This window comes from Pinus tabuliformis, chromosome Q (assembly GCF_031772625.1).
Source record: "Pinus tabuliformis cultivar Carrire ecotype Pingquan chromosome Q, CPIR1, whole genome shotgun sequence".
In the NCBI taxonomy this organism is placed as follows: domain Eukaryota; kingdom Viridiplantae; phylum Streptophyta; class Pinopsida; order Pinales; family Pinaceae; genus Pinus; species Pinus tabuliformis.
The window spans coordinates 367,429,349-367,501,437 of record NC_142296.1 but is presented as its reverse complement, the minus strand read 5'-3'; the positions used below and the strand labels follow the sequence as shown (position 1 = coordinate 367,501,437).

General features: G+C 39.0%; 1 protein-coding gene across 1 annotated transcript; it reads right to left on the bottom strand.

Annotated features, from left to right (window-relative positions):
• Positions 1–42,923: 42,923 nt before the first annotated feature.
• LOC149219695 (uncharacterized) lies at positions 42,924–46,372 on the bottom strand. The gene is made up of 2 exons (XM_089386889.1): positions 43,495–46,372; positions 42,924–43,420 (listed from the first exon to the last, which is right to left on the bottom strand). The coding sequence occupies exons 1-2, from the start codon at positions 46,157–46,159 to the stop codon at positions 42,987–42,989; spliced, it is 3,099 nt and encodes a 1,032-aa protein (XP_089243015.1). The 5' UTR covers positions 46,160–46,372; the 3' UTR covers positions 42,924–42,986.
• Between the last annotated feature and the right edge of the window lie 25,717 nt (positions 46,373–72,089).

The window sequence follows — 72,089 nt, the reverse complement described above, 5'->3', positions numbered from 1 at the left end:
AAATACTTCAGTTGATGCTGAAGGTGATGTAATAAGTCTGCAAGATGAAAAACTAGCAGTAGTTTTTGGACCTAGTTCAGACATGATAGATGAGATAGTGCCTCCTTTCTATGTAACTCTTAAAACAAATGACTCCATGTTATACAATTGTATGCTTGATTCAGGAGCATCACACAATCTTATGCCGAAATCTATCATGGATCTTTTGAAACTAGACATCACTAAATCCTACCATGACTTGTACACCTTTGATTCCAAAAGGGTGCCCTGTTTGGGATTGATTAAGGATCTAGTGGTTACCCTAGCCCAAATTCCAGTGAAAAGTGTAGTGCTTGATATTGTTGTAACAGATATCCCTCCCAAGTTTGGAATGCTCCTTTCTAGGTCTTGTTGTGCCAAACTAGGGGGAACTCTACAGATGGACATGTCATACGCTACTATTCCTATTTATGGAGGACAACAGTTAAGATTATATAGAGAGGTAAGATTTGCACATACTGTTTGTAAGACTGACCAGCCAAGGAACCATCCAATTTATGCAATAGATCAAGACTTTGGTTGTTTTCAGCTCACTTCAAACCAACATAAAACTCAAGTCAAAATTGAAGAGGTAGTTGAAAGTTCTGAACCAAACCAAACCGATATTTGGAAACTGTTCTTTGATGGCTCTTGCACAAAAGATGGGGCAGGAGCTGGTGTAGTTTTAATTTCCCCTGAAAGGAAAATATAACACAATCATGTAAATTAGATTTCGAAGTCACTAATAATGTAGTTGAATACAAATCTTTCCTTTTAGGGTTGAATTTAGCCAAAAGCTTAAAAGTTCAGAACTTGAGTGTTTTTACTGATTTTGAGCTTATTGTTAAGCAAGTAAAGAATGTTTGCTAGACCAAGCACCCTAGACTTAGGTCCTATCGAAATGAGGTATGGGATTCAGTTGAAAACCTTTTCGATGCCTTTAATTTGACTCACATTCCCAGAGATCAGAACGTTCACGCAGATGCCTTAGCTGTCTCTGCCAGTGCTTTTAAAATCCCTGATCATACTAATGTACTCTATCAAATTCAAGTCAAATATAGGCCCTCTATCCCTGATAATCTGAAACATTGGAAAATATTCGAAGATGATGAACAATTGAAATCATTTTTGCAGGTAATAGATGATTTTTCATTTCTGCAAATTGATGATGACAGAACTGAAGGAAATAAAAACGCAGAAGGAAATGATACTACAGATTTTAAAGCCCAGATTGCTAATCATGATGTTATCCAATTATCCAATAATTTTATTCCAAAGGGACTTATTCCTTTAGAAAAATTATTCGATCAAAACGATGTTTTCCAAAACCCACAGTCCATTTCTTCAGAAGATGACGTGGAAGAGATTAATGTTGGAATTGTTGAAGATGTCAAAAACATCAAATTGTGCACATCTCTAGACCTAGAAATCAAAGCTCAGTATTTTAAGTTGCTGCAAAAGTATAAGGACGTTTTTGCCTGGACTTACGCTGATTTAAAAACATATGACACATCGTTAATACAACACAAAATTCCTCTGAAGCCAGAAGCAAAACCGTATCAGCAGAAGCTTAGAAGGATAAATCCAGCCCTTTTACCAACTATAGAAAGGGAGATTAAGAAAATGTTAGATGCACAGATCATCCTCCCTCTTAGATATTCTAATTGGGTTGCAAATCTGGTTCCTATTAGAAAGAAAAATGGAGAAATAAGACTCTGCGTGGATTTTAGAAATCTGAATAAGGCATCATTAAAAGATAATTATCCTTTGCCCAAAATGGACCAGTTACTGCAAATGGTTTCAGGTGCACAAAGACTGTCTATGCTTGATGGTTTTTCAGGTTATAACCAGGTGAACGTTGATACAACAGACAAAGAGAAAACAACTTTTACTACACCTTGGGGTACATTCATGTACGCTAGGATGCCATTTGGCTTGACCAATGCTGGAGCAACGTTTCAGAGAGCTATGGACATCGCTTTCATGGGACAGGTAAATAAATTTGTGGTTATTTATCTTGATGACATAACTGTTTTTTCTAAATTAGATCAGAAACATTTAAAGCACTTGATGAAGGTTTTTGACACGTGTAGAAAATTTGGAATATCACTGAACCCAAAGAAGTCCTTGTTTGCTATTAAAGAAGGAAAATTGTTGGGCCATATCATTTCAAAGGAGGGAGTAGTAATTGATCCCAAACGAGTATCTGCCATAGAATCATTGACCTTACCTAGAAATAGCAAGGAGATTCAAGGTTTTCTGGACAAGATTAATTTTCTAAGGCGATTCATTCCCAATTATGCAGAGATAGTGAAAGATATAACAGACATGCTCCGAAAGGACCATGAAGTCAAATGGACTCCCTCTTCTAGGCATGCATTTGAACAAATAAAAAGGGCAATCTTTGAAGCTCCCACCTTAGCCAGCGCCAATTATACCAAGCCATTTAGTATTTTCTCTTTTGCCTCTGAAACAACCCTTGCTATTTTTCTTACAGAAAAAACGAAGATTCCCATGACCAACCCATAGCCTTTTTCAACAAGGTTATGAGAGATGCTGAGCTGAAGTATGACATCATTGAGAAGCAAGCCTATGCCCTTATTCAAGCCCTGAAATCATTCAGGATGTATGTCTTACACTCACCTATTACTACTTATGTCCCAAATAGTGCTGTAAAAATTGTCTTAACCCAACCAGACACCAATGGGAAAAGAGGTAGATGGATCACTCAAATTCTGGAATTTGATCTAACTATCAAGACTACCAAGCTAGTAAAAGGTCAAGGATTAGCTAAGCTTCTAGCTGAATCCAAGTGCAAAGTTCTTGGAATCAATTTTGTTTTAGAAATACAAGGGAAGAATCCACAAGAACCTTTTGTTTTAGAAATACAAGGGGAGAATCCACAAGAACCTTCTCTTCATCCTAGAGGGGAGAATCCATAATAACCTCCACCTTCAGATCAGATCAGTCCTATACACATTGATGAAAATTATTTGTTGTCAAACTGGTATCAAGATATTGTAAATTTCTTGATCCATTTTGAGTGTCCAGCATCATTCTCCAAAACCCAGTGTAAAACTCTCAAGTTAAAATCAATCAAGTACTACATTATTAATGCAAATTTATACTGGAAAGATCCACTTAACATTTTGCTATTATGTTTAACAAAATCAGAAACTGAAGGCATCATTGATCAGTTTCATGTAGGATTTTGTGGAGGACACTATGCTTGGAGAGCTGCAACATACAAGATTCTGAGGGGAGGATTTTATTGGCCCACATTGTTTTTACAAGTAGGGGCAAAGGTGAGAGGTTGTGTTCCTTGCCAAATGTTTGTTGGAAAACATAAATTAGCTGCTCTTCCACTTGTTCCATCCATAGTTTCAACACCTTTTTTTTCATGGGGATTAGATTTTATTGGAGAGATTCATCCCACTTCAAGTAATCATCATAGATGGGATCCTCACTGCAACAGATTACTTTACTAAATGGTTGGAAGCAATTCCAGTCAAAAATGCTACTAATGCAGTGGTAATTAAGTTTGTTGAGGAGAATATCTTAGCTAGATTTGGTTGCCCAACTCAAATTGTCACTGATAATGCAACATCTTTTTCTAGTGTTAAAATGATTGACTTTTGCTAGAAATATCATATTTTGCTACATCATTCAACTCCATATTACCCTCAGGGAAATGGTCTTGCAGAATCATTAAACAATAGTTTGGTAAAGGTAATAAAAAAGATACTAGCTGATCATAAGAAGAGCTTGGGATTCACATTTGATTTATGCAGTATGGGTAAACAGAATTACTCCAAAGAGATCAACTGGAAAATCTCCATTTCAGCTAGTCTATAGGAAAGACATAATTTTCCCTACCAGTGTGGCTTTCCCTATTTTAAAATTTCTGCAAGATGCAACAGATGAACCTGATGATTTTTCTAGAAGAATAAATCAGATTATTGAGCTTAATGAAAACAGAGATGAAATTCAATACAAATTGCATAAATATTAGAATAAGATGAAGTTCTTGTTTGATAGAAGAGCCAGGGAAAGGGATTTTAAGGAAGGTGATCTAGTTCTAAGATGGGATGCCAAGAGAGAAGAGAAAGGAAAGCATGGTAAATTGGACAATCTATGGTTTGGACCTTTAGCAATTGCTGAAGTGAAGGGTAATAACACTTTTGTGCTACAGAACCTTGAGGGGCAATATTCCATTTATCCTGTAAATGGAAGGTTTCTCAAACATTATATTCAGTACTAAGAAGGTGAAATAGTTTTCATTGTAAATACTTCAGTTTTCTTTTCCTTTCCAAGATGTCAGTGTGATATTTTTTACAGCAAGGACTCCATAGCCCGAGAAGAAGGCACATGGATCTGCAGGTTCTCTACATTCTACAGGAGAAAGCAGTCCCCAGATGGAGCCAATGTTGTAGCATTTTTTGGTTTTGATTAGATAGAATATTTCAAAAAATGTTAAGTTAGGATATGGACATAACAATAGTGAATAAAATGTTAGTTTAAAAAATATTTTGATGATGATGTCCATATCAAAGAAAATGTTAGGTTAGATGCTCTAAAAAATCAAGGCAAAAAGAAAATGTTAGGTAGAAAGAAAACAAATAAACTTTGAAAGTGAGCAAGTCTAAATGCCACTACTCTGTTCCTACAAAATAATGGTTGTGTGCAGCTTGTCTAAATGCCATAACCCATGACATTATAATTGTTTAATCTTGAGTGTTTCATGCTTTAAATTTGATGTTATAGTTAGAGAATAAAGATCTGGCCAAACTGTTTAACCTTGGCAGATCAGTAGTTAGGTAGAGAATAATAAGGTGCTCATTAGTTTAATCTGAGCCCTTAGAGGTTATAAGGGTAGATTTAGATAGTTTGTTTTTGTTAAATAAGAAGAAAGGATAAGGGTTTGCTAGCTTAAATGCACCCATTAAATGAAGAAAAAATGATAGGATAAGCAAAGGGTAAGTAGAAAAAGGTTGCAGAAGTTTAATGGTTGATTGGACAAAATGTACATTTATCATGTTTCTATGTCCAGGAGGCAATTATAACAAGGCAAATGAAGGTCTACTCGATCAAGTAATTAACTACCCATTCATATCCATTCATTCATATATTTACTAATTTCCCCTTCCTACCTTCATACATTCATATTCATTCATTTTCCCCTAAAAACCCCTTTTCCTATGGAAAAAAACCCTTTTTACCTAGGAAAAGTAAAAACACCATGAAAAATCCCTTTTTACCATATAAATTCCCTTTTACCATATAAAATCCCTTTTTACTTGAAAAACCCACAAAAGATGTTTTACCCTTAGTATTATGCATATATGAAAGCAAAAATCCATAAAAAAACATAATACTTAGTGTTATTCCTCTTTTCCACTTATATTTCATATATTTTCCCTTTTCCCGCTCATATCCCATTTTAACACTAATTAATGTATTAGACCCTTAATATTTTCCCTTTCCCATATAATATAGCTCCTTTAAATAAAATATCCACAAAAACCTTAGTTTTGTTTAAAAACTATATGTTATACACTAATATCGCATCGGCAGAACCGCGAGCCTTTAAAACATGCATATACAATAGTTTTATAATGAAACTATGTATTATATAAATATCGGATCACAAATGTTGACAGATCGCAACCTTTCATATGAATCCACCTTTCCCCAAGTGTGATATGCGATATGTCATAGCCACGGACCCAACATTATATTGTCATAACTTATTATCATATCGCGTCCGCCCTCCATTACAAAGTCCCACTATACCCTAACCCATTGCCCATTGTGATCTCCGATGCGTGATGAGAACCCGGACCCGAGCATACATATATTACAATCTATCGCCATTTCGCATCCAACCCCCATCACATCCCTTTGCGATGAGCCTACCCCCTACCCACTCCGATAGCGATATGCGATTAACCTCGGACCCGATATCATTATCTGCCAGAGTTAATACATTTTCAAATCCGCCATTATGTGTTTTGCGATGATTTTCTTTGTTAAATTGTTTTTCGATTTAAACGAAGAAATGACCCAAAGCCTTCATTTAAGCCACTAATCACATTTTGACCATGATTAAGCCATTCCCACCATATTTAATCTCTCCGTACTCTCTCTTTCGCAATGTTCATCACCTAATAGTTAAAAGTTTAACTGTTTTTCCATTTAACACATAAAAGGCCATTTTTTGCTCTGTTTGCCTGTTTTACACAGTGTCGCCTTTATAATGCTTCTACGGCCATTAAAGCCATGGTTTACCTCCGATATGCCCCGAACTCCTTCTGAAATCCTTTCAAGCTCACATAAGGCCATTGAAGACCTCCTCTGTCACCATATTTTTCTTAATGAATTCTGTATTTTTCAGGTAAGAAGACTGTTGTTTCAGGCTTATAAACAAAAAGCTTGTGTAACATTTGAAGACAAAATAAAGGATTTATTGTTAAAAAGACACAGTAAAAACCCGAAGTGCACAGTAAAGGTCACTCAGCCAAGTCGAAAGAGATTAACAGAGTTTAGAGAATGTCATATAAAAGATTTAACTAAAAAAATCTGCCAACGTAGAGGATACAAACAACAAAGCAGCATAAAGGGTGAAAATATCCAACAAAAAGCCAGCACAGCCTGAATAAAGGGGACAACAAGAAGCAGTTCAAACAATTTCCCCTATCTTCTTGCCATGAAGATCTTTTCCTTTCCTTGAATAAATATTAAACAGTTTTAAGATATTTGTAGTTTTATTATTGTATAAATAACTCTCTTCTTGAGATGTTATGGGTTTAGAGTTCAAGATTCATAGCTCACTGCTTGTAAAAGTCTTTGACTGTTTATACTACTTTGAACCTGGAAGCCACCTTTGAAGGAAGCTTTTGCAGACACTTGATGTAATCAATCTTTCTGGAACCTTAATACAAAGTAGAGGATTCTGAATCTGGTTTTACACAATTTTGTGTTATCCTGTAAGTTTTTCCAGTTTTCAATCATTATGTATTTTCTTCATATGCTTATGACTTGCAAAGATATCTAGGTAGGAACAATTAGAGTTTCAATTGATTCCTATAAGCTCTTGAAGTGATCATCTATTAAGAGATTGGATTAATGCAACTGTTTGTGTAGCTAATCCCCTCTAATCAATAAATCATCAGCATCTTGTGTAAGCATTAAGTATACTGCCTTGAACCTTTAGAACGTAGTTTAGAAGGTTTTCCAACCTATGATTGTTCTGTTTTACAGTCTGGAAACTGTGATAATCATATTTTTTGTTGTCTTCTACTCACCACTATTTTGATCTATATCACTGTGTAAAGTCTTATAGCAACCCTCTGTTGAGATATTAATATACCCCAAAGGATTAATTACTTTAATTCTACATCTATCTTCATTCATTGGTCTTCCAAAAAACTTAAACCAAAAACCCCCAAAACAATTATTTTAGATGCTCTGGCATTGGTAGCCTGACCTACTACTATCTTAGAGGTACAACACCAGTCATACAATACATCCATGTCCAACCACTAGTTCTGACAGCGGAATGTTACAGCCACAACCGCTTTCTCCTCCAAAGAGATATACGAGCTCTACACAGTGGAGAAGCCAAGGCTCGTTACAATACTGTCCAAGATTTCCCTAAGATACTCCTATCGGAAGCCTGGCTGACCAAAAGCCTATACGATGAGTTATGAGGGACTATTTATAGCAAAAGGTGGGGTGGCCCTTGACATTCCCCTTTGTGAAAGTTCATCTATCCTCATGGCTCTTCATCTACTTTGTGACTATTACATCCATCTATCGACACTTGAACTTACACTTGACAAGATGATACATTACAATGCACATGTACCCATGTGAGACAAAATGGCTTGAGCAAGCCATGCAAGACATCACTATGACTCGGAAAACTGTTGCAAGACCAGCTCTTCGACATCCTCATGGTTGTCAACAATAGCAAACTGGTGCCAAGGTCGGTAGTCCACGATGGTGTCTGTGTACTCTAAGGTGACGTCTTTCTGGAAACGAACTCTTGCCTCCATAGCATTTGGGTACACTGCTCAGGTTCCTCTGTCCAACTCATTCGATAGCATGCGCATCATTGTCTTGAGTGTAGTTGGACCAACAACATACTTGTGCATGGTTTCTGCATTGATTGACAAGTCTGGGCTGGTGGTTATGCACATGACCTCGTCAAAGTACGAGTCAAGCTCTAGTCGAACCTATGCCTTTGTCTTCGCCTAGGTGACTGTACCAATAGATGGGATCGCATGTGCGCACACCACAACATCCTGTTAGCACTGCTACATGTTTGAGCATTTTTTAGGGTCTAGGACAGCTTGGTTGTGGTGTTTTCTGAGAAGGAGGGGCTAGCAGCAGTTCAATCAATCCTTCCCCTTCATTTACATTATTCCCTTATAGCTCCCTTCCCCTTAAATCATCCTCATTCTCTTTAAACCCCTTTATCCTTGTTTTGGTTACAAATCCCCGCCTAAACCTTTTCTTTACCAACCCCGGGAATATGTTGTTTTAACCGCATAAACTTTATTTAAAAGGCTTTTGGGCATCTTGTGTTTTAATGTTATAAACCCCCGTTAACCTTATAAATCCCATATTAACCTATTTTTGTTTGACCCCGGCACTATAGCCCGAGCCCTTTATAACGCGTGGATATAATAGAATACATAACCTATCGGCAGGCCCCTTACCGGTCACATCATCTATCACATCATCCGAAACGCGCGTTGATCCTTTACCGTCCGATCATTTTCCCGCAGATCCAACGAGTGACGCTTCCCCCGCTCCATCAACCCGCTCGTGCGTTAGCCCTCGGGAAAGTGGTTTCCCCCACTGACCTATCTGCCACACATCTTCATTCCATTACATCGCGCTGCCTTGTACGTATACCACCTTTGCCCAAAGAGCAATGTGGGGAAACCGTTTACCGCCATCTAGTACGATCCCCGCCCGCTAACTTTCTCGCATCTCCACCGCCCGTCAATTGTCGGATCGGCCCAATCATGATCCAACATTCCACGTTCTTCCCATACATATGTCTCCCGATAGCCTCCATACGTTAATCTCCACCGCTCGTTTGTTGAATCCAATGGCCATTGTTTCATCTCGGCTCCTCATCATTTTCAATGGATTTTTTCAATGTTTCGGCCCGTTTTGTGCGCGCAAAGAAGGAAGAGATCGATCCAGTGACCTGCACATTTAAACCTTCATCTACCTGCCTTCAAGAACAACATAATCAAGGACGAGAATGTATTGGCTTGAGCAGTTCAATTTGTTTAGCAGTTATGAACATTTATGCAGGAAACATTCCACCTGTTCAAGGAGTACACCAAAGTACCAGAGAATGTCTAATTTGCTAATTAAAACAGTCAGAATGTATCAGAGGCCCATAATAGTTTGTAAATGTGGTTGGTGGTCAGTTATGACCCCTCCACGCATAGGCTAGCTGAGATTTTTTGTAAACAAAATCTATATATACTCAGAAAAAAGATGTAATCAGGTTGATGAGTGTGATTCTGTTGTAAGCTTCAACTTCTGGAGACTGTAACTACTTTGTAACCTACAGCTTCTGGTCTTCATTTCCAACTAATACAAGCTTCTTTTGCTGTCAATTGCTCATTTTTCACTTCTTCTATGTTCCAGGCTGTGCTTGTATGCATTTGTTCATGCTTTGCTGATGTTTAGCATCAGAGGGGCTGTCATCCCACCTCTCTGTTAAAATCTAGTTAGTTTCATTGAAATTGCATGCAGGTTTCTGTTGTTTTAATGCCAGAGAGTTGTCATCCTATTTGTGCATTAGAAGATATATTTACAGACCTTTTAACTGGTTGCAGCCGGCCATCACAGGGTCCTATGCATATGCTGGTGTGGTCAATCTTCTCCATTATCACCTTATCCTCAAACTGTGAGTAATTGGTGGTTAAAAGCCTTGTAGTCTGGGGGTGTTCACCCATGTCTGCGGTCAATCATAGTAGAAGTGGTTATCTGGCTTGAATATGCATCATTTCTTTCATTCATCCACCAATTTTCCAACATTTTTTTTGAGTTTGTAATGTTCCCGAGCATCACTGATATACAACCTAGGTGAGTTTATTGGGGTGATAACACATCCATACTCTTGAATACACATGCAAGGGAAGCCTGCAGAATAGTGATGAGCTATAGGAGCTCTTCATAGTTCCAGATCGGACTCCAGATGCGTGCCTTCAGCTCGACAGCTCTGGGCTTCATCATCTTAGGAAAGTGAAAAGGGGATCCCTTGTATCTTATAGTCCATGTTTTCATGTAATCGATAACAGCATGCACATTCGACAGGATACGTGCTCTTCTAGCACATCATTGCTGCTAATCGTTGAGATGGACGATTGCCTTATGCACGGTACCAAACTTGGAATACAACACCCGCATGACTATGTCAAGGGACAATACGTCATCTAGGATTTACTTCTTCAATTATGCTCGGGCGGATGCTGTAACCAATTCTCCTCCCTGCTTGGTTGCTTGTAGCTTCTTAGCCATTCGCTCATTCTCAGCTATCAGGAAGCGAACACTCGAGCTAGTGGCTTTAACATATGCTCTAGTAGCATCATCCAATGCTACTGGATGTTTCCAAACGTCAGACACGATCACTCATTCCTCAAACTATGCAGGAGATGTGTGATCATCCAGAGTCGACACTCTGCGAGATTGCACAACTCTATGTTGAGACTCGTCAAATGATATGTTGTGCATCTCTCCTTCCAGCTGATCTCCAAGGATCTCAGTGTATCCTTGGTCACTTAGGACTTGCTCCTCTTCTAGATGTGGTGAAGCTAGTGGGTCAACCTCTTGGTGGTGAGGCATGAGGTCGATGTCTTACTCTAACTCCTATTGCTCCATATCTGTATCCATCTTTTAAAGTGCTTGCTCTATCTCCTGAGTGAAGTCCTTCTCCTGTGATGGTTCACCCTGTCTGCCTGATGCCAACTGTTCTGATGAGTCTACTACCTATATGGGTGCAGTTTCATCTATTTGTACAAGTTGCACCCCCTGCTATACCTGTTCCTGCTGCTCTTCCTTCTCCTATATGCGCAACTCCTGTTCCTTATGGAGTTGCTCCTTCAACTCATGCAACTCCTTCTCTATTTCCTCCATTCTTCGTTTCTCTCTCTGCCTTTGCGTGTTTCTCTTGTCATGTTGTTGCCTCTGCCTCTATTACCAAAGATGCTTTCTGCACAAGTGGGTATGCTCAGAACTTGCAGCTTTTCTCTTCCTCCATGCGGTCAACAATCTTCCTCTTGCCCTTGTTGTGCGTTGGTATGTTCACCTCTATTGTTGTTGCTACTTCTTGTGCTCTCCAGGATGCTGCTTCACGTTGCTTCACTACCCATTCCACAGCGAGGCTGACTAGTTCATTGGGTCTGGAGAAAATATAACAATATCTCCATGGGTCTTCCTCCACCCAATGAAATGCCCCGTGGATCCAGTTGAACTGTACTCTCGCACAGTGACCTTTCATAAGCCATGTGGGTCATATGGATTGTAACTTCAGAGGTTGAATGGATATTTCTTCATCTGCTCTGCTTCAACATCTGCATGTTTGAAACTCTGTATCTCGTATAACCCGATCCACAACAAAAGAGCGAGCCAAGGTGCCTTCTTCTTCTGGTGCAACCTAGCTGTCAATCCTACCGAGATGTGATATGATACTTCTTGCATGATGAGTTTGTCCAAGGAAAAGTTTGGTAGAACATGCAGAGGTTTCTCCACGTTGTATATCCCTATGAAGGTGTTGGATGGTGAGGCATACCAATCAGCTATGTCGATTAGTGCCTCCATTGCTAGCTTCGACATGCAGGGTGGATCCTATTCGAATATCATCTTGTAAACCAGGTGACAAAATGATTGGAAAGTTGCGTGATGACTCCTCTAAAGCTGCATTCGGACAACATATTACAATAAGTGTTCACAGATTTCTCCGCCAGTGTCCATGCCCACTTCAAGCCCGGGAACTCCTGACGAGCACATATTGCATCCAAGATGTAGGCAGACATGTAGATTTCCATGCTTTCTTGGCCATACAGACGACATGCGAAGATGAGCAAGTATTGATACGCCTTCCACAGTATCTTTGTCTTGTAGACTTGGTTGGGTGTCATCTTGAATTTGGCCGGCTCCTTCACCCAGTTCTTCGAGATATCTCTGGAGTTCGCATTACTGCTGGGTAAGCTAAAAGGTATCTCCATGGTGATCACAGGCTTTGACATCTAATACATCTCATCATAATCATGTGCCCTGAAGGTAGAAATCTTCGTCCTGCTGACACTGCTCAATGTCATTTTCTCAAGATCAATGTGCGAGACGATCCAATGTATCATGTCCACACATGGGAACGCAGGGTATCTGCATGCAATTCGGTACAAGCCGGACTTGTGGATGTTCACATAGACTTAGCAGTCTTTGAGGTCTTCCCAAAATGTGCCTGCAAATTCATAATTGACCTCTTGCCATTTCAGCTTGATGTCCTATTCTAGAATCAACTTGGTGTCTTCATAGATTGGTAGACTTATAGACACTCACTCAACTGCTGCTCCAGTTTCACTTCCGTCAATGTCCTTTGATCTTGCTCTCTTGGAGGCCATTGATCCTGAATTGCTAAGATGCAAACGAACATTTGATAGATCTGGAGACAAAGCAACATTCATGGAAAGAAATATGTCAGCTAAAACCAAAGCAAACTTGAGGAACGACATGCAACATACCTGGGGATTGACTGGCAAGGATTGCGCAATTTTTTGTGGGAGACTGGCTGCCAAACTTGCGCAAAATGAAGTCTAGGCTGTCTAGGAGGCTAGCTCACTGCTGGAATTGCGCAATGCGCAATCTAGGATGGCTTACTGGCTGCTGGAATTGTGTAATGCATAATTTCAACTAGCAATGGTTGCAGGCTCAGTGACTACATTGTACAATTTTCTGGGCCAGCAGTCACTGTCCCTCAGAATTACCCAATGCAAGACTAGAGGATAGTCACTGGGCATAAATGCACATTTCTTAAGAGGAAGACATAGCCTTCCCTCTCAGGATTGTACAATGCTATCATGGTGAGGCAGAGTCCAGACCAAGCCTGCCCAGACTCGCCGATGGGCAATGGAAAGAAAATGTGAATGTGGATGCATGGCGATACTGAGTGTAAGAAGGAGTGAATGAAAGATTCAGAAAATGGAACAACATGCATGTGGGTGAAGCAAGTTTCCAAATCGGTGACTGTTCATGCAAAATAGTTTCATTCATGTGACAACAATGAGATGCTAATGAAAACTGAAATGGTGCTAGTACAAGCTAGTATGCACAAGCGTTCACAGAAATCAAGCAAACATCACTCACACAAGCGAAAGCACAAAAAGCGACAGAAATGTTGCAAAAGACAAGTTAAGATGACCTACTTGTGAATAGACGAGCTAGATGTGTCAAAGACTCATGGATGTGTTGTGGGATGTCAGAACTCCAAGATTGATGTGAATAAGTGAAGCGTTGGATAAATAAGTTTGAGCCTCATGACGTGTAGTATACCTGTGGGAGATAATATGGGGTACATAGGGAGGTATCAAAGGGAATAATGTAATAATGGGATGGGCCATAGTTAATAAATAACCTGGTTAGCCCGCATCATGTAAGGGACCACAAGTAGTTATCAATAATATGATAAGCCCATTGTATTAGATATATGGTATTGAGAGAACCATGGTAATGACCCATGGTATTGTATGTATGAATCCTATATAGAGGCTAGAGACTCCCCATTGAGAGATGTCAAGGATTATTGTATTGGCAAACATATGGCTTGTGGAGTGTTCTCCTTCCTTAAGGAGTGATTATATGGTGTTACCCTACCTCAAGGGTTTGATCAATAAAGAGAAGCATTTCTATATTCAAATCTTGTTATTTCTTGGGCATATTATTACATTATTCCCTTGGGTACCTCCCTCTGTACCCCATAGTATCCTCCCTAGGTATACTACATGACGCGCATGCCACAAATCTAGGAAAAAACGAAACTTGGAGGAAATATTCTAAAATGATCTTTGCATGTAACCTCCAGCTCCTAAAAATAGCTCCCTAAAATCTAGGGATGCTTTTTGCATGTTTCTTTTTCTATTTCGGGAAAAAGCAACCCATGCATGCAAGTCAAGTTTTCTCGGTCTCAGGTGGAACCGGTCAACTCAATGGCACATGCAACAGCCTACTCAGCTGAGGGGGAAAAATGCGATTTTTTGGGAGGGAGCTAAGCTGGCTGCCAAGAAGGTTTGAACAATTTCCAGGCTGGGCAGTTGACTACTGCCCAGAGTTGCGCAATTTTCTCAGTGGAGCTTGACAGTCAGTTTTATGCAATTTTGGAGCCCAGTAGGCTGCTAGATAGGATTGCGCAATTTTTGGAGGGAAGGTTGGTTCCCCTCCAAAATTGTGCAATTTATTGAGGGAGTTGCTCAACTTGCAGCTCGACCGAGTCTGGAGAAACAACCTGTGAGATGGATGCAACAAGCTCTGGTGCACATGATGGAAATCTGCTAGAAAATCATTGAAGCTTATGTACTTGACAAGGCAAGACATGCTACTGTGAAAGGTTGGTAGGGAGGCTCCAAAACGAAACTAAGGCAAAATTTTGGAGGGTGGTTGTAGCCGCTACAACATAACCAGAGGATCACACTTCCAAAGAAGTGATCTAGTGATTTGAAAACAAAAATACCATCGATCTCCCATCTACCCATCTAGAGATATTGTCTACAATAATCAGCGAGATCTGCAAGACACCAATCATAATGGCTTAAAGCAAACTCTTGAACAATATTTAGACTCCAACCAAAAGGAGTAACCCTAGTTACTCTCTGTGAGCATAGGTATGGACCCATGATTTTTCCTTTGAGAAGACCATGATCATGGTTGCACACTACTGCAACAATTCTACAGATCTTGATGCCAAAGGAAACCACAACGAAGCACATTTTCACTCGACCCTGCATTAGTATATTAAGTTTTAGAGAATTACTAAGAATTTCAAATGTTAGGATGCATGTTATGTGGTAAAAGGATGATGCATGTTTATGCGGCAAGGAAATTGAAAAAATAATGATATAATAATTACAATTTTTTTTATATATAAATAAAAATATTTAAAAACTATAGATTTTTTAATATTTTTTTATGAAGTAAATACATTAAGTTTTTTCTACGATAAATGTAATTTAAAAAAAAAAAATCGAATTAATTTTATAGAAGAAAAATAATAAATTTAATTTCTCTTATAAAAGGGATATCTTATAAACTCTAGATATATATATATATATATATATATATATATATATATATATATATATATATATATATATATATATATATATATATATATATATATATATATATATATATATTCCACTGGAAAAATCTTAATCTTTCATTAACTTTGAAAAATTACATATTGTAGATGCAGGATGCATATGCTGTATCCGTCAGCCTCTGTGGGCTATCTATATATCTATATATATATATATATATATATATATATATATATATAAGCAATGTCTTTATTTGTATTGCAGTTATAAGGTAATGCATCTCTAGAACTCTTTCACAATTAAACGCTTTCAATATTACATTAGAAAAGACAACTCTGAGGAATTTGATTGTAATGATGCAGGGGTTGCCATATAATTTGATGGTAATGATGGAGGAGCTACAGTAATTCCATTAGAGTTGCTGCATGAAAGCCTTTCCACTATGTCCTCCACTTCTGGCATGGTGGGTCGATTCTCTGGAACCTCAATTGTGCACCATAAACCCACCCACACTAAACTTTCTACGATCCACTTATTTCTCGAGTTCTCTCCATCTCTCTTTACAACAATTCCCTGCATTAACATTTCACTGTTGCTATCATTACATGCCATGGACACGCACCTTGACAGCGTGAATTCACCTTCAGACATCTTATCGGTGGGTTTCTTCTCTGTTATCACCTCCAAAATTAGAATTCCATAGCTATACACATCCCCTTTTGTCCCTACTGTGCCTTCTCCTCCATATTCTACAATAACAAACAATATTTTAATGTTAATATGAAAAGAGGAGTGGAGTTGATACCAGGGGCCATATAGTTGATCGATCGTTTCAGCGTCGAAGTGGAGGTAGATAGTACATAGTCCAAACTAGGTAGTACCTTTGAGGTACCGTAAAACATGCTTAACTGCCTTCCAAAACAATTTGGTTGGCCTAACCATGGCTTGGCTCAGCTGGTTGACTTCATAGCACATATCTGGTTGTGTGTTCACAAGATACATCAGTGAACCCACTAGTTGTCGATAAATGGTAGCATCCACTTCTTCACCTGAAGTGGCATCCTCCTTTCTCCAATTGGTCGCTACAGGTGTCTCCATGGGTTTACAACTCTCCATGCAGAATATCTATAGTATCTTATTTTCATACTTTCCTTGAGACATAAACAGTTCTCAATCGCCTTGCCATACTTCCAACCCAAGGAAGTAGTGCATGAGACCCATGTTCTTCATTTCAAATTCCCTTACAAGCTCCTCCTTGCAAGATCTGATCAGCTGCTCATCACCAGTTAAAATCAAATCATTAACATATTAGACAATAATAAGGAATTTAACTTCTACCAATATGTGATAGTGGTTTGCACCCGCTTCACTTTTGGTGAAGCCCAAACCAGTGAGATAATTATTGATCCTGGTGTACCAAGCACAGGATGCTTATTTGAGACCGTACAACACTCGCTTGAGTTTACACACATAAGACTCCCAATTAAATGTCTCAAAACATTTTAGTTGCTTGATGTACCCTCCTCCTCAATAACCCTATTGAGAAATGTTGTCTTTACGTCCATCTGGTGGATCTTCCACCCCATCTGTGCAGCGAGTGCAAGATTTGGTATAATGGATGAGTACCTTGCTATAGGAGCAAAGGTTTCCTCATAGTCAATTCCCTTAACTTGAGAGTACCCCTTGGCCACAAATATGGCCTCATACTTCTCTACTCTTCAATATGCTACATGATTTACCTTAAAGATCCATCTCGAACCCACAACTGATTTATTTTTTGGTCTTGGGACCACTTCCCAAACATTTTTCTTTACAATGGGTTCGTATTCCTCCACCATTGCATCAACCCATACACGTTGCTCTACTACTTCCTCGAAGGAGGATGCCACAAAAGCTATCATTATGAGGGATGGAAAGTACACACAGTAGTTGTGAGGAGTTTTTGAGTAACCCACAAATACCCCCAACTCTATTGTCGGCTCAAGCTTCTTCCTTGATTCTTTGGAGACATGAGAGTAAACAAAGGTTCCAAAAATCTTGAGGTGCAACACATCTGGCTTTCTCCCTACGAAAGCCTCATCTGGTGTAATCATGCCTAGAATCTGATGAGGACTCTGGTAGGCCTTGGTCATGTAACATATCACTCACAACTCCCACAATGCTATGGTTCTTTCTCTCACCCACCCCATTCTTCTGTGGGTTGTGGGGTGCTGACAAATCTCGTTGAATGCCTTCTTTCACACAAAATTTTTGAATTCACTCGTCACATACTCCCCTCCATTATTGATCCTGATAGCCTTCACCTTCTTGTCGATTTGTTTCTCAACTAGTGCCTTGAATTCTACAAACTTGGAGAATGTCTCATCTTTATTCTGCATGAAGAAGATCCAACACTTCCTTGAGAAGTCATCAATAAAAATGACAAAATATTTATGTCTAGCAGTGGAGGTTGTCGAGAAATTTCCACAGACATCATAGTGGATCCTTTCTAGGACTTCATGTGCTTTACTATCCCGATCATGGAATGTGGATTTTGTGTACTTCCCCAAGGTATATCCTTTGCATACATAATGATGCTCAAGTGCTCCTTTAGGGAGGCCAGTGGTTATTTGTTGCATAATATTCAAGGTGTCATGAGTTGTAATAAGAGGATCCTTCTTGAGAATCATTTGAGATGCAGGAAAGAAAAGCTAGAGCTGGAAAAGGTAAAGAGGCACCTAATGAAAATGTGACGAAGTGCTACTAGTTGCCTATGTCAAATTAAAAGGTGCACAAGTATTTGAATACTACAAGGTATGCATGGTATATTTTTTCAATGTTATGTTTTAGCTCTAATGGCAAGGTAAGCCCTAAGGTATGATGAGAATGTCTCCTTCTCAAATGGCTCATGCATGCATATGAAAGTAATTTGGATTCATGGTTCTTATGATGAAATGGTGCACTTGGTATTGAACAAGTATCTTACCTTCTAAACATAATGAACTTCTTGATTCTATGAGGCTACTTAATTTTTATCTTTGATATAGTGGCATGCTTGATCTTTAGCTAAGATCTATCATTTTGGATATCTTGATCCCATAAAGAAGGTTAGAACCTTGATTGTAATGATAACTTGATACTTGGCATGCATATTTCATTATAAGACATGATGGATTTCATATAGAAGGTTAGTTCATTGATTTCTATATACAATACTATTGATAATGCTTGTGATGAGCATGATGAAAGTATGGAAAAGGGTTGACACTCTTATTGTTTTGGTATTGAATGACCTGAATTGATCCTATTGATAATGATAAGCATGGTAACCATGATGATAAAAGTATAACTATGATATTGATATTCTAGATCTTCTACTAATTGTGGTTATGTTTTGATGTAATTAGTAACTATGGCATATGATAAAATTGAATGCCTCAATTTGATGGAAGTAATATTGTGTTCATGATCTTTGAAGTATGATGTTGCATCTCTTACCTTCCCTAACCATTTGACTCTATCCCTTCACAAAATATTGATGACATGATGTGATGATGAAGTAGATGATGCTAGCATGTTATATGTTTGACTTTATGATCTAACAGATCTGCTAATGCATTAAGACAGGTTGATGGCATGAATGAAGATGATTGAAGTGGATTACCATTCGGAGGGAGAAACTCTCCATAATATCTGTTCTCCTATTGTCATTTGCATTATATACTCTTTATTGTTGAAATATGACTTATGGGCATGGATAGTCAAATATCTGACATTGATGATATGCAACAAAGGTTTGATCTTAGGTGAGATAGTTTTATCTCACTCAAAGCCTCAGTCGTATGGAAGAAAGTCTACAAGTGCAACTATAGCCTCCCATCCACACATATGCAAGATCAAGGGTGCAACTAAAGCACTGAGTCAGTTCTGAGATAGAGTTTGGCAGTTGGGAAGCCACAATCACTCACATAACATCTTGAAGAGTGTGACTGTAATCTCCCAACTGCTCAGAGGAAGGCCTATGGGTGCGACTATGCCTGCTAGACATAAAAATGAAGTTTTGTTCATGAAATCAGATGTTCTCCTGAAGGATATCAGTCCTACATACATGAAGTAGACAACATAAAGATCTATGAGAAGGAAAGTTTGAATGATTACTATAATATGAACATGAAGACTGAATTTGTGCTTGCAAGTGATCGAGATATGCATATAAATGTGTCACTATTAAAGTTTGTGCTACAAGAGTTTGACATGATTTGGCTAATTGATATAGATCAATAGTGTTTGGAGTTTTGTCATGATGCTTGATAATGAGTTAGAACTTTGACTTGATGTTAAGATATGTTATGGAATATAAATCTCACTATGATAGCGAATTTGAGGTTTGACTTGATGACTAATGATTTGATTTAAGGATTGATGATTTGCCTTGATGAGAATGATATGAGCATAGTATCTGCCAATGACAAATATTGGTATTAGATAATGGTTTTGTATTGGCCTCCTCATTCTTAGCACACTGTTTGAAGTATTGATAGTTGTGATTCAGTATGAATATGGAACCTGCATGATTTATTCTTGGTGTGTGAATTTGCATCTAGTGATAGAAATGACTTGTATTATGATCATGAGAATGAACTGATGAATTTTGTATTGATACTGCGTGATAGATGACAACCTTTTGGCATGATAATAGATGAATTCAAGACTTGATATGAGCTCTATCTGTCACTTGGTCTAAAGAATTGATACCGTGATATTGATGACTTTAATATTAGTTTTGATCTAACTTCTAAACTTTGACGAGCTGACTTAGTCAATTTGATTTAACAATATTTATTTATGTGAGGTTAATCATATTGGTTTGTAAAAGTGTTATGGTTGTAGAGAGCTTTAAATGAAGCTAACTCCCTAATCCAGATATGACCGCTTTGACTGTTATCTGGTGAAGCCAAGAAGATGTGATGATCCAAACCTCTACTTCAGAAGTGTTCCAAGGTATGATTTTGATTTTGGTTTTGTCTTATATGCTGATGGTCTACTATTGAAAGGAAATGAGCCTCTGATAATCTGAGTAAGAGGGAGATGACTTCTAAAGATCGAAATAATGAATCATGGCATGATGAATTGATTTCTAAAGTTGGGAAAAGATAATCTATATTGCGAAGTTATTGAAGAAGTATTGGAAAGTGGAAATGAAAATACTTGGACACTCTGATTGGATTTCAAGATTTTGTGAAGAAATCTTGTTGAAATCAACTTGGCAACCAACAGTTGATTGAAGCATTGATGTTCTGTTTTGAACATCCATATACATATACATATATATATATATGATGTGCATAGAACCTGAATCGATTGACCTGCTTCATACACATTGAGTTGCCACCGAGCACCCTTCGAGGTACTTACATGAGGCGATCAATTTTTGATCTGAGATATTCTTCCTATGATATGTGATTGCATGGAAGTATTATTGATGTTTGGGATTATTATTGATAATAGCATTTGGGGGTTGCCTTAGTATGAGATCTGCCATGATATCTTGGATGAGAGGTCCATAGCACGACCGAGGTTGAGTACGATGTTGCTAGCATGACTAGTTGTGAGACAAGATGAAGAAGCTCCTTAAAGAGTCGTCTGAATAGTTCTGGATATGATATGGATACACTGCAATGACAAAGAGTGGAATCCATACTTTCATATATTGAGACAGTGCAGTTGTACGAGACAAGCTTAGGCTTGTGGTTGGCACCTCCTTGAGAGGGAGGATGAATATGGTATCTTTTTGTGATTTATATGATTATTTATGTTCTAACATGATATTTGATTTGATGCCCTGTATGAACATGAGACAATTTCTATTGAGAAATTATGATTTCCAAATACAATTACGATGATATGTTGATGATTTATAGAGAGCATCGTTGATCGAGGACATTGAGCCAACTCTTCCTCCCCTGCTTGATCTCCCAGGGTCTGGAACTAAGATGGAGGGCTCTTGAGGTTGAGGGAACTCTGTACAATAGGGTATTACCACTATATGTTACCCATAGGGTTGGAGATGTTGCTACCGTATCTTCATAATGTTGGAGATGTTGCTTCGTATCTGGTCTATGTAGAGTATACCCCAGTTGGCATCATACCCACAAGAAGGGATTGTTGGGAATATCGCTCCTCGTCTGGCCAACGGGTTGAGAGTGTACTTGGGGTGTACAACCCAATTCGATTATGATGCAGGTGTTCTACCACATGACTGCTTAGATTCATTGATGGGAATATCAACAGACAATAATATTGGGTTGAGATTTTATCCCCTATGCGGTTCTAGGTTGAGAATGAGCTCCTCAATGTGATTCCAGGGTTGATATGTGCTCCCCTGTGTGTTTGGATATCCTATTGCTTGATATGGAGTCGTAGTAGTAGCTCGCCCATGAGATTCCAGGTCAAGATATGCTCCTCGATGTGGTTCCATGTTGAGATGTGCTCCTTGATGGTATGCTCTCTTATGATGATACAAATCACATATTTAGCTTCACATCGATATCCCCCGGTAGTAGCCCACTGTCAAAGATTTCGGGTAGTAGCCTGATGAATAGAGGGTGGTAGATTGAGCTCCCTTTGATGTCAAAATTCTTCTTCTTTTAGATTCAAGAACGTTAAGCACATGAGTAGGAAAAATCAAGAGATAAGTAGCAATAAGAAAGAGATGAATCACGATGATCAGTGATTATACGAAATGATGAGATACTTGAGATGGGGCATATGAAGACAGGATGAGATATTGATTGATGGTCAAATATTAACAGGTGGAATTCTCCCTAGTTGAGAGGGAGTGTTAAAAATATGAAACTACAGTCAAATTCTACTTTGGAAAACTCCCCTGATGGAGATAATAATTGCATACATTCCTATTTTCAAGAGCACCAAAATCGACTTAAATATCATTCAAATCAAATAAGGAAAAGTGTATTTATGGATAAAAACCCGCAATTGCATATTTGATAAGGTCGACCCTAAAGCAAAGTGGACCCTCTTGAAAGGCTATAAATACAAGTCACCTCTACCTCATTTGGAGACAATCATGAGACACACTTCTATCTTGGTTTTTGGCTCGCATAGGTCTGAGGATTGTTCATGGAGGAATAGGTTCGCTCTAAGGTGAAATCGTAGGATCTAAAGCTCGCATTTCAAATCTATTGTTTTTTTCCATAGTTGCAGGCACAACACATGATGGATCCAACCATAACTTATAGCACAAAAGCTCATCCATGCATCTGGGAGCTAGGGTTTCATATTTCTGGTTGCAGACCCTAGTCACTCGCAGATTAGTCTTAAGAGAATAGTTAAGAAGTTACAACCGCTCATTCACAATATTTTAGAGTGCGACTGAGAAGCCAAAGTTGCTTGCATAAAAACTTGAAGGGTGCAACAAAATCTCTAAGATAGATCTAGGCAGTTCCGACCATAGTCACTCGCTTACAGTGCTTCAGAGAGTGACCAAGAAACTATAGTCACTCAGATGACTCATCCTCCATGTGGCCGAGACTCAAATGATGGAATCTCAGTTGTCTGAAGATTTTGTTCAACGACCATAGGATTCGGCAGTTGAATGAAAATAGTGACAATTATTTATAGACTTTATAATCAAATTTTGAATAGAAAAATTGTTGGTTCATTTCATGGATGTTGTAGTTGTTTTTGTTGGTTAGTTGCATAGATGAAGATACAGATCATTGTACTCTCTTTTGTTGAATCATTTGATGAAAATATAAGAAGAAGAAGAATTTGAAAGAGTTTCCCCATAGTGGGTTTTTCCCTGGTATCTGACTAATCCTGATGTCTCTATTTGTGAATGTGTTTCTTCTATTGTTCCTTTATGTTCCACTGCATTGATGATGATGATATTGTTCTTTTTACATAGTTGCATGTGTTGTTGAATAATGATGTAAATATAAATAATGTTATGGGGTGAATGTAATGTATTAGTGAAGAAATGCAATTATCAAAGCAAAGAACAATATAGTCGTAAGAAAAATTAACATTTATGCCCCACCTGATGTTGTTCCAGGGATCTCGGTTTATTTGGTGAACTTGCTACTTCTTGGGATCATGATATGTTCATAATTTAACTATGGATGGTATATCTTTGAATGATATGGAGGACACATTCTCTTGGGATGGTAAAACATTCAACGAATAGATCACAGTCAAGGAGGTATATAGTGTTATCATGCCTGCACATCATACATTGAGGTGCTAGGGTGGTTTCAACATATCTGCCAAAGTGAAAATATCCACTCAAACTTAAATGTTTTGGATGGTTGACATGGAGAAATAGGATCCTAACATGGTATAACCTATGTAGGTGGGGGTTCAATGGTCTGGGTAGATGCATCATTTGTGTGTTGGAAAATGAGGATGTGGAGCACCTTTTTTTTAAATACCTTATCGCTATTTCGATCTAACTTAGATTTCTGGTTATATTAAAGTTATTTGCTAGGTAGAATAGCTCCTAATTAGATGATTATCTTTTAGACTGGTTCACGGGATATAAGGTGTGACACATTCTTCCATTCTATATAGTTTGGGTAATCTAGTGTAGTAGGAACACTATAATTTTTCAAGAGGCCCCCATGTACATATACTAAACGTGCATTCATATTGCAACATATTTCAATGAGATCGGTCCTATGGTGGGTAGGAGGGATGATAAACATATTTGGGACAAGTTCCCTGTGGGATTTCTTGACTGGGCGACTTGAAATGAAAGTTGTGTGAGTGGAGCATATATTATCATATATTATCATAAACATATCTGGGACAAGTTACCTATGGGATTTCTTGACAGGGTGACAATTGCACTATGGGGGGTACTCTTTTGTGCTAAGTGGTTCCACATCGAGTCTACGATGGAATTTAGAGACTCAAAAGTGGTTATGGACTGGGTACATATGCAATCTTCTTTTGTGCCACATAAGATCTTAACTTAGATGAAGAGAATCAAAGTGATCATGGGGTGGTTCAATGATTTAACCTTTTCACTTATATATAAGGGGCATAATCCAATTGTTGATGCATTATCAAAATGAGGCCTCAACAAATCACTTGGGGAGATTTTTTTACTACACCTTTTGCAATGATACATTACATATCTCAAAGCATTTCCACTTGCAATAGCCCCTTCAGTACACTTGGGATCAACTACAATATTATTTTGTAATTTTTTTTTATGTTTTTTGTGTTGGTTGATGCATATTATGTATATCTGTATAGGCTTCATATCGGGAAAGATATTTTGTTTTATCTAGATCAGTTTTACGCCCTGACTATATAGCTGGATGTGATATCTATATTAAGAGGATTGAATATTATAAATGATAGAGAGAATATAACTTACTCAATATATACACAATGTCGAAACCATTTTAAATATTAACATTCACGTCAAAGATTTAGAATAAAAAAAAAATGACACTTAAAATTCCTTAAAATCGTATAACTTATTCTACGAATGTCTAAATCCTTAAACATGTAGTGACATCAATATATTAATTTTTTTCCTCAAGGAAAAATCACAACTTTATTCAAAAGAACAAAATTACATTTTGTAGATGCTAATAAACATTCAAGCATACCCACCTTACCTGGTATCCAAAAATGAAACTAAAAAAAAAAAAGAAAAATCTATAATATTCTTTTCTACCCTTCTTTTTCTCCACTTTTCTCCAACCACTAGAGTTGGGAGTGGAAGATACAATGGCCATTTGACTGAATTCTATATTAAATTTTTTTTTTTTTCCAGAGTCTGAACTCTTTGATGCATGCATTCTTTTGGTGATGCTCGCTTCTTTTTCAGGGATAGCCATCTCAATTTGTAACGTGTGAGTTGTAGATGTGGTTACTTTGGATGAATTTGGAACCGATGAAACTACCTACTCCTCCCTCCTCTTCTTTATAATTTCTTGGGACTTATGATAAACAATATTTGTTGTAGTCTCTGGGGATTCTTCTTCCTCTTCTTCTTCATCCGGTGGATTTGAGAACAGTCATCCCTTTGGTTTTTGGGCTTGTTTTTTTCTTTTCTTTTGGGGTCTTTCTTTGCTTGAGGACACGAGTTTTGAAGATGTCTGGTTTGAAGACAAATATGACATCTGAAAGCCATGCTTTCAAAGTCAAGAGAGTCAGACCATTATAAATTATTATGAATCAAAATAGTGAGATCGTGAAAACCTTAACTAAGGTCCACCTCTACACAGATCCTGGAAAAAGTAAAAATTCCTTTTGAGACTCTATGTATATCCACCTTTATGAACTTTCCCAAAGATTTGTCAATTCCTTCTAACACTTTGTGATGCCAAAAATGCAAGGGAATATTATGTAACCTGACCCACACCAACATTTTTAATACCACCATGGTGTTTGCATCGAAGCTTGGAAACCATGGGATCATAAAAAGACCAACCCTACCCCATAACCATGGTCCCTCTTTTAAAACATAATCCATATATTTTGTTGTATCAAATTTGACAATAAAAAATACCCTCGAGCATAGATGAATATCACACTTTACCATCCAATTGGAAAAAATCCATTTATGTAAATCCTCCTTCTTAGGCCATAAACCGTTAAATCTACATATGACTATTTTGGAATGAAATTTAGAGCACAACTCATTTACCTCTTGCAAATTTATTGACAAAGTTGACACTTGATTCATCTGTTCCACAATATAGGGACTAGGCATATTAGGGAGGTGATAAAATTTTCTGTGTTTCAACCTTTCCTTTTACCACATCCTTGAAGGAGACAGGACCTTTAGCGATACTGGATCCAAGGCATCCTCCTCATAACCTCATATTTAATATGATGGACTAGTCACATTGAATGCCATAATCTTGCAGTGTAGATTCATCTTGCATTGATTTCCCTGCGTAAATCAAACTTTCAATATTCGTTGAAATCCCCAAAATATATTGAATCTTTTGCTTTAGGTATTTCACCAGATCCCTAGTCTAAATCTTTTTCTTTAAGTCTTTCGCCAAATTTCCCATCAAGGGATTTAACAAAAAATTGGAAAAAAATTCCCTACCAAATATAGGATTTGGTTGTTGGTATCTCCTCCTATATCCTTAGATCTAGGAAAAATAAAGTTGAAAGGATCCTTTTATCCATCCAAGTGGCTATTGGATTTTCATTGAAGCCAAGACAGGGGTCAGTGTCTATCCCCAAACCACAGATCCCATTGGCCGATGAGTTCAAAATCTGGATTGTGACATAAGAAGCCCCATCCATGACCTTTGACACCATTTATAAACTCGACATCAAAGATATGGGAGAGAATTCAAAAACAAGGATGCTTCATCATGACCCAAAATCCTAGATCCACATGAATAAGAGATAGATCTAACTAAAAAGAGGCCTTTTCACTTGCAATCGCCCTAAAAAAGCTAGATCCAAAGTTTGAAAACGATATTAACCAGAGGCTCACACTTGTAGAGAAGCGATTTAGAGGTTTGATATCAAAAACACCATTGATCTCCCATCTACCTATTTGGAGAGATTGTCTGCAATAATCAACGAGATCTGCAAGACACCAATCAGAATGGTTTAAGGCCAACTCTTGAACAATATTTAGACTCTAAGAAAAAGGAGTAACCCTTATTACTCTCCGCAAGCATAGATCTGGATCCATGAAATTTCCTTCGAGAATACTACGATAATGGTTGCACATCGTTGTAACGATCTTGCGAATCCTGATGCCAAAGAAAACCCTAGCGAAGCACATTTTTACTCGACCTTGCATTAGTATATTAAGTTGTAGAGAATTACTAAGCATTTCAATATTTAGGATGCATGTTATGTGGTAAAGGGATGATGCATGTTTATGCGGTAAGGAAATTGAAAAAATAAATGATATAATTAAGAATATAATAATTGCAAAAAAATTTATTTTTATATAAATAAAATATTCAAAAATTATAGATTTTTAATATTTTTATGAAATAAAATATATTAATTTTTTTTTGGTTTATTAATGATAAATGTAATTTAAAAAAATTAAGATTAATTCTATGAAAGAAATTAATAATAAATTTTAAATCCTACAATCATATATATATAATGACTGATAAAATAATTAATTTTTATATTTTAAAAAAATTAAAATTTATTGTATAAGATAAAAATAAATTTACTTTTATATTGAAAAATTAAATAACATAACATTAAACGTGCTATAAAGTTACCCCATTAGTATTGAAAAAAATATATATATTATTTTTGTTATAATATTTAATAATTATATTAATTTTTTATAATAAGAAGATAATCCGTGAAAGGTGGAAGGAAATTATGGTTTTCTATGGAGAATTGTGTGCTGCTCAGTTTGTTGTTTCTATATATTTCGATATCTTTCTTTCATGTATGGAAATTTATTCAAGGTTTCTGGTTTGGAATTTCTCTGGTCTTGTATGTTGGCCTGCTTGTGGGAGCGACTATGACATTATTTTGGTGTTTTTGGTTCATATGTCTTGGGTATTTCTGAACACGACTCTCCTTTGTTTAAATATCTCAGTTTACGTCGTCCAGGGGAGACTTGGGTGGTAATATTACACTTCCCAATCCATATTCGTAGCTCTTTACTTGTCATCTGGTGGGTTGGTAGAATTATAACTCACAACAACTTGTCTGTATGCCTAGATATTCCTATAGGTCCTTCTGTGTCGAGAGGGTTTTGGACTCTTAAGTTTGTCAACAATCGAGTGACTGATACTGTCACGCCCAGGCTCGGGGTTAGCCATTATAGTGGTATTTTGGGTAATAGTCTGGTTATCAAGCTCATGGCACGCCCTTCATTTTCCACTGACTCTTCGACCAAGGGGGGTCGCAGTTGTGGCAGAAATCAAGGGTCGCATGGTTACAGTGCCAGTCAGTCCCAGCCTTGGACTCCGAGAAGCCGAGGCCAAAAAAGTACCTCCTGCGTTATTCATGATACAACTCATGCTTTTCAAATTGGAACTTCGGATCAGTTCTGCTAACTTATCTCAGGTTGGGAAGTTGAATTGAACCATCAGGCCACAGAATCAGATGTGGATTTGAGTGGTTGTCAGGATTTGGTGCTCGACTTGGGACACTCCAGAGGAAGATCCTCCCAATACAAGAAAACCATTTATATTTATTGGATAATGAAGAACCTTGTAGCCAAAGCTTTGGCTGCCCACTAGGGGAATCCTCTAAGACAAAATATGGACTTGATGAAATTCAAAAAGACGTTGAGTTGATTTAGTTTCAATTGCATCCACAAAATGGTTGCCTTAGCCGCATTGAGCGACACATTCTGTGCATCCCTCAGTCCGAACTTCCAGGCTCTAGTGTGAAGGATCCAACTCTAGTGGATTCTTCTGCATATTAGTAGCATGGTTATCTCAATTTTGGCTTAAATTTTGTCATATGCAACACTTATAGTTTCTAGTTTATGATCTTAACTTTCTAGTATATAGAAGGCTACATGATATTCAGACATATATAACGTTGCTTGACAGTCTTAAACTTTTATGCTTTTGGATGACATATAATTCCATTAGGTGGCCAACAGATCTGGTTTCCTGTCGGGCATGTTGAGGCCACCTAACGATTTGATTTCTTCATATAACCTGTAAGGACCTACGGTTCTTAACATCATCGCTGGTGCGAAGTGCGACTTGGTTGAAGCGCACGAGTTGGAGAAAGGCTGAGCTAAGCACTTGAGCATGCGTGCGAAAGTGATGAAAGCGGTCATGTATATATATGGAACGAGTTGGGGCGTTCATTAAATAGGCCGACAATGGAAGAATTGCAAATTCGGGCAAAGGTTGGGAGAGGCCCACCAAACGAATTAGCAAACAAAGGCGTCAGCTAGACATCAAAGTACAGGTCGACCAAGGGTGGCACGACCGCCCATCGAGCATATAAACATAGCGTGCGGTGGATGGGGAAAAGGCATCAAAGAATCATTCGAACAAAAGTATTTCGATCATTAAGTGGAGAAGTGCAAAGAAGGTGTAGGAGGCTGCAGCAAGGCGCAACACTAATGTGCCTGCTCTTGGGCAATGCTACACGGCAATAGCATGCAGACTTGGGTGAAGGATGAAGGCACGAGTGTGGAAAGGCACCCGCCGTTCAGGTTGACATAGGTGTCTCGAGTGACTCGGGTAGGTCGCCTACCCGTCGTGCAAGAGGAAACACGGGGTGTGTCTCGGGTGACTCGGGTAGGTCGCCCACCCATCGTGCAAGAGGAAACGCGGGGTGTGTCTCGGGTGACTCGGGTAGGTCACCCGCCTATCGTGCAAGAGGAAACGCGGGGTGTGTCTCGAGTGACTCGGGTAGGTCACCCACCCGTCGTGCAAGAGGAAACGCGGGGTGTGTCTCGGGTGACTCAGGTAGGTCGTCCGCCCGTCGTGCAAGAGGATACGTGGTGGTAAATGGGTGACTCAGGTGAGGTCGCCCGCCCGTCGTGCAAGGGTGAACAAAGTTTAGTTGAGGAGTGCAGTTGGCAGTCCATGTGAGGGCGCACCCGCCCAACTCGGGCAAGGAACTCGGTTGGCACACGAAGGTGTGACATGTTGTAAAATTGGCTAAGTATGAAACTTGGTGTTTCCAAGTATACTTGTAAATATTGAAAGTTGATTAGGGAGTTGCCCCTCCCTTTATACTGTTGCAATTGTCTTGTTATTTATAATTGCTATGGATAATGAATGTGTATGGGTATTCATTGGTATAAAGGAATAATAATAATAATTGGTTAAGAAACACAAACTAAGCAGGGCAAGTGGTTAGGCGTAGTCCATGAACATGAGTATTGGTGAAAAGAAAGTGTTCGGTGGTGCCGCACCTCACTATAAGCAGTTGAAAGACTACCGCAGGTATAGGGGCGTGACAGTTGGTATCAGAGCAGGTTCACAGTGGGTGAAGCTGATGTATGAAGAATATCTGATACACACCTTGACAAGTGGTATCAGAGCAAGGTTTGCTCGTGACGAAGTGATAGTGGAAGAAAGTACTTGCAGGTGAAGGAAGTTGGTTTCACACAAGTGAAACAAGAACTGGTTCGGTTTGCAAGGTACAAGTGAAGCTGGTGAATGTGGAGAAGGCTGAAATGGTAAAGGTGGTAGATGAACCTATGAAAGGTGAATCTAGCCATGATACAAGTGAAGCTCTCCGGTACGAAGTGTTGGAACAGGTGAGTAGGTGGAGTTCTGATTGGGTTTCGATGAAGGCTGAGAATATGAAGATTTGGGAAAGTTGTTTGAAGCTGAGGAAGGAACTTGAAGAACTCAAGTCCCAATACGGAAGTACGATGGATGGTGAACTCAGGGAACTTGATAAGGAGATCTGATAGAATGGACTTGATCTTCAAGAGCTCTTGGATGAAAGAGCCCGGTTGAGGAAGAAAAGTGCCATGGTGGAGACCGAAATCAAGCAGATTGAGGAAGAGATAAAGAAGAAACTTCTTGGTAAGAAGGTTGTTGTAATTGAGCAGGATGAGCTCGACTACATTGACAGGCTGGGGACTCACTACCGTAACAATCCAGAGGATGTTCAGAAGCTTAGTTCCATGAAGGTAGTCAATGGGCACTTGGTTGGTGCACTTAAGCAGGATGTGATGGAGGACAAGCTTGAAGGAAGTCAAGCTAAGCCAGGATCGAATTGCTTAGAAGAGCCAAGCAAGGAAGTGAAGTACCTTAGGAGGAATGTCAAATTGGAGCACAAGCCAATGGACACTTTTGAGGCCGAGTTTTTGAAGAAGGTTGCTGATGTGAGACACAAGATAAAGCCGACAGAAGGAGGTGATGCCTTGAAGCTGAGTTTTGTGCAGGTGACTGTGAAAGGCAAGAGATTTGTAGCTTTGGTGGATACGGGGGCTACTCATAGCTTCTTGAGTAAGAAGGCAACAAAGTCTTTTGGGAAGAAAGCTGAAATGGAGAGGGAGTGGAGTGCTTTCAAAGCAGTCAACTCTACCATGAAAGTTGTTACTGGTGTGATGGAGAACACTCAAGTGAGAGTGGGATCGTGGTTTGGAAGGTTGGACTTGAGGATCGTGGACATGGATGATCATTATATGGTGTTGGGGCAAGATTTCATGAAGCTTGCACAAGCCATACCAATGGTGGATCGGGACATTCTCTTGATCACAGCTGGAGGAAGAACTATGTTGGTTCCAATGAATAGAAGGAGTTGCTTGGGGTATCGACCGAGGATGAATTCTATGACTTTGTATCCCAAAGATCCAAATGTGAAGCATGAGGATGTGGAGCAAAGGATACTTGGGAGTATGACTCAAACAACGAAGGAAGGGAAGTTGATTGACTTCGTTGCAAGAGCGAGGAAGAAGGAAGGAAGTGAGAGGACAATCTCATGGATCTTGGAGCACTTGACAGAGACATATTCTACTGATGATCTTCACAATGGAGTTGCAGAGGAAGGGAGTTCGAGTACTACTTCAGAGGTAGTGGTTGGAGAGGATTATGCAGGTAGAGATCCGGCTGGTATAGTGGACTTTTATAGATATGCTATGGGCATATATGACTTTTAGTTGACGAAGGACAAGCCAGGTGAGCTTGGGTGCACATGTGAAGAGGTTGAGGCTATGCATAGATATTTGAGGACACAGTATCAATCTGATACATGGGTGGATGAGAGTCAGGGAGGAAACTTCCTGGCCCTCCTTTCTCTATAGACAACCTTGGAGATGGGTTGGTGCAGGGACCTTGATGGGAAGGGGTTGCACCACCTTAGCAAGGGGCCTTGGAGGAGGCTTCTTTATGACAGATTGCAGACTTGGATGCGGATGATCAGATGTTGGGATGAGACCACTTGGTTGGGCATCATGGACAACTAGAGTCATGGGCATCAGGTTGGGGACATGGAGCGAGTTTATGCAGGGACATTATGCGGGAGCATGTATAGAGGTGTCATTCATGGACATTCTATGGAGTGCCGAGGCAGAGATGTTGTGCAGATGCTGATGTGACATGGAGATGTTTGTATGATCCGATGGAGAGGTTGTACACTCCTTAGACCATGGACTGGACATGTTGTAGATGGGATGGAGTTTCCATGGACCTAAGCATGGGATTGAGAGAAGACTTTGATGAGTCCGAGATGTAGCAGAAGTCCGGGAAACACTGATGATGGCATAATGATGTGCATTCTTGTGGTTTGGGCGTATGGTTCGATTAGCTACCCAACTAGCTCGAGTCATGAGGGGTACTAGTGTGCAGAGGTATGTCAACATTAGGGTGGTGATGCAAGCAGAGATATGTTGGCATTAGCCGTGACGTGATGGAAGACTATGGAGGGACGACACATGATGGAGATGGTGGTTCTACATATGTTGCAGGGATGTTTGCAGTATGTGGAGGAGTTGATATCATGGATAAGACTGTTCGAATATGAGAATCTTGGTGATAGGATGGTTGCCTAGATGGTAGATATTGTCGAGGACGACAATGACTTCAGGTGGAGGAGGATGTAAGGACCTATGGTTCTTAACATCACCGCTGGTGCGAAGTGCGACTTGGTTGGAGCGCACGAGTTGGAGAAAGGCCGAGCTAAGCACTTGAGCGTGCATGCGAAAGTGATGAAAGCGGTCATGTATATATATGGAATGAGCTGGGGCGTTCATTAAACAGGCCGACGATGGAAGACTTGCAAATTCGGGCAAAGGTTGGGAGAGGCCGACCAAACGAATTAGCAAACGAAGGCGTCGGCTGGACATCAAAGTACAGGTCAGCCAAGGGTGGCACGACCACCCATCGAGCATATAAACATAGCGTGCGGTGGATGGGGAAAAGGCATCGAAGAATCATTCGAACACAAGTCTTTCGATCATCAAGTGGAGAAGTGCGAAGAAGGTGTAGGAGGCCGCAGCAAGGCACAACACTAATGCGCCCGCTCTTGGGCAGCGCTACACGGCAATAACACGCAGACTTGGGTGAAGGACGAAGGCGCGGGTGTGGAAACGTGCCCGTCGTTCAGGTTGACACGGGTGTCTCGGGTGACTCAGGTAGGTCACCCGCCTGTCGTGCAAGAGGAAACATGGGGTGTGTCTCGGGTGACTCGGGTAGGTCGCCCGCCCGTCATGCAAGAGGAAAGCCGAGGTGTGTCTCGGGTGACTCAGGGAGGTCGCCTGCCCGTCGTGCAAGAGGAAACGCGGGGTGTGTCTCGGGTGACTCGGGTAGGTCGCCCGCCCGTCGTGCAAGAGGAAACACGGTGGTAAACGGGTGACTCGGGTGAGGTCGCCTGCCCGTCGTGCAAGGGTGAACGAAGTTCGGTTGAGGAGTGCGGTTGGCGGTCCATGTGAGGGCGCGCCCGCCCAACTTGGGTAAGGAACTCGGTTGGCACACGAAGGTGTGACATGTTGTAAAATTGGCTAAGTATGAAACTTGGTGTTTCCAAGTATACTTGTAAATATTGAAAGTTGATTAATATAATATATTCGGGCAGACTCATTGTTTAGGGAGTTGCCCCTCCCTTTATACTGTTGCAATTGTCTTGTTATTTATAATTGTTGTGGATAATGAATATGTATGGGTGTTCATTGGTATAAAAGAATAATAATAATACTTGGTTGAGAAACACAAACTAAGTAGGACAAATGGTTAGGCGTAGTCCATGAACATAAGTATTGGTGAAAAGAAAGTGTTCGGTGGTGCTGCACCTCGCTATAAGCGGTTGAAAGACTACCGCAGGTGTAGGGGTATGACATAACTTGTCTTTTGAAGAAAATTAATGAAAAAGGTCCTGTCAAGTTTATAGAAGAAATAAAAATAAAAATAAAAATAAAAATATTTGTTTATTTTTTAAATAATGGAGAAACCTATCATAACTCAGTTGTCAAATCAACAATGTGACAATTATCACTAACTGCGATTCATTAATGTAGGTTATCTCATCACTATTATTCAAAGAAAATCATGTCACTTGTAATTACTTGTTGGTGGTTTGTAAAATGGCAAAGAGAAAAATTTCACTCTTGTTAAATGTCTTTGGGTCTTGGGCCGTTACCCTGTTTCCTTAGTCTGATAAGAATGAACTCTTAACCAAGCAAAAACAATTTTATAATATTATCTTTGTTAAATTTAAAACTGATTAAATTACAAATTAAAAATATTATAAAAAATTAAATACAAAATAATTTAACGGTTAAAAAATGTTAAAAATTATTAATACAAATTTACATTAAAATAATAATATTTCATTAAAATGAAGAAATATTTTATCAACTCCAAAACTCGTATCTGAAAATAAATATTTAGATAAATAAATGTTAAATAAATGGGATATCTAATAAACTCTCTGTATTTGAAAATAAATATATGTATATATATATATATATATATTAATAAAGACAAAATATATATATTTTTAATAACACCAGTGTCTTTATTTTTATTGCAGTTATAACGTAATGCTTCTCTAGAACTCTTTCACAATCGAAACGCTTTTAATATTACATTGTAGTGATGCAGGAGCTGCCATATAATTTGATTGTAATGATGCAGGAGTTGTCGTATTTCCGTTAGAGTTGCTGCATGAAAGCCTTGCTACTATGTCTTCCACTTCTCGCATTTTCGGTTGATTCTCTGGAGCCTCAACTGTGCACCATAAACCCACCCGCACTAAACTTTCTACGCTCCAGTAATTTTTCGAGTTGTCTCCATCTGACTTTACAACAATTCCCTACTTTAACATTTCACTGCTGCTATAATTATATGTGAACAATGTGATTTCGCCTTCAGACATCTTATCGGTGGGTTTCTTCTCTGTTATCACCTCCAAAGTTAGAATTCCATAGCTATACACATCCCCGTTTGTCCCTTAAAAAAGAGGAGTGGAGTTGCTACCAGGGTCCATATAGCCGATGGATCCTTTGAGGGTCGAAGTGGACTTAGAAGCCACGTCAGATTGGTTGAACATCCGTGCCGATCCGAAATCAAATAGATGAGTTGTCATATCCTCAACCAATAGCACGTTTTGGGGTTTCAAATCACAAAGCACAATAGGCAGACCGCTATCGTGATGCAGATATGATAACATGTGCACAACATCTAACAAAAGGCAACAAATATCCAGCATGCTATAGGGAATTTAATGCACCCCATAGCAGCTTCACCCATACCCTTCTCATATGAAATGAAATGAAACTTTAACGTCCACAAGACTATATCTATGGGACCACTAGCTTTCCTGCTTTTTTCCTTTTGCAATTCAATCCTCTTATTATTCAAATTAATGATGAGCTGACCCAACCTTCTAACATTCTCCTCACTGAAAAGACACTGCCAAGGAACCGATGTTAACAAACTGTTGTAACTGTCCCTGATGTCTCTAAAAGCATCACATTTCAAAATGAAATGTTTGTCTGATTCCACTGCCCTAGAAGTGAAAAACATACACACCCGCTCTTCCCAAGCTTCTTTAGGTCTTTTCCACCGACTTGTTTCACACCGTAGTTGATGCAAGTTAGTTCTTAATTGAGCAATAAGAATCTTTGCTCTCCATGAAATGCTAGCTCCAATGTACTCTTTTTGTTGGAGATCACATGTGGGGTTGAATTATTGAACATAGTACTTCTTCTTTTTACCCAACTCTTTTCCCCATATATGCTTACGAAACTTCTCCATAACATAACTCTTTAAATCCTTGCTATTTCTGGGACAAGCATTGAGGTAAATATTCCATTTTTGCATCCATTTGTTGTTTTAGCTCATCCATGATTTCTTTCGTTCACTCATTCCTTCATTGAAGATAACTTTAAGCGATCTACCTTCTCCCATTTGCTCAATTCTCTAAAGATACATTATGAGACGCACCATAACAATTGCTTCGATGGAAGTTGCCCCTGTTTCACTCAGCATTATCTCATATGAAACCAAACTTTTTATTTTAAACTTGCTCATGATCAAGCGCTTTTGGATTTTCTCATTTTGCTTCCATTTTGAGACAGGGATGCTGCTAGCCCACAATTCACACCCATATAATATCACTAGACAAACTAGGAGCCCAAAAAGCACTTTACTTGTTTTCCAATCCCATAACTCTGCCTCTCTACATCTGTTTTGAAGAGCATATAATGCTTTCCACCCTCCTAAATTTTTCTTCTTTCTGCAATGCTCCCAATTAAGCTTCTTGTTGAAATCAATCCCGAGGTATTTGTATTCATTTACTTCTTCAAGAATGTTGCCTTCAAAGAAGAACGTATGCTGACTCTTCTTCTTTTTATTTGAGAAAATCATAATTTTGGTCTTGCTGCATCCCCACTGCTTGACAAAATTGCTCAAGGGAATAAAGGTGCATCTGCAATCCTTGGGCCGATTTAGCAATCAATACAAGGTCATCAACATATAAAAGAAGATTTTCACAAACTCCCCCAATCGAACACCATCTCCACCTTGCAGATTTAGCCACTCTTCCAATTTATTAATATATAAACCAAAAAGAGTAGGGGATAAAAGGCAGCCTTGGTTGACTCCGATATCACTTTTAAAGCTTTCAGAAATGCCTACTGAAGTTCTAATTTTGACTTTCACCTCTTCATAAAACCTATGGACAACAATTCTATAATACATAGGAATTTCAAGTTCTTCCATTATACTCCACAACTTATCTCTAGGGACTGTGGCAAATGCCTTTTTGAAGTCAACAAAGCAGCAAAATACTTGTTCTTTTCCCTCCCAAACCTTTTCAATAATGTGTCTCAACGTGATACCATGATCTACTGTAGAATGTTTCAGCCTAAATCTTGCTTGTCCTTTTGCCCTCTTTTCTTTGACTTCCGCCCACTTACTGATTTTATTTTCCACCATGCTGCTGAAGAGCTTTGCAAACAAAGGAATGATCATAATGGTTCTATAGTTGGAAGGATTATTAATGTCTCCACTTTTAAAAAGGGGTATTGCTAGACTAGTTTTCCAATCTCTTAGGAATCCTTGACAAATGACGTTGTTGAATATTTCCATGATATTCCTTGCAAGAATGTTCATTCCCCACTTTAGATATTCTGCTTGAAGTTCCACCAAGTCCTTTGCCTTTCCTATTTTCAAGTTCTTAATTCCTGTCTCTACTCCCTGCAATGTGAAAAACTTTGTAGTTGTGCTGATTCTGGGAGGATGCTCCTCTTCTGAATATTTCTCATAGAGTTGTCTTGCATAGTCAAACCATTGATTAGCTGTAATATTATTTTCAATTTGCTTTTTCTTTGGTTGAAGTTACTGCCAAAACAGCTTTGGGCAATTCTTGCCTATATATATTAACTCTTCTTGCCTTGTTTGCATGAACTCATCTTTTTTCTTTTTGAAAATATGCTTATATAACGTTACATTCATCTTCTCCTCGCTTGCCTTTTTCAAGGCTTTCCTTACCATTTTGCATTCATCATCAAACCAAGCATTTACAGGAAAACAATTTGATTAAGATTTCCTATTTTTTTGTTCTTTTTCACTTCTCAAGTGCACTTTGAATTATATTTGTTTACTTATGACTATTGAGGCTTTGAGAACCACTCTTCCCCTTTTGAATTGATTTCTCCAACATTGTTTTGAAGATAGTGCAATTTTCTTGTGTTAGAAGAATTTTTCCCCTTTCCAGTTTCCAACACCTTTACGACTCTCCCCTATTTCCCGGCAGCTCCGCAGATCTAACTCCCGCATGTGAACCCAACTAGCGGACAAGACATGCCCCAATTGAATGCGTTAGGATTTCAAATTCAAACTGGAATTGCGCGCCAATATTTTGAAATGAAACCTGGTTTGGGAATATGATTTTATCCCACCTACTGCACAATCTTTCAATGATCAAGCTGGAGATTCTACTCCAGATGGCTGGTTAGTATCTTTCCTATTTCTTCCGTGGTTTGCAAAGGCCGCCGGAGTTGGTGCTTCAACACCGTTTGCGATGCCAAAGAGAGCCAACATCAACATACCAAAGATGCCCCAGAGTTGGTGCTTCAATAATGTTTGTGATGCCAAAGAGAGTGAACATCAGCATCACAGCGTATGCAACTACCATTGCAAATGTGGAGGCCTTCATTGCCATTGCCATTGTCATTACAGGTTACCAATTGGCATGGAAAATTTTAGGGGCTAATATTCGCCCAGTGGGCTAATTTTCCATGATTTTTCTACAAAATAGATTCCCCAATTTGCAATTTTATAAAAGACGATTCGCCCAAATTTTAGAATACAAAATTATTTTACCTTAAAAATTGCCAACATTATATAGAGACTATATATAAAATCATTATAAATTTGAATAATTTTACAAATATATCAATAAACATTTTATAGTTTGCATATTAGGAATTAGTGAGATTCGCCAATGTGTTTAAACTTCAAGAAAATTTTCCATCCTTAAAATTTTCCTTGCCAATTGGAGAGAATAAATCAAAAGCTGAGTCACGGCGCAGAGCAAAACAACCAAATCCACATGCTAACCTCCAATAACCTTTGGGACTCAAATGGTGAAACTTAAGTTGAATCTTTCAAATAATGTCATAGAGCTCCTAGAAAGTTGGGCATGTGCCACAACCGGTTTCTTGATTTGATGTTGGATTTGAAAAATGGTTTCTTGATTTGCTGTTGGATTTTGAAAAATGGTTTCTTCATTTGTTTAAAAAAAAGGGTCCCAACAAATGGCTATCCTAAAGAACAATATGCTGCCCAAGTTGATCCCGTCTCAGAACCAGTTGTTAACTCTGAAATATAATATCAGGTTCAGCTTGGTGTGATTGAGCAACCCACAACAATGGCGGCGGAGGTACACATTTCGAGGAAGGAAGTCGCAACAAGATCGGCTAGGCAGTTCCATAAAGTTTCCGCAGTTGAACAAGTTCACAATCAAGGGCAACCTGCTGCTACCCAAGAAACTCCAGTTGTACTTCAAGGTGCACCAGAAAAGTCTCAGGGTTTAATTGTTAAAAAAAAATGCAGCGACACAGACAGATGCCTTACCATCTAATCTTAACCCTATGAAAGATCAAAGCACTCTAGAAGAAAGTGGGTTCTCTATTACGCCTACCCAAGTTGAGGTAGAGTTCAAGAAGTTTGGGGCAATTATATCTTGTGGGGTTCAAGTTAGGAGTAGGAGAGGAGGTAGATCCACTTACGCATTTGTTGAATTTGAAGAAGCAGCTTCAGTCCAGACTGCAATTCATGCATCCCCTATGCCAATGGGTGCGCGCAAAGTATTTGTGAGTGCGAAACGTCCAATTGCGGGTAGAGAGGGTCACTAAAATGATGGACCAAAAAGACATGGTGGCAATTCCTATGGTGCTCAAGTTATAACTTTTAATAGATCTAGTTTATAGTTTTAGAAGAATAATAAAATAGTATATTTTTTATTGTAAATTCACAATATGTATTTTATTAGTTATCATAGTTATGTTGAACCGACAATGCATTATAGACTTCATTTTATTTTATTTTATTTTATTTTTATTTTTTTTTCAAAAGGTGGAAAAACCTATCAAACTCAGTTTGTCAAACCAACAGTGAGGACAACCATCTCTGGCTGCTATCCGCGAATGTCAGTTGACACATCACTGTTATCAAGGAAAACCACGCCACCTGAAATAACCCGCTGGTGGTCCGTAAGGGAGCAGGCTTTCACTCCTGCCAGATGCCTCTGGGTCTTGGGCCGTTAACCTGTTTCCTTACGTCCGAGGAAGACGAGCTCTTAGCCAAGCAGAAACAGTTTTATGGCATACTCCAGGCCCAATAGACTTCATTTTTATGTGTATGTATTTGAATATTATTATTGTTTTCTTAAGTTTTTAAATTAAAATTATTTTAAAATATTAGATATTATTTTTTTAAATATTTGAAAATTTTAATTACTAAAATAAAATAAAATAAATCTAAATAATAATTACCAATAAATATCAATAATTATTATCAAATAATTATGATTATTGTTGATGCTAAGCATAAATTCTAAATTGATTGTTATACGCAGGCTACGGAATGAAAAAATCAATAAAAACATCAAAAGAGTTCAAAAATCAATAAAAACATCAAAAGAATTTAAAAATCATGTAGAGAATTAGCCATTTTGATTGTGAAAATTAGCCATTTTGATTGTGAAAATGGATTGACGAGACGTTGTTTTTTTGTACTTAAATCATATTGATAAATGAATTAATCAATATAATACTTGATACCAACTTTCTGATTCCTAGCCGTAACAATTTGTGGGGTTCTCAGTAACTATATAGAGACATGTTATTCAAATTCCCTACCATATGGAGCCATGTTATTCAATCAGAGACATGTTATTCAAATTCCCTACCATATGGAGCCATGTTATTCAATCTGCATTTGAATGGATGATGTGAATTGCATGCAATGGATGAGCAAGTGGATCTATCTCCCGAAACACTAATGAACATCACTATTAAGGCTGAGAAGGTGGCTCTCAAAATTTCCTTTGATGCACATGGGAGTCGAAACACAGGGAAGGTTGATTCATCTTGCAGGAAGGGTGGAGTTAACATGAAACATAAAGCATTCAAGGTGGTGGAAGGGACTAAGATTGTGAACTTAGGTTCATAAACATACTGGGACAATGTCGAACGAATGAAACAGAGGGCACTGGTAGGGAGGTGGAAATTTACCAAGATGAATGGGGAGCAAATTAAGGCGTGGGTGGATTCGACCTGGACGAAAATATTGAAATACAGACCTAAGGTCAGCGTATTGTTTAATGGATGGACTTGTTTCCATTTCCTTTGTGAAGCAGAGACTGAACTGATTGTGGCAAGCCCATGGGTTCACGGTAGGGGGTTTTTTATTCTTCAAAGATGGCAAGCTGGGTTTAATCCCACCAAGGAAATTTCACGCAGAAATATTATTTGGGTCAAGCTCCCAGGCTTGCCACTCGAATTATGGAATAAACACACTATTGCATCCATAGCTAACTCCATTGGAAAGTTTTACTTTGGGACGAAGCCAATTTCGGTCAATTAGATAAGAGGATGGCTTGGGAACTGGTGGAGGTGGATTTCCATGGAGGCTTAGTGGCAGAATTGGAAATTTGTTGGGGACCTTATTCTTTCCAACTCGGCATTGATTATTGGGGTTTGTCGTTTAGATGTCTTATCTGCCATGCTATGGGTCATTTACTTGAAGCTTGTCCAAAGGGGGTGCGCGGGTTTGGTAGCAGGGCATGTCAAGCAGAAGATGGTGCTCATACATTGGTTTGCCGTTGGAGAACTTTGTGCCCAGAATCTTGTCGATTCCCCCTATGGAGGCCCTCCAGAAACAAGTATGTCACTGGACAATAAACTCCAGAACATTCATTCGATGTTAAATGTGTCAAATTCATGGGAGATGGATACACATTTAGCTTCTTGTAGGCATCCTCTTGAAGCCCTAGACTCTGTGGAATTAAATGTTGACAATAATTACAAATCTTCACCATCGACGACTCTGGTTTGGGTGGAAGTAATCCTTTCGCTGGGGAGGGGAATTGGGAGGTGTGTGACAAGCCTGTGGGTATAGATGGGCACCCTTCAAAAGGGAAAGACCCATTCATGGGCTATGTACAGTCAACTCTGTCCCCTGATAAAGAATTGGTAGACATTTCGCAATCAGAGTCGGTTGCAGTGGATCCCCTTACGATTAAGAAATCATTCTTTGATTTTGTTGATACCATTACTCCTTCACCTGTCCATCAAAAAGTGACCACTAAGAAGAAGAAAACCACTAAATACAAAAAAAAAGGTTGTCCTGCTCACAATCGTCGTTGGGCCTTTAGAAGGCATTTCTGGACGAATCAGAGTCTCAGTATCCTTTGGATCCACAGGACAATGTTGGGGATTTCATGAGTTTGACGAGCACTGGTTCTCGGGCCCTTAGAGGGGGTATGCCCATTTTTCAGGGTCACTCATGATCCTCATCTCCTTAAACATTAGGGGCTTAGGAGCTGCCCATAAAACTCGCTCTCTTAAGGATCTTATTATGAGCCATCGTCTATCGGTGGTTTTGTTACAGGAGACTCTGGTCTCGGAAGAAACATCATGGGAGTCATTGCTTAATATGTCTCTAGATTGGTTTGTATGTGCTTCTAGTGCGTCGGGAAAGTCTGGTGGCTTGGTTGTCCTTTGGAACCCGAGGGAAATTAAACTTGAGATTTATCTTTCATGTGCTAACATAATTTTATCTGGTTATGTGAAGGGTAGCCACTCTGAGATTCGGATAGTCAACTCATATGCTCCATACAGAGGTCAGAAAATACACTGACTGGGATCTCATTGAAAATTATGGCTTTCTGGCCCTTAAATATTTGATTGTGGTCGGGTATCGAACTTCACTCTCGGATATGATGAAGTATGGGGCGAGAAAGCGGTGAATGATCCACTTGAATCATATTTCAGGGGCTTATTAAAATAATAAAATTTTATATTAAAATAAGGAAATATTTTATCGACTCCAAAACTTGTATCTGAAAACAGATATTTAGATAAATAAATTTTAAATAAAAGTGATATCTTATAAACTCTCTTTATTTGAAAAAATATATAAATTTAATACAAGCAATGTCTTTGTTTAATTGCAGTTATAATGTAATGTTTCTGTAGGACTCTTTCACAATCAAACGCTTTCAATATTACAGCGTAAAAGACGAGTCTGAGGAATTTGTTTGTAATGATGCAGAAGCCGCCATATAATTTGATTGTAATGATGGAGGAGCTGCCGTATTTCCATTACAGTTGCCGCGCGAAAGCCTTGCCACTATGTCCTCCACTTCTCGCATGGTGGGTCGATTCTCCGGAGCGTCAACAGTGCACCATAAACCCACTCGCACTAAAGTTTCAACGATCGAGTAATTTCTTGAGTTGTCTCCATCTGTGTTTACAACAATTCCCTGCATTAACATTTCACTGCTGCTATCATTACATGCAATGGACACCCACTTTGACAACGTGAGGTCGCCTTCAAACATCTTATCGGTGGGTTTCTTCTGTGTTATCACCTCCAAAATTAGAATTCCATAGCTATACACATCCCCTTTCGTCCCTACTGTGCCTTCTCCTCCATACTCTACAATAACAAACAATGTTAATGAAATATTATAGTAATAGTTGCGAGCATAAAAAGAAGAGTGGAGTTGCTACCAGGGGCCATATAGCCGATGGATCCTTTCAGCGTTGAAGTGGAGGTAGATGCCACGTCAGATTGGCTGAACATCCGTGCCAACCCGAAATCAGAGAGATGAGCTGTCATGTCCTCATCCAATAGCACGTTCTGGGGTTTCACATCACAGTGCACAATGGGCGGACAGCTGTCGTGATGCAGATACGATAACCCGTGCGCAACATCCAACAGAATGCGTAACCGCATCTCCATACTGAGCTTACCACTCTCGGCTCCATGGAGATGGCCGTCGAGGTTTCCGTTGGGCATGAATTCCAGCACCAAAGCCTTCATTTCCGCAGTTGAGCACGCCGTTATGATTTTCACCAGATTACGATGTCGGACTTTGCCTAACGTTCTGCATTCTCTGTTGAAGCTCTTCTCCGCTCCTTCACCGTCTAGACCCGCGAAGACCTTAATGGCAACGGTCTCGCCTCCTGCTAAAGTTCCCCTGTAAACCGATCCGTAGCTTCCCACTCCGAGGAGATTCCCGGGACTGAAACCTTCTGTCGCCCTGCGCAGTTCTTCCCATGAGATTTTCCTATGGGTGAACAAGTCTACAGGTCTGGACATGGACTTGGATGCTTGCTCTTTGAAAATCCAAAATAGAAGCCCAATACAAAAAACCCCACAGATACCCATTACGGAAGCAATCGATACTATTATTATTGTCTTCTTCTTCTCCTTCTTGGTAGAAGAGGGCTTGTTCAGCGAGCAATCTGGTAAGCCAAAACATTTCCCACAGAGTCCAGGATTTCCTATAAACGCTGTATTGTTCAGGTTTCTGAACGCGCCCGTACATGGAACGGGGCCAGATAAATCATTATAGGAGAAATTCAAGAGCTGAAGCAGTCCGAGTTTGGATACAGAGTCGGGAACTGGCCCTGTTATTTCGTTGTGAGACAGATCTATGATCTGAACCAGCGAGAGCTGGTCGCCGATCGATGACGGAACAGAGCCTGTGAGACGATTAAAAGAGAGATTGAGGTATACCACGCCGACCCACTGCGTCATTTGGGGAGGGACGTGCCCGGATAGCTTGTTATTCGAAAGATCTATGTTCCGCACCATCTGCATTCCACCAATTTCTGGCGGCACGGGCCCCGTCAAATTATTGCCCGAGAGATCGAAAAGAAATTCCAGGTTTCGAAGACTGGCAACCTCGGGAGGAATGGCGCCGGAAAGATTGTTCTGCGAGAGATCGAGGGCGTCCAGAAACTTGCACTGGCCGATTTCCGGCGGTATCCTTCCATGGAATCCGTTTGTGCCTAAGTCGAGCTCACTGAGATTTTCGAGAGTCCCGACGATGTCAGGAATTGATCCAGAAAGCCGGTTATTATAGAGAAACAGATATGCAAGGTTTTTGTGCATTCGTTGGAGTTCTCTGGGAATGTTGCCCTGTAAATTATTGCCGTTCAGATCCAGAGCTTGCAGAGTAAGGAGATTTGTGATTGAATGAGGAATGGTACCGACCAGGGAATTTCTACCCATATATAATATTGTCAACATGGAGAGATTGCCAATAGCTTGGGGTATGGTGCCATTAATGGCGTTTTTCTCTACATTAAGGAAAGTTAGAGTCCTAGAAAGTTGGCCTATGGCCGGAGGCAGAGTACCTGTAAGGCGGTTCTCGGACAAATCGACCTTCTGTAATTTGGTGCAATTGGAAAGTGCCACAAATATGGAGATTTTCCCTGTGATGAAGCCACTAGCAGCGAGAGTGAGGATCCTGAGCTGAACGAGCTTGCCCAGTTCTTGAGGGATAGCTCCACCGAGATCTCTCGACCCTATTTCCAGATGCTCGAGATGGGAGCAGTTCGTCAGCGACATCGGAATCTGGCCCTGGAAATTTCCCCCGAACAGAAGCAGCGCCTTTAGTTTCGTCAGCCTGGAACCTATTTCTGACGGAATCGGTCCGTTAAGCCCGTTGTTTGTCAGCGACAGTTTCAGGAGCTCTGTACAGTTAAGAAGAGAAGGCGGGATCGGGCCACTGAGACTGTTTTGATAAAGATTAAGAAACCAGAGACGAGTGAGCTTCCCAATTTCTGGTGGGATAGTGCCCGTCAGTTTATTTTCAGATAAATCAATCACTCGAAGCAGAGAACAGTTTCCAAGAACCCCGGGAATCGAACCCGTGTGGGCATTCTCGTAAGAGTTCAGCAATCGCAGGTTCTTTAAGTTGCCGAGGTCGGGCGGAATGGTCCCTGTCAAATTATTTACAGAGAGGTCGAGATTCCTCAATCGGCGTAAGCGTCCCAGAGCCCCTGGGATATGACCTGTGAATCCGTTATCAGAGAGATCGAGAGAATGGAGGAACGATAAATTCCCGAGCTGGAAAGGGATGGAGCCTTTGAGGCTCATGTTGTACAGATCGATTCCAACAACTCGCCATTCGCCGGTGCTGCTGCTACATTTGACGCCCGTAAAATTGCAGAAATGGTTGGAAGTAAAATTCCAGTTGCGCAGAGAGAGCAAGGGATCGTTTGTTATTGCGAGTTTTAATGCCATCAGAGCCGCCACATCTGTGGCTTCACCTCCAACTACTGTCATAGTGTTATGCTCCGACGGTGGCTTGGCTGAGACCAGAGAAGACACCATTACCGCTAGTGATGAGAAGCAGCATAAGGTAAATACCGTATAGCCCATGGTCGCTGTAACTGCAAACCCTGAAACTCAAATTCAGTTGGTTTCTCACAATTCACTCCACTCAATCGATTTCCATTATTCAATCTGCCAGACTTCCACTACACAATTTATTTTCCAATGAAATCCCATATTCACATTCAAAGTCTGAGTCTTATGAAATCCCATATTCACATTCAAAGCCTGAGTCTCATGAAATCCCATATTCACATTCAAAGTCTGAGTCTTAGTTTAATGATGAGATTTTAGGAGTCTCCTGAAATAAGAGTGAGTGACTTAGTTTAATGATGAGATTTTAGGAATGTTCTGAAATAGCATATCTAGTGCATCGTGATGTGGTATGCAATAAGCTTATATATTCAGTGCATCGTGATGCCGTGTGGATGAGATGAGAACTTGCATGTACGGTACAAAATAACATTATATACGTATAAAAATTTATTAATGTATTTTCATTAGTTAAATTTATATATAAATTTAAAATTCAATTAATAGTATCATGATAAGTATATCAAAGATGAGTGGTTAGATTTTCTTCATTAAAATGTTTTATTAAAATTAAAATTAAAATTTTATATTAATTTATTGAGTTATGAACAGTTTATTTAAATAAATTTGTAAAAATGTAAAGTAAATGTAAATATAAAATCACATTTTCTAAGTATTTAAGGTGATGGTGTGTTAAAAGTAATGTGATTCACCTATATAGATTACAGTGGCAATGATCAGAATCCACCCAATTACGTATTAGACTTACTCATTCTTCTAGACATAAAATATTATTAAATAATTAAATATATCAAATTCATATTATTATTATTATTTAAAATAAGATACTATGAATAACATTATTCAACTATGATATTTAAAACACTAACAATAATATCAATCTTAAAAATAATATTAATATTAAAACTATAAAATAAATAAATAATGGTTCACTTTAGTTGGCATTAACAACTTTGACTATGGTAAATTAAGTTGTGTTCAATAAAATATTTAGTGTAATAGTTGAATATTGATCTATAATAGTTGTTTTTAATTGACAATGGTAAACTCTCAATAATAATGAGAGATTTTGGTTGGCTAAAATTAATAAAGTTTATTTTAATCGATTATGGTTGATTTTACTTATTATTATTTATAATGATGTTTTTAATTGAGTATAATTGACTTCAGTGATTTTGGTTATCTATCTGAATTCAAAATGATGTATTATTATAATATTAAAACTTTTATTTTAAGAATTTTAAGTCATATTATAATATTATGGGTAATCACAATATTAACGAGGGAATGTTGATACAAATGCAATTACTTAAATAAGCCCTTGACTGGACCCCTACTAGCCATGATAGGAATTTCATCAAACATATCACAAATATGTAATCTACATGTGTAAACAACAAATCTAAGCATAGGGGTCTCATACTCATCTGAGAATCGCTAAGAAGTATTGATGCCTCAACACATTAACTGCAGTTTCATCCATTAGGCCATAGATACATTATTTATTCATATACAAGTAAAAACATGATGGGAGCGAAACATAGCCACTGTCATAATACATATTCATAACCAGCATAATAACAACGGAAATACTAAGGAAATAATAGCCATATAACCCACATATAAACCAATATAATACTCATGATATAACAAGGATAAATAAGCTCATATTAATGATGCAAAAGCCAACCCGGTATGGGACTACCACATTCCACTCGACCATAGACATGGTTGAGCCAAATCTCTACCCAAGCCTTCTAGGGCTGCAGAGCGTTTGTTCCAACCCAAATTCCAGAATTAGTAACTAAACCCATGGCTATTGCCAGGTTCCAGAGCATTTGTCTGACCAAGGCTCCAGGACTAGTAACTCAACCCACAACTTTTTCCGGACTTCTAGAGCGTTTGTCCAACCAGGGCTTCTAGGACGAGTAACTCAACCCACCAAGGGCTTCTGGAGCATTTGTCCAACTAAGGTTTCCAAGACTAGTAACTCAACCCAAGTTGTTACAGGGCTTCTAGAGCGTTTTTCCAACCAAGGCTCCAGGACTAATAACTCAACCCAAGGCATTACAAGGCTTCCAGATCGTTTTTCCAACCAAGGATCTAGGAACTAATAACTCAACCCAAGCTAAAGGAAACATGAGAATCAACCAGAAAAATAAAGAAATAAACCCACAACACCATGGCTATCCAGGAAATGGAAAGGTTAGGCAAATCCACTATCAATCCAGACAATCCTCCATGCCAATGACATATCATGACCAAGAAACCACATGCATGTGCCATGCATGCCGAAACTAGTGAGGAAAACATACATGAAACTCGGTACCTGCAAGAAAAACCCGTTGTAGCTTCTGATCTTGATATCCTCTTGCGATTTCTTGCTCTTCCTTTGCCTTCTTGCTCCAAAAATCCAAGTATGCCACACTCCTCTAAGAGTGCTCCAAGAAAACTCTGTGTGTCCAAGAGTATGAGAGAGAGAGAGAGAGAGAGAATAGAAGAGAGCTCCACCAAAACCTGTCAAAAGCTTGCCAACCGATCCTCATAAGCCTTTTTTATCAATGAGGCCTTTATTTTCTTTAATTTCCCTTATTTTCATTCATTTTCCTCCTCACATGCAACCTGTGACCTTTCACCTTCCTTTCCTCCTAATTTCCATTATTTTCATAAATAAAATGTCAATAAATGCCTCATGCCTTTCCAAATCATTTTACATTGCCTTTACCAATTTACTTAGCCATAATAACTGAAATTAACACCCACTAGGATGTTTTACCCACCATTCAACTTGGAATACGTGTCCCATGACTGTGGTCTTATATATTTTTACATGATTTTTTAACTAGTGCTGTTACAGAACCCTCCCACTTAGGGGAACACCGTCCTCGGTGTTCAATGACACCTATAACCAAAAAGACTATTGAAAACAAAACATATACCCATGGAGCTTTATAGCATTGATCGTGGCAGTATTTACAATGACCATCTGCTAAAACATGCCAACCACATATACACACAAACACATTATAATTTTACAATATTAACCACATATACACACAAACACATTATAATTTTACAATATTAACCACATATACACACAAACACATTTGCTTCACCCAACAAATAATCATATTGTTTATGGAGCTTTATAAATCCATCTCGATACAGTGTTTACAATAATACACACATATACACATATGCTGATTTGCTCAACCAGTAAATAAAAGGATACGATGTCTGCATCAGGGAAATTTTTAAGGATGGAAAATTATCTTGAATCTTAAAATTATGGCGAATCTCACTAGTCCCTAATATGAAAAGTATAAAATGTTTATTGATGCATTTGTAAAATTATTCAAATTTATAATGATTTTATATATACTCTCTATCTAATTTTGGAGATTTTTAAGGTAAATTAATACTATGTTGTAAAATTTGGGCGAATCATTTTTATAAAAAATGGAAATTGGCAAATCTTTTTTTTGGAAAAATCATGGAAAATTAGCCCACCTGCGAATATTAGCCCCTAAAATTTTCTATGGTCTGCATCTGCAATAAGGGAATTCAGAGGCTCACACCTCCACCCTCAAAGTAATACCAGGATTCACCTCATTCCCAGGAAGTCCAGAATCCACTGCAAGGTCAAATCTGCATCCAATGTCTAGCACTACAATCTAGCACCACTTCTCCTCTCAGTGAATAGTTATCGGTTCATTGTTCCAGGGAACACTCCCAATGTGCATTCGATTCTATCTAGAAATGCTAATGAGCAAAACAAATCCATCCCCAACCTTCCATTCTCTGCTACACAATCCCTCGGGAAATCTGGTCACCCCCTTCTGTGCATTCACACACCTTCCAAGTTCCGCTGGCACCCAATCCCAAGCAATCCATCCCTTGGCAAGGCTTCGTCGCATCAAAAGATAAAAAAACCAAGGCATATCCCTACCTTAAAACCATCATACCGGTCATAGCATGCTCATGGAAATCAATGGACATTATTGGGTACTAGTTTCCCACAATGGCCCTGCTCCTGAAGTGTTTTACCAACATATTGTTGTCTGTTCCAACTTCTTTCACTGTTGTTGCTAATTCTTATAGCCAGTTTCAACCACCCAACCAGGCATTTCATGCTTTCCTGTACCAAGCATGTAATTTCCATTAGATTCAAAATAAATTGAAATAACTTCAAATCATACCTCATTGGTGACCCGTCAATAAGGTATACTTGCAATTATGTTCGCTTCTTGTCACAACAAGTCAATCTAGCATCTTTGACCAAATCATAATGTATAAACATATCACATCAGCTTAGCTCAAAACACAACCATCATATATCAAAATCATAAATCACATGTAACCATCATAAACCAGAATCATAGATCACATGCATAATAAAACTGAAATAAAATATTGATACTTATCCTATATTCAATCCTTAGCTTCTACCTTGGTCCTTATTCTATACACTCTCTGGATCGGTTTCCACACCTGAAAAACACCCAATGCCTTCTCCTCAACCATGTGCACATACACATAGTGTGCATCACACACATACAACCACACACGACATACAACACCATAGAATACATGCACCTACACTTGACATACAACACATACACCTACACCTAGTGTACAACACAACACAATACATAAGCCTACATCCGGTGTACACCACCACACAATACATACACCTACACCCAATGTACAACACAATACATATACGTACATAGAGTACAACACAATGAATACACACGTCACAATACCACGACTATACAATGCACATACATAGTTCCGCATGTAGACAACACAACATGTACGACATGCACATAATACCACATGTACACCAATACCACATGTACAAAGTGTACACAGTACCACCTATACACAACACCACTTGTACAATGTGTACACAACATCACATGTACACCGCACCATCTACACAACACCACATGTACATCGTGCCACTTGAACAACGTGTACACAACGCCAGATGTACACAACACCACATGCACGACATGTACACGACACCACATGTACACAACACCATATGCACGACATCTACACAACACCATATGTACATAGCACCACACGTACAACATGCACACAACACCATATGTACATAGCACTACATATACAACATGTACATAACACCCTATGTACACAACACTACATATCCAACATGCGCACAACACCACATATCCATCATGCACACAGTACAATATGTACACAACACCGTGTATCCAACATGTACATAGCACCATCTATACCCACCACTACATATGAAATATTCACACAGCACTATTTGTACCACCCTGTAGATATCATTGCATAAACAACATGTACACACACAATATATACAACACACCGCATGTGCACAACATCACAGATGCAACATGTACAACATATGCAACATATGCACGACAATAGTATGACATATCCAAAATCACAATGTCTCTACCAAGCAACCTTGATTTAAGTGTCTCTCTGCCATCCATGCTTATCCCAGCATCCCGCAGACCACATTGCTTTCATTTCGTTGATGTATCCCTTGGTATAGCTTGTCCATAACATAGACATAATATAATCACATAATATCAACTCATATCCACGACCTCATATATTTGTCATGACTACTCTTCCCACTTGATTCCTCATAGCCAGGAACCTCTTCATGCCATTCACCTTCATAAGAAATCATTCCTCCACAAGAATGATCCCTAACAACCCTGTCAAATCCTCCATAAGAATGATCCCTGACAACCCTATCAAACAATGACATAGATACATACATATATATAAACATTAGCACAAAACAATCATGATCCCATTAGAAAATGACACACACACACACACATATATATATTAGCATTAAACAATCATGATCCATGAAAACCTTGTCATAAATGACATACATACATACATGTATACATATAAACATTAACATAATCATAATCAGAACATAATTACCAGATAGCATAAGGTTTTGAGAATTCCCTTTATCTGTTCACAATTTTCACAACATTGAGAAAAATGATTCCCAACATAGCCAAGACATCTGAAACCTCTAATCCATTTACTTTACCCTTTCTGTTAGCTTTCTCATGACTATACTGCCATTGTCCATTTACACTAATGGATAGAACCAATCCAATCAATTGTCATATTCTTACCTTCAACTTCCCTTACTCATGCACTGAGATTCATTCGGGTCTTACATTACCTGTTAGGTTTCATTCATCTCTCCCTGAGATCCATTAAATTTCTCCTTCCCCAACCAATTCCCAAGACTCTCAAAACACAAAAGGCAAGAAAAAATGCAAACAAGAAGAATACCATGAAAACCAATAACAATACAACACCGCGAACAAAGTGGTATGGCCATACACTAGACATAAACAAAGTTGCAATTCAAGTGCAAACAAAGCACAAAGAATTGAAATCAGAAGACTCTCAACATACACCATGACTCAATCTTGATGGTTCCCAATGCTTCCAAAGGAAAGCTCAACCTGAGCCTTTTTCAGAATTTCATGGGAGTCTCTTTTCCATGCAATCACCTGCATCATATTTCCATAAACACATAACTATCAGTGAATAAATAAACATAACAATACACCAGTTACCTTACCTTGGTGTGCCAAGCATGTTGCTTGCAATTGAACACATCCATGCCATCTCTCAAGGGACTCCAATCCTTTGACGAATCTAGCCATAACTAGAACCATCTGTTATACCTATCAAGTACATATTTATGAATATAACACATATCCTCATAATGTCAGACAAATTCAAGGTTAAGAAGACTTCCTGTATGCAAAGTACTCATTCGTTTGGAATTGCGTTTCCAAACATAGCCAAAGTAATTTTCACTCAATTCCTTTCTTTTACCTTTTCCTTGTTGAAATTGAGTCTTATTGTGCATTGTCACATCACCTAACTATTAGTAATATAAACACATCAACTATTACCTTGTCTAGCTAATACCAAACATGTTTCCCTACAACTGCTCACACATGTCAGTCTCACGTTCCAAAGATCATGACAATCATATCTATCAATTTGAAATCAACATTTACCTGAAGACTAACAATCATGTCATAATCCATAGTCAACTCATAGTCATTAGACATAATGCTACAACTGTCACCTATTACACTCAAGTACATGTCAACTATCTCAACACATATGTGTGAGTAAAACCATCTTAAAACAAAATCATTTGAACACATACTCATATTATAAGATTCATCAAACATTCAACCAACTTGCAAACATACCATGTTAAATAAATCAACTTGATGACATAATAGACACCAAACACTCAAACACCAAATAGACGGCATAATCAAACATTCAAGCACAAAGGAGACAACATAAGAAAACTCATACCTTAATGTATCTTAGGGGAGGCTATCTTGTCTGCACAATCAATCCATATTAGCCATGATATAAATTCATGACATATCAACTCAAACATAAATAAGGTCATGATATCCATAAGAGTCACTAGTTAACATGTTCACATCGTAAACTTATAAAAAATTATCATTCATACATAATAATCACATCTGCACAGTCAGTCTAGATTAGTATGACATAATGTCATGACATATTAACTCATATATGAATGTGATATCCCTATCCATTTGCATATACCAATCCAACTTAGTATGATACATATAAATATTGGATATAAATATGAGGTGATTAAACATCATTTTAGATCACCCAATATGCAACATTACATAGTAACCTAACTTCTGAAGAAGCCGTAGAGATTGAAGGACAAGACATGGAGGTAAATTAGACTATTTTGGGTTAGAATTTGTCTCCTATGCAGGTATGAGTAGAGAAAAAGGGAAGCCGCAACTCCTAGATGAAATCTGGGCTGATTTGGAGTGTCCTTAGGGCTGGTTCTTCTCCCATTTAAGGTGCCCTAATGGTGGTTGTAGCCTACAGGTGACCGCAGGTCTATTTGGGTAGCATTAGAGAGGGGCCAAGGCCCTATTTTAGGGAGCAGTCACGTCCAAGAAGAAGTTGAAGGGAGGCCACAATAAATTAAATTTGTTTGGAATTGTTTTGGGTGGGCTAATAAGGTATGTTATCATGCCCTAACCAGGTGCCTAATTTACAACAATATGGCACCAATCAAAGGAGGTATGTATGTTGTGTTTATGTTGAAGTTGTTGCTAGGTGGATAGACTATCCAAGTGTGGATAGTTTGGGTAACCTATGGAATCCAAAGAGGAGGGGAAAACTTGATGGTTAGATGCCCTAACCATTGGGAAAATTCTATAGTGAAGGATCAGTTTTGGATCACTTTGAGTTGCATCCTATGAGTTCCATGTGTTGAGGTTGACTTGGGCAGTTGGAGACCTCAACTAGGAGAAGATCTTGCAGTGATTGGTTTGGATACCATTGGACTGGTGGAGGGCAATGTGTTGGCTACCCAAAGTAGCACGTGACTAGCAGTCATAAAGAGATTTTGACCACTGAAGTTTGAGTGAAGTTGTTGAGCCTATGTGTAGCTCTTTGATGGATGAAAGAGGCTACTAGAAGGGAGATTGGAGCTTAGGCATTGGGCAGCCTAGAGAGAAGATTGGATCAGCTCATGTTCACTGTAGCAGAAGCGACTTGCAACAATGATAGGTGGAAGCCCTCCTAGAGACTCTATGTGTTGTCCTTTAATAGACTAAGGGGAAACTAGAGAGCATAACATAAGCGAAGGATCGATAGGACAAGATACGACATAGAGGCTGCAGTGAGATTGTCATTGTATCTTGTATTTTATAAACTATTGTACTATTCAAATTGGTTTAATATAAAGAAGATTGGGTTTTACATATTTGTACAATATTTTGTAAAAAGTTGTCTATAATTGTGCATATCCGATTTACTTATTTATATTGTTCTGCTGTGCAAAGTAGTTCTATTGAGATTCTTGGTTTGGTAGCGTCAGAGATTCTAAGATTCTATCCTAGACCAAAGATCGTGGAAATTCAACAAACTCTTCATGTTCCACATATGACTCTTGGCCTTCCACACATTACATTTTGTCCTTTCTTGAGAATACATCATTACATTCCGCATGATATGGCAAGACACATGGACACATATTGACCATTATGATGAGATTTTTACATGTTACAACTTGACCATGATGACATGGAATTCATGATGAGATGGAAATTCCAAGTTGTCTTCCTTGCTGCTTCATCTTGCATTGTTGATGATAAATCTGATCTATGCTTCATCTTCATAGAAGATCTGCTTTGTTGCTTATCTTCACCCTCTAAAGGGTCCTTGATCACTATTAGAATCCTCTGATTCATCATGCAATGTCTTATTTCTGTCTTGGTCCATGATCTGCTTCATGTCTTCATGATTGTTCTTTTTTTGTTCTTCTTCTTTGCAAGTGTTTCTTTATGATTTATCATTTCTATCTGCTTGAGCATCTCCTTATCATGCTGAGATAGTACTCCTTCGAATGAAGATCATTCATGGAAAGGTAAAATCAGTCTTAAAACATCTATTCTATCACTACCTAGCTCATGGAATGATATGCTCATAATAGACCTGTTGGGTGAAAATATTACCGTTTTAATTCTGTTGTAGTACTTGCCAAACTATTTAATTTATCAATCCGAGGTTTGTAGACTTACGAGGCACATGCACTATATATGCAGGACTGAAGTGGAACTAATTTAATCTAGATTACTGGAATCAAATTAATCTAAGAAGGCATTGAAACATTAACTACGAAAGCAGGAAATTGCATAAAGGAAAAGCAATACAACATGTGAAGAATTGAATGAAAAACAACATATGTGAGCTTACAATAATAAAACTATCTCAAATTATATTACAAGAATCAAATTACAAATCATGAAAGCATAATAATAAAAGATGAAAAACTAAGGATTCCTTTCCATTATTCATTATTCATTATTCAAATGAAGAGAGAGCACTCTCTTATATACATGAGGAAGATAACCATCTCATAATTACATATCCAATATTCTCTCAAGCACTCTCAACTAATTTCCCATTATTACAAGATATGATCCCTTTGAATCCTACACAAATCTCTCAAGCATTTTCAACTACTTTCCCATTAATACAAAATATGATCCCTTTGAATCCTCCACAAATCTCTCACATATCTTGGATAAGATATGCTAACCAAATCCTCCATGATTTTCTCCTTAGGAATAGGCTTGCATAATTATCTCCTTAATATGGTGGAGGAGATATGGATAAGTCTCTTGGAATTAATTCTTCACATATTTCCTACACATCACAAAACTCACATATTCTTGAGATATATATAAAAATATGTATATTTTCTAATATTTAATCATAAATTCACTTGTAATACAAAAATGAATAAAATGGAAAATAAGAAGGTGAAACCCAAATGTATTTATGAAAATGATATGATAAAAGGTTAATGGGATGATGAAATGTAAGGAATAGTGAAGAAAAAGGTGGATGAAAATATGACATTTCTGAGTCCCAACATCCTCCCCAACTGAACTTGTTGCATGTCCTCATGCAACCATGCATGGGTCTCTTTAAGAAAATTTGGCATCTTGAACTTTGGCTTTACATGATGATGTCTTTTAATAATGAATGTTTCCAGGATATGTGAAAGACATGAGTAACAACTTACATTTTCTTATGGTTGGTTCTTGTGTGACAACCATGAATACAAAGAATGTTGGTTCTTGTGTTAACAACGTTCATTTCGTTTTCTGTTCTCTTTTCTTCAATAATAATGTAAACACTCACTGGAAATCATAATGTGCATAAGAAAGCCCTTTTTGTAATATTAATGAAGCATGCCAATATTGTGTATGAAGCAAAGTGCAACAAAGTATCATTGGAAAATAAATGTTGGTGAATGGTAAATGAGAAAAATGGAGTGATAGTGGTGAAGAAATGGAATCATGGTAGTGAATATGTAGTGAATATAGTTCTCCCCCCCCCCCCCCCCCCCAACTGAATTGGTTGCATGTCCTCATGCAACTTGACATGGCTCATGAAAGGAAATGCAGCATGGTGAGGGAAGTTTCCAAAATATTCAAGTTAGCATATAAGGAATTGCATGATTAAAGATTAGAAAACAACATACCTCTACTTACCCAAGAATGATGAACTATGCAATAGGAATGTAGCTACTGCTGCTGCTGGATCAGGAAAATGTGACTGATGTTGTTGTAACTGGATCCTGGGAAATGAAGGAATCTGAACTGGTGATACTGAATCATGGAAAAGATAAACGCTGAAAGTGGAACTGTGGTACTCTCATAGATAAGAATTCATGCTGCTGTAACTGCTGAGGGAGTCGTGAAAAAGTGTATAGTCTTCATCTGCTACTAAACTTCTTGGTACAATTCTAATCATGCAAAAGAATGTGTTGATGTCGAGCATGAAAAGAAATCATTGGATTACCGGCCATTGATGCATGCCATTAACCAATGCGAGGCAACTCACCATTGATGTCAATGAGTGCCAAGGTACCCGGGTACATCTTGCGAAATGCGAATAAAGGGGTTGACGTTGAGCCATTTGCAAGATCTGACGATCAAGGGACATTGATGTATTCCCACGATTGTCAGCGAGAGAACTTGCCACTGACGCATGCAAGTCTCAAGGTACCCAAAAGGAACTCTAGTCTATTTCCCAGATAAGGTGCTGATGTCGATGGGGCAAGACTTGTTGAAAGGTGGGCATTAAGGAATCCCACATCAGTGAATGCGAGTTTGTACAAAAAGATTTGGTAGGAATATAAATGGAAAGAACTCACGGACAAGCAGTGTGGATCAGCATGGCGAGGAAAACAAGGCAATGTAATCATGGAAAGGGAATGAGTTTTATTCAAAAGGAAAACTAGAAGGCAAAAATAAACTGAAAAGGATAAAGGAATGTATGCGATTCAGAAAAATAGGCGTGCATGAAGTCGTGAAAGATAAGGTAATGGAAAATGGGCTTCAACACCAGGATGGTTGATCAGCTTTGAAGGAGAAATGTTACAGTGTCACAGCATGGATAATGGAAAAAGTGGAAATGTTGGTGTATCAGCATGGTCGCTGTGTAACAGCAAACATCAAGAGGCGCAAATAGTTTCTGGATAACAGCAAACGTCATGATGTTTATCACGAGTTACAGCTCCTTCAAGCTGTTTATCAAAGCATGTTTCTCAAAAAGTTCTGTGATCTTTGAAAATCACTTCAGCAGCAAAATGCTATCATTTCTGAAACCTGTCGCCCGCGCTGGTTTCATCATCGACGGCTGTCAAAGTGACTTCAAGAAAACAAATTAGTGTTAAGCGTAAAAACATGCATTCGTATTGTTTTCAGGAATTTATTAAAAAGTCCATTTGCAATTTTCATGGTTGTTGTTGTTGTTGTTTTTTTTTTTAATTTATTTATTTTATTTATTTATTTATTTTTTTATGTTGATAATACATAGCAAAAGAAAAGGCAAAAAGAAAACAAAACAGGCAAAATCAAAGTCAGATCTCCATTCCTTGGCATGCTTTGCAAAGTATAGGAATACTGTCTCGGTGCTAGCAAATCTTCAGTTTCTTGCTGATTCATGTCACTAAAGTTTTCTCTGCAAGATTGGACCTGTACATCATCAGATATAGTGGAATATTCAAAGCATTCAATTGTAGAGCAGACGATCCTGGCATCATGAACATTAGTGTAATGAAGCAGTGTGTAAAATGGAGATAGTGAGCATGAGAAAACAATCAGCTTCCGACATAAAATCCAACATAAGCATAAGAATCGACATAAAGCTCGTGGGCCAATTTCTAGTTTCGTTTTGATGCAGAATCCTTTGTGAGTCAAACATCTCCTCTGAGTGGCTGGTGTCAGCAAAAATCCTGAAAGCAAAATGTTATAAAATGGTATATATCAAAATAAAATGTAACTCATGGCTCAGCATAGTACATTCAGGGCTCCGGACTGAGTTTTTCATATATCTGCCAATTGGTTCTCTCTCTATGGACAGAATGCCCATACCATGGGTTATATTAGATCTTGTTGATTGCCCAAGGAGTGAGAAAGAACGCATTCCAGGAAATATTAATTGCAAAATTTTGATAATCTCTCCGGGAGCGACAGTAGGCATGGCAGGCCATGCATATAAAACATGTAGCAACATCTTGGGTTGAAAGAAGAGACCGATAAAATCATGATTCTTCTGGGATCGACGCAGCCTCAGCCCAGGAAAAAGGCACTTGCTCTAATTATACGATGCAACCTCAAACGCATCGCCTGAAACAAAATTATCGTTATTATCAGTGCGTTGAAGCGCCCGTTGAAAAGGTAGTAGAGGTGCACCTGCTGTGTGTTTGATACAGATGCCTTCCGTCTCCAATCACCGAGACTTTCTTCCCAAAATCATCACCTGCTTCTCGCAACTCATTCACGGATCTAGACTCATCATTCACCAAAATATTTCCGTGTAAATACCAGTGTTGGCTGGACCTGAAGTTGAAGTGCAACCATAATTGGTGTGTGCTGCATGCAATCGTTTGGGACTCCAAACCAATATCACGTAAACCAGAGTCAAATTTGTGAAGGATTCATGCCCAGGTGTGTCAATAAGAAGCAATCCCGGCAATTGTAAATTAGCGTCAGCCTTTAGCATTCATGGGAAAATATGTTGCTACAATCTGCTGAGTGATCCCTCCTTCCTTGCCTTCCTGCACATTTGTCTAACGGATACAACAAACAGGTGAGCGTAAATCATCTGAACTCCTTTTTGATAGAGCCTCTGCCTTCCCACTGATCTGCTTACACACTTCTTCATTTAGTTCATATTAGGTTACGATGATGATCACAGATTTCCAGAGGGAAACTAGGTTTAAGTAGATCACCACAATTCCCTGTGAAAGGTAGCAAGAGTCGTTAAAATAATATCATGCTACGGTGATTTCATTACCTCTTTTGACTGGATTTGTTTATTTCAGGATAAGAATGCTTCCTCCAAGAGATGCGGTGGAGAAAAACTCGTAGCCAGCAAGGAAGGGATCCTTCAAATAAGCAACAGCAAAATTTAGGAAGGCCAATCCATAAAAATAGTTATATGACCGTGATATTTATGGGATTTGGTTCCTATTATCTTGAGATGCGAAAAAGAATGTAACAACCCATGGATTTTGGCCGATATTTTAATCAACATCCGCATAGTATCCCAAATTAGGTATGAGAATTAATGATGGAAGAGAATTATTGTTTTGGTTTTGGTTTGTTGTTACAGATTGCAGGTTTATGTACAGTGGGCGGAGAGATGGGTGGATACTGGTGCATGGTAAGGCAGCTTTGCCAATTTTACGTTTCTGGAGCAGTCTAATGGTGATCCAGTGTTTTTCACAAATCATCGATGCGGTAATGCACAGAGTCTAGACTTAATTTTTTAACAAATGGACACAATGATTTGCATATTGAAAGATGTTTTTGATGAAGCATATTGCAAAACATGAATTTATTTATTCCTGAAATTAGGCTAAATCATCCCTATTTTATGATCCTCGTGATCGCACTAAGCGCGGAGGAGAGCATACTTATTCTAGGTAAAAGCAAAACTGAAAATGAAAGCAAAAACTAAAAATGAAAGCCTACCTACTCTATACTAATTAGAAAAAAAAATTAGTTACGTGTAATTAAACTTCCAATGAAGCCATTCACGTAGCAGTAACAACAATATATCCAGTAGCAATTTTTTACATGATGGATGAAAATATTCGAAAGTGAATGAATCTAGTTGCTGTAACTGCAAATCAACTAAAAAATAAAAAAATGAATCTAATCTAGTACTTACCTGGAACCATTGTTCGATAAAGCTTTGATAAGCACAATTTCTCTCACTTAGATCATGTTGTAACTCCTGTTCTTCTTCTCCAATCTGTTGTTCTTCTTCCTCGATCTCCTATTCGAATGATTGTTCGCCATCAGATATGCAGGATTCTTCAGATGTTGAATCTTCGTTTGTTTCTTGGGGAGTAGTTGAACCTTTAATTCTTGTCAAGATCTCCTCTTCCAAGGAAGAAGAGATCCCGACTTCTGCTAGGATCTGAGTGAGTAGTTCCAAGCTGAAACTCATTGTTAAACCATGTTGAAAAAGGAATTCTTACATACTAAAAATAGAGTGCTAATAATTGTCTGAGCTTTTAATCCTTTTACAAGGTTTTAGTTCACAAAAACTCTTCCAAATCAGCACACTAAAAATTGAATTAAAAACAAAAGGACCACAGAAATAATCTTGAATTCAATACTCAATTAAACCCTCTTACAAGGACTGCTCATTAATTTAGTAATTGAATTCTTCAATTACAACCATGAACCATGAATTCATCAAACACTCTTCACAGTTGCGAAAATCAAACACACTTGCAGAAATTGAAATTCACACTTGCATAAATGTAAACACACCCTACATGCCCTGATCCATAAGAGGTCGAGCCCGTTACGGTATCTTGAATGTGATGCGTAAGTTGTTCCCCACGTCTTACCGCCTTAACACCTCGAAGTTAGGAACATGTCTAAACACACTTGCATGAAAAATCAAACTAAACTTCAATCCATCGTGCCTACCCGGCAACGACACCAAAATGTTGGGTGAAAATATTACTGTTTTAATTTTGTTGTAGTACTTGCCCAACTATTTAATTTATCAATCCGAGGTTCGTAGACTTACGAGGCACATGCACTATATATGCAGGACTGAAGTGGAACTAATTTAATCTAGATTACTGGAATCAAATTAATCTAAGAAGGCATTGAAACATTAACTATGAAAGCAGGAAATTGCATAAAGGAAAAGCAATACAACATGTGAAGAATTGAATGACAAACAACATATGTGAGCTTACAATAATAAAACTATCTCAAATTATATTACAAGAATCAAATTACAAATCATGAAAGCATAATAATAAAAGATGAAAAACTAAGAATTCCTTTCCATTATTCATTATTCATTATTCAAATGAAGAGAGAGCACTCTCTTATATACATGAGGAAGATAACCATCTCATAATTACATATCCAATATTCTCTCAAGCACTCTCAACTAATTTCCCATTATTACAAGATATGATCCCTTTGAATCCTCCACAAATCTCTCAAGCATTTTCAACTACTTTCCCATTATTACAAAATATGATCCCTTTGAATCCTCCACAAATCTCTCACATATCTTGGATAAGATATGCTAACTAAATCCTCCATGATTTTCTCCTTAGGAATAGGCTTGCATAATTATCTCCTTAATATGGTGGAGGAGATATGGATAAGTCTCTTGGAATTAATTCTTCACATATTTCCTACACATCACAAAACTCACATATTCTTGAGATATATATAAAAATATGTATATTTTCTAATATTTGATCATAAATTCACTTGTAATACAAAAATGAATAAAATGGAAAATAAGAAGGTGAAAACCAAATGTATTTATGAAAATGATATGATAAAGGGTTAATGGGATGATGAAATGTAAGGAATAGTGAAGAAAAAGGTGGATGAAAATATGACATTTCTGAGTCCCAACAAGACCTGTGAAAGGGTTAGAAGAAGAAGGCTTGATTAGGAGAGCATAGTTAAACTCATCAAGGCTCACAAGAGGCCTTCAAGGTGTGCTTATGTGCTCAAGTAAGAGAGAGAGAGAGCTCAAGTGTGCAGGGGCTCACTTCGAAGAGACCAAGGAGTGAGGCTTCAGGCCTTTGGGCCTTCAAGGTGTGCTCATCTAGTCAAAGAGACTAAGAAGTTGCAAGGGCGCACTCTGAAGAGACGAAGGATGAGGCTTCAGGGCTTGGGACCTTCAAGGTGCGCTCATGCGCTTAAAGAGGGTGCGGTTCTTCATGTTGTAGGAGTGTGCTCAATCTTCAAGCTTTGTGACTATGCCACGCACTCTAAGGCTTCATGCTTTGTGAGTGCGTCATGTGATCTAAGAGAAGAATGAAGCTTCATGCTTTGTGCCATGTGCTCAAGGATGGCACAGTTCTTCGAGTCGAAAAAGTGTGCTCATAGTCCCGAAGTGCGCTCAGGATCTTAGAGCGCACTTTGAAGGAAAAAAGGTCTTTATTTGTCCATAGTGCACTTTTTAGGGGAGAGAAGGTCCTTGTTCTTCTGAAGTGATCTTTTATCACTGAGCATTTGAAGTGTGCTTCATTGTTTTGAAGTGCGCTTCATTGTTTCGACGTGCACTTCTTTGTTTCGAAGTGTGGCCAGGCTTGGGTGGTTACGATTCTCTCCAACAATGGCTACTTTTTCATCTAGAATGTGATTTCCATCGAGGGAGGCAGCACAAGGCTAGGTGTCTTATCCATAGGAAGCACTGATGCAATGTGAGAGGGAGGATACATTAGAAAATATTTATTGTAGAAGTATGGAAGGAAATGTATGTAAATGAGGCTCATGAATAAGTTGTGGTTATCACCTAGTAAGAGGGTTAATGCCTTTAGAACTTGCGCTGAGCTGAAGGACCAAGAAGAGCTCTCACAATGGCTAAGTGTGGGACCAACAAAGTAGGAGAAAGAAATGCATCCTAACACGACTAAAACATAGGTCACACACATAAATGCAATCAATACAATCCAATGGGATGCACAAGATTCATGAACAATAGTCACCCCTTAAAACAACAACAAAGTGACACCTATTTCTAAGTGTGACGGTTGAAAAGAAACATTACAACACTTAGAACACAAGTTAAGCGACGACTTTGTCCAAAAGGTGCGCTAAGCTGTAGGAATGTGTCTAACACATATTTCAATTATATATAAGACGATGTGATGCAGAAGAGTGAGCTATAACTAACTTTGGTGATACGCAAAGGTGTGACACATGTAGAAGTGAAAACAACAAAAGTGACACTTGCGATAGGAGGAAGACATGAAGACGACACTTGCAAAATGTGAATGACATTGAAAGTGACACATGCCAGAGCGAAGATAACATGAAAAATTTCATTTATTAAAGTGAAAACAAGCAAAAGTGATAATCGTGAATGTAAAAGTGACACTTGTGAAAGAGAAAGTGCGCAACAACGATAGTTGAGAAAACTCTCCGTAATAAAAGTACAAACACAACCAAAGTGAGGGAGACTTCCAATGAAAGTGAGCACTGACTAACGTCATTAGTTGAACATCACACAGGCACTGTCTTGATGGACAATGCTATGATTGTTCAATCTTTCATAAAGGAAGTGTTCTCACGAACTCATTGAAGACTGTGCTTGTGAGAGAAAGTGACTTGCATACTTAAATTCTTTTCAAAACACCAAACAACCATGGAGTAACCATAGAGCGACAGATCATGAGATCCTCAGTAGTCTCCAAAATTCAAGCGTGAGAAAAATTTTGGAGGGTGTTGATCGTAGTGACAACACTTGGTGAAACAATGGTAGAACTCCAAATTCTTTGTTTAAGTTTAATTCTCTAAGTGCAAGGTCTCAATCTTTCAGAAAAAAATTGACCCATCTTGCGGATTAACTTAGTTTCACTACTTAACCTGGTTAGATATACAGTCCCCTTCATTCCCTTACTTGGTTAAACACATATCAAGGCTTGCCAAATCAGAATTATTTTGATCTAGGAAAGGGTAATGTGCACGACGAGTTAAAGATGTTCAAAGTATGAGTATGAGTATGAGTTTAAGGGTACAGTGTTGAATTTTCTTCACATGACTTTCCTTGATGTTGTAACAGCCCTGGTGACAAGTTCATGTAATAAAAGTTAATAAAGGCAAAATAAGATCACAGTTAAGGGAAGAACCATATAACCACAATCTGAATTTGAAGGAAGGAAAACGATGGAGCTAGGGTTTACTCTGTGCAAGAACAATTTCCTGGGTGCGGCCGCCTTGCCCCTGCCTGCTATCGGCCTGTGGGGCTGCCATGGAGGCCATGAATCTTGGCGGCAATGGGGGTCTCTTTACCACATGATTGCATCGTTAGCGCGTGATCTACCTGGCGCACATGGGCTCTCGGAGTTTTGCCCTCACCGGCAAACTGGAATGATAAGGACGCCCTGTTTCTTGTTGAAACAGACGGGTTTGGGGGCTCAAAGGATACAGTGGGTATCTCGCCATAGTTTGAATCATGCACAGGGATCGGGACTAGGAGACTATATACCCAATAGCGTTTCAAGGCCTGAATGGGGACTTTTGCTCGCCCAAGGTATACAGCAGGGGGTTGCGACGGGAACTCCCGGAGGTTTTTCGAGCCCGGGGATGGTCGCTGGACGGACTCCCTTTCTAATCGTCTCCCTTGCCGTCATGGGCATTGATACTATCTATCTGTTGGTTGCTGAGAACCTCGCTTATACAGAGGAGGTGATTTTTAGTATTTTTTTGAACCAGATTATTTCTAGGATTATCATGAAGCAACAGACCTGCACATTGAACTTGGCAATGGAGGCTTGGTTGCAAAATCTCTTGTTTGACAATAACTGTTCAGTGCGGCCCTCGGCGGCTCTTGCCCTTTCCTTTGTCGCGCGCCCTGGGGGACACAAGCGTGAGGAAGACACCAGTGCCCAGGCTGATAATGGTACCGATTTAGAGCTATGCTCTGTATCGACAACCTGGATCCCATCTGGACAGCGAAATCCCAGCAAAGTAGCAAGGGGACGGTCCACAGTGGCTACTTCTGCGTTGGGAGCAGAGACGGGGAATAATACAAATGAGATGCATAAAAACAGGGGAGCGAAGGAAATGACACAGAACACATATAACCCTCAGAAGCTCACCCACAAGGCGGCTGAATGCTACCAGGATGAAAACAGGATTCAAATATTTATAAAATCTACTGTGGAAGGCCATCGATGCATGCGACTTCGTATGGGCACAACCATACAAGAGCTCAAGAAAGAAATACAACAACAGCTTGGAATACCATTAAATCAACAGAACCTGATCTGCGCTGGACGATGTCTACAGGACCAGCATACTATTCAGGAATATGGGATCAGTCAAGATACAACCATACTTCTCAACCTAAGGTTGCGTGGTGGAAGCAAGGGCTCTGGTTCAAAGGCGCCAGCTTCATTCCGTGACGCAGTCAAGGGCAAAGAAAAAATGCAGAACAAACCAGAGACACTAACAGAGCTACCAGGCCCATATATAGTAGATCAAAAACTGGAATCCCCAAGGCTCCAAGTTTCAATGCCAGAGGTAACAGCTCTACACTCTGCTTTCACTAAAACTGCTATAATATGTAGATTCAATGGCTTCTGGCCAAAATCTGATGCATTACATCAGTGGATTTATTCCAATTGGACTACAGAATGCGATATTCATCTATGCTCAAAGGGCTTCTTCATTGTTGGCTTCCATACAGAAGAAGAAAGGGATAGTATCATTACTGATGGGCCTTGGTTTTGGGGTAATGCTGGTCTTTTTGTTACCCCTTGGTTCGCTGATTTTGATGCAAACACTATGAAAATCACAACTATGCCGGTTTGGGTGCGGCTTCATAATCTCCCACTACATTTCTGGCATCACTTAGCTCTAGCAGCCATTGGGAATACCTTAGGGAAATTCATCAAAATGGACGAGGACAGATTAAGCAGAGGTATCTTCTCTTTCGCCAGAATCTGCGTTGAAGTGGATATGAGTCAGGGACTGCCTGAACATATCACACTGATCTTCAATAACTCTCAGCGGGTTCAGCCCCTTGACTATGAAAATACCGCTTTCAGATGTCGCAGCTGCAGGCAAACAGGACACCTCCATTTTGACTGCCCCCTGGTTAAAAAGAATCCCAAAGGAAACAAGAACAAGGGGAAAAAAAAGCCCAATGGTTGGCAACACACAGAACCGCTGGAAGAAGAGGACATATCTTCAGATCAGGCAGTCAACCAAGAGGAATTGGACACAAATATGGAACAGCAGGCTACACATAACGATATCTCCCCAAATCCTCATCCGGAACCGCCCCAATTTCAACCACAGCAAAATCCCCAGCTGGATGTAGGGGGCATCAAAAGAACTCATGGTTCGGAAGGCTCTGAATCCGACAAGGAATCTCCAGTGAACAATCTGGAACCCACGCGGGCTCTCATTGTTTCCTCCCCTGACACACAAGGTTGGCGTAGAGTGGAGAAGAAAAAGGGCCGCAAAGATTAGGATTGCGGCTATTTGTAAATATTTTTCTTTTTTTTGTTTCTGTCCTCCTCATGGACGGCTTATTTGCATATGCTACTAGCATCTACAACATGTAATTTTCTTCATTTTATGAATAAAATTACGAACTCTATTTTCCCCGGAAAAAGATCACAGTTAAGGGATACTTATTCCAAGCTTAATGTTGGGCAAAGATATCCTAGTGGGCATCACTAGATGTGTGTTTTGGCTAAGGAAAATTGGCAAAGGTTAAGGAAAAAGCATTAAAAGGCAAAAAGGCTTTATTTGGCACATTTATTAATGAAAATAAAGAAAAATAGGAGACCAATAAGGTAAAAGATCCCAGGTTGCATGTGAGGAGGAAATTGAAGGAAAATAATGGACAATGAAGAAATTAGAGGCCTCATTCATAAAAAGGCTCCAAAGAACCACCCACCTAACTCTGAGAGCCATTGCTCACTGATGGACCTGACACTGTAATCAATGTACCTCCTGATCCTTGACTACTGGATCCCTATGATTGACTCAACTGCTCTTGAGGGTTTGGTGACTCTGGATACTCTAACTCTCGTGACCTCCTGAAATCTCTCTCCTCCTTGAACTTCACATCCCGCCTGACAACCACTTTCCTTTGCGCAGGAATATAAATCCGATAAGCTTTCGAGGTCTTGCTATAACCCACAAAGATGCCCTTGTCTGTAGTGGGCTCTAGCTTGGTCCTGTTCTCCTTGGGGACATAGGAATATGTAAGGCACCCAAAGATACGAAAGTGCCCAACATCAGGCTTCTTCCCAGAAAAATCCTCCTCCGGAGTCACATTCCCCAAGGCACAATGTGGACTCCTGTTCTATAAGTACACAACAGTGTTGCAGGACTCTGCCCACAAAAATAAAGGTAACCCCTCATCATGAAGCATGGCTTTGGCAACCCCTGCAATGGATCTATTCTTCCTCTCTGCAACCCCATTCTGCTGGGGATAGTAAGGAACTATGAACTCCCTCCTAGTGCACGCCTCAGCACAAAAATCAACAAACTCACCAAGGGTATACTCCCCTCCATTGTCTGACCCGAGGACCTTGATCTTCCTACCTGTCTAGGTATCTACAAGATCTTTGAACTCTTGAAACCGCTTGAAGACCTCACTCTTGGTCTTCAAGAAATAAATCTAGGTCTTCCTGGAGTGGTCATCAATGAATAAAACATAGTACTCATAGCCACTCAAGGATACATGAGACATCCGACCACTCACATCGGTATGAATCAAGTCAATGATCCTGGCCGCTCTGCTTTCACTGCTGGGAAAAGGGGATCTGACAAACTCCCCCATAGCACATCCTCTGCATACATCAAGGTGATTAGAACTGAAATATGGCACACCAGTGGTGATCTCCCGCAATGTACTCAAGGCCCCATGATACATGTGCCCCATCCTGCAGTGCCAAATCTCACACAACTCTGAACTACTAGATCTGTTGTCGGTCCTGTCTCGGGTGTTGCTACTCAATGCCATCAGGGGTTGGAATGAGAACATGTACACCTTAGCATGACACACACCAATCTCTCTAGCTGAAGAAGCTGGAGTTCCCCTATGATATATAAGCACCTGCCCTCTCCTGAACAACACATCATACCCTCTGTCCTCAAGTGCTGAGACGGATATCGGGTTCTTCTTCATTCCAGGCACATATAGAACATCTGACACTTTCAAGGGAGGTTTGGGTCCCTTATCAAATGTCAATGTCCCCACACCGTCTGCTCTAACAATGTTGTCATCACCAAGTACTACCTCCATATCAATATCACCCTCTGAAAGCTCTGAGAAGTACTCTCTGACTCCTGTCATGTGGTGGGAAGCACCACTATCAACATACCAAATGCTAGAAGATGCTCTGCTAGTAGCGGGGAATGCACACTCCCTCTGAACCTGTATGGCAGGTGATCCTGCACCAGTAGCCTCACAAGCTATCAACCCAAACTCCCGATCAAAGCTCCCTGAGAAGCTCTCTATTTCTGCAGAAGCTGCCATGGGTTTGTCTTTCCCTTTCTTGTTCTTCTTTTCCAGACACACAACAACATAGTGTCCCAAATTTTGACAATTCCACCATTTGACTTTGGAATAGTCCTTCTCCTTGTTTTGCTGCTTGCCTTTGCCTCCACTCTTGGAAGCTTGCTTTTTTGCTCTGTCCTTCTTGCCTCTTGCTAACAATGCCACATTGTCATCCTCCTCCACCTGTTTGGCTGCCCCAAGATGGTTCTTTCTGATCTCATTCTGAATGAAATCATCCCACAATCTCTCCCAATCGGGAAGGTTTTTTGTGCAACAATGCCATCCACAAAATTCTCCCAAGTCTTTGGAAGACCATTCAAAGCAATCATCACCAACTCAGTGGGTGCAATGATCTCACCTACGGCTACCAACTCATCTCTCATTGAAGTGATGTTTGTGAGGTATGCTGTAGCACTGTCAGTCTTAGCCATTTTAATGGCCTTCAATTTCTCCTTTAAGACCATTTTTTTGTTTTCATTTGAGCTCTAGTAAAGACTGGTCAAGGCTGTCCACATCTCATGTGCATAAGTCTTTCCTCTCACATGAGGAATGACATGGTCTTTGATTCCTTCCAGAATCAATCTTTTTGCCTTAGTATTATTATTTTTTAAACTCTACCAACTGGACAAGGTCAGCAGGTACTACTACTGGGTTCTGGGTGGTATTTACCATAATGCCCCAGACTTCTGCTTCCTCAAAGATGCTCTGGATTCTCTCTTTCCATGCACTGTAGTTGTTCTACCCATCCAACCTGTCTTCAAGTCTCAAACCCAAATACATGTTTCATTGTCCTACCAAACTGAAATTTTCAAATCTGTGGTAAAATTTTCTATTTTCTGTGTAAAAATCAGCTTCTTGTAATTTTCACTTTGCTGTCCCAAACTGCACTTTTCAGCCAACCAAGCTCTGATACCATGAAGAAATTTCAACCTCCACTCTGGTTATCAGTTTTCCTTATCACTCCATGAATTTAGTTTTAAATCCAAGCATGATAAAAAATTCTAAAATATGGAAATGACAATATTTTTTGAAAACACAAAATTAGAGATTTCACAACTGCTGAAATTGCAAAAATAAAACACAGCAAAATTATGACAGCCAAACACAGAAAATAACACAGTGATTTTTGATCAATGTGACCCTGGAAAAACCCCCTACAACTCTTGGGGAAAATTAGTTTGAGATCTCTTCTTTATTTCTAAAAATGCTTTTACAGAGAAACTGAAATACACAGTAAAAATTCCAGCAACCACAAATTACAACTTATCTCGATTTCCGTGCTTGCACTCCGCCTCGAAAATCGTGTCAATAAGAAAACAGCCAAAACAGAAATTTTTACAGCATTAAATGTTGTACAACTTGCCTTGAAAAATGTGCCCAAAACTTGTTGTACGGACCATATGGATTTCAACAGTACGGTTGTCTCGAAATTCATGCCCAAATCTGCCTCGAAATTCGTGCCCTTGCTGTTGTCCCTCTTCCTCAATTTGTGTCTTTCTCCTGCTGTACGGTTTTTCCTTGGGATGCGTGCCAATAAATGTTGTTGCCCAGATTTGTTGAAATGTCTTCTTGCTGCTCTCCTTCACTTTCTCACTGCTCATAAATTTTCTCCTTGCTCTCTCTTATCTTTCTCTCAAATGCTCATGAAAGAATGAATTGATCTTTTTCTCTTCTCTTCTCCTTTTATTCTCTAAATGACCTTTTGGGTTACCCTAAGATCTAATGGCTGAGATTCATTTAGATCTAGGGATGAGAATAAATGTGTATTTAATTCTCACTTTCGATTTTTTAACTCACCCACTTAAATAAAGACCCACTTAGCCTTTTATTTCCATAGTCACTTTTTCACTTTCTAATTCTTCATTGACTTTAATAAAGTCACATTTAAATTAGAATGTAACTTTACCACTTATAAAGTCACTTTTAAATTAGAATGTAACTTTACCACTTATAAAGTCACTTTTAAATTAAATTGACTTTACCACTTATAAAGTCACTTTAGGAGAAAAGTAAAAAATAAATTTGGGCACTTTTCCCTAGACCAAAGATCAAAGCCTTAGGGAACCACTTGTCCTCTGGTACCCAAATTTTAACACTTGATCGGTTTTGGCGGGATACATGGTAAACCCTGAGGGAGAAGTCTTGTTTTAGGGCCTAGTGATCCAGGTTTGGATTGCAGTAAAGCCTGAGAGACTAGTCTCGGTTTAGGGCCTAGTGATCTGGTTTGGATTGCGGTAAAGCGTAAGAGATAAGGAGATGGAAAAATTCCTCAAGGATAGTGACGGATTTCGGATGGCATTCCAAGTTCGGTTCAGTTGTGATCAGAGCACTGATTTTGGTGTGATCACAATTTGATGAGGGTGGAGGTGGTTTAACCTCTGGATTCCCTTGGTTGTTCTTGTATTGACTGTTCTATGAGATCCCACATTCATGCTTGGAATATGGCACGGGGTGACTGGCTGAAATAGAGAATTGGTTCAGCCATGTCTGTGGTTGGATGGTATGTGGAAGTCCCAAACCTGGTTAGATTTGCTTATGATTAATAAAAGCTAAGTGCTCTTACTTTTGCACTGATTTATATGTGGATTTAATGGTTGTCATATCTTTGATATATATATATATATGGTTTTATGTTGGTTATAAGCATGGTTAAATGACCGGTTCATGTCATGGTTATTTTATGTATTTACTTGTAATTGTTAAATGACTGGATGTAATACCTCATTGATGATAT

Bases quoted from the DNA above. Each gene is read 5' to 3' on its own strand.
- LOC149219695 (XM_089386889.1), bottom strand. From the start codon at position 46,159: ATGGGCTATACGGTATTTACCTTATGCTGCTTCTCATCACTAGCGGTA. The intron at 43,421-43,494 runs GTAGCAACTCCA...TTGTTATTGTAG, and splicing joins CATCGGCTATATGGCCCCTG to AGTATGGAGGAGAAGGCACA.